The 72,089-nt window shown below is 39.2% G+C and overlaps 1 long non-coding RNA gene across 2 annotated transcripts; it reads right to left on the reverse strand.

Moving 5' to 3' along the window:
- Nucleotides 1–22,310: 22,310 nt before the first annotated feature.
- On the reverse strand, nt 22,311–48,172 carry LOC121665161. 2 transcript variants are annotated; one of them, XR_006016256.1, is made up of 5 exons: nt 47,764–48,172; nt 39,297–39,544; nt 36,418–36,532; nt 25,386–25,535; nt 22,311–24,615 (listed from the first exon to the last, which is right to left on the reverse strand). It is a non-coding gene; the product is annotated as an uncharacterized LOC121665161 (long non-coding RNA). The 2 variants fall into 2 exon arrangements; XR_006016255.1 differs by lacking the exon at nt 39,297–39,544 and having other exon boundaries at nt 47,764–48,157.
- Between the last annotated feature and the right edge of the window lie 23,917 nt (nt 48,173–72,089).

The following is a 72,089-nucleotide window of genomic DNA, read 5'->3' on the forward strand; positions in this document are numbered from 1 at the left end:
AGACTACTGAAATATTCTCTAAAATGAATGTGTTGCTTCAGGGCTTGAGTTCTTTTCTGAGGTTGTATAACTCAAAAGAATAATCTAAAAGATTCTCAGCATTGTAGCCTTAAGCTGTGTCATCATGGCTTTTTCTGTCTCACACCCGTTTAGGGAAAGAGAAGGCATATTTGGTGCCATTCAGCTGTGCACAGTAGGCCACAATGTTCTCAGTCACAGTTGGTGTCTATTTTAAGACAGCCTGTCCAGAGCAGGTTATCAAGAACAGACATGGTGAATGAAAAGAAGAGAGACCCTGTAGAAGGAACTGGGCTTGTCTGATGGAGGCTGGAGATGGTACAAATGGCGATTCACAGTGAGATCTGGCCATGGAGCAGTGGCTGGCAGGTAAAAGGCAGGTGAAGATTTGAGGGTCTCTGAATGATGGAGCAGTGAGATGAGATGATGCAGGGCAAAGCAGCTCCTGGACTCCAGACCAAATGTGTGAGCTCTGATGCTCACCTGCACATCTCTGAGCAGTCTGTGATTCATCAGTCTGAGACCCAGCAAGAGCTGTGGGTGTTAGGGGGAGGAGGGTCCTTGGCAACCTGCATTTGTGGATTTCAAATATAGCAGTGGAGCTTTTCCTTTCTTGGAATTGCAGTAGCAGTGGTTAGCTGGAGACAAGCTCTTGTCTCTCCTGGTGTGTCATGAGAAATTCTAAGTGTGTCTTTGGGAGTTCTAAAAAAACCAAGTTTTACTATATGATTGCTTAGGAGAGGAGCTAGCATGGTGGTAGAGCTAAGCCTGCCTCTTTAGTGGATTCTCACATGGGAAACTGTGTCCACTCTGTGGATTCTCAGTGATGATGGAAAACCTGAGATTAGGTGAATTCTGCCATCTCTTCCATACTTCATGGCATCCTTTGCTAGGGGAATTGAGGTGGTTGTAGGCTGGTTTGCCAAAAATTGCTGAAATGCTGCATTGACAGATTGCTATTTTGTGCAATGCAAATCTGGAGTGATAAAAGGCTTTACAAAGTCAGTCATTGTGAATCCTGTAGGAGATGACTATGATAACATAGCAAGTTCTTGTGCTTTTATTGTCTCAGGCAGCAATCCTCATCTTCTTCCTCAAAAATAGTAGAAATCGTTCTAAATGGAGTATTCCTCTTAGATTTTTAGTATTGTGTACTTGTCCTGGCTGAAACTAAGACAGTACTTTATTCTAAAAATTTTTTGAAGGAATGGTTATGCTGATAAAGCTGTGGAGTTTTCTGAACTTGTTGCCTCATCTTGTAACCTGAACTTTTCTGTACTTCAAAACAGGAAAAACTATCATAACTTTAAATTAATACTTAAATTACTTACGACAGAAACTCACTTTGTCTCTATCTGAAACAACGTTATTAAAATCCTGTCTAAATATTGAGTAATGGAATAATGACTTAACTAGCAATAAATACCTAAAAGTTTGTAGCAAAAAGTGTTAATTGCTTAACTTGTGAACAAAGTGGCCATTTACTTACTCTTGTGGTTGGTGTAATTTTAATTAATTATTGCTGTCTTACTAGAAAAGTGTAAGTTTAAAAGTTCAAATTATATAAGAAATCCATCCATACCATGGTTTAAGACAGGTAATATTCTCCTGATACTCAGCATGCATGAAAACCTCTGCTCTCTGCAGGACCTGGTTACAGCTCCAGGTTTGGAAGTTTGAAGATAACTGGTCTTTGTCACACAGCCTGGCTTGATACCAATTAATACAAAATCCACTGAAGTCCCCTTAACTTAAAAACAGTTTCCTGAAGTTTAAAAGCTGCCAGGTTTCTGAAATCATTCGCTTGTCCTGGAAAGACTGTCTGTACAGTGAAACAAGTAGGACTAGACACACAGGGTCAGTGAAAAATTTAGAATGAAAGATGAGGGGAAAGAAAAATAAAATCTTTTTTATTTCAAAATAATAAAACATTAACTTTCTAAGTAGAAAAAGGACATTGAACCAGTTTCTCCATTGCATTTTAATAACAAGAATTTTTTCCTAAATAAAAGGGAATTTCTCTTATTAGATTTCCCAGAGACTTCCAAAATTTCCACTCAAAATTAATTTTCATCCCATTTTCTTACAGTGATAAATGAGATAAGGGAGTATGTAAAAAATCAAAAGTAAAATCAGAAGCACTGACTGTGATGCCCAAAAATGTTGGTAGTTTTTGGGAAAAGCACCACAGACATGCACTGGGAAGGTTATGGATAAATTGCAGTAACTCTAAAGATGTACCCACTACAATGGCTTTAAAGATAATGGACTATTGTAGAGAGGGAAAATGAACTTATTACTATGTCTAGCAAGAACCTGATACTTGATGGAGGACAGATTCAGCAACTCTTGATATCCTTTTGGTATAATCAAAGATTCAGGTAAAAATAGCAGAGGGGGAAAATAATGTAGGGAGAGGTCAGTTCTGCATTTAGAAACTTACAAATAGAAGGTTTGGAGATCTGTTTCTCCCCCACTGAGTCCTTACATAGCCAAATGGTACTCCTTTTTATCCCTCATGTCAGAGGTCATTGATAATTATTACTGACTCTCAGGATCCAAGACTTGAAGCTAACAAAGGAAATTAGCACCAATCCACTTCCAGTTTTGACTGTAACTAGTTTTTGTTCAGATACAAATGCTCTAGTGACCTGTGCCTTGAAACATCAGCTTTCCCCCCCAAAAACTTTAATCTTAGGTTTTTTTACTAAATAACTTTGGACTCCTGGAGTTACATCTCTTCCCTCTGGACAGGGAAGGTACCTAAGCTATTAAGTACAATTCCATGATTTTTTGGAAAAGTTCTTAGTATTAGGAAATTCTACCATTTCTTGAAGCATAAACTGAGCTACACTTAAATTTCACTTTTGTGACAGGATTTTGCTAAGTCCACCAGCAGAATAGAGAGGTTCAAAGTAACTGTTCTTTGGCAGTCACTCAAATTGTGTGCTGCTCCAAAAGAAATGCATAAGGTTCCAATATAAAAACAGAAGAATTTCATGTTTGGATTCACTGACATAGTTCCTGTTCAGCAGAAATAATACTTGATACCCATGGCCAGTGTGGATCCCACTGCATAGGTTGTATTTTGAGCTGTTACCAAATTTCTTTCCCTGTGTAACACAGAGACATACATGTATAACTTGTTTGTTAAGATAAAAAGATAATATAGTTAAGTTGGGAGAAAAATTCTGTCAAAGTGCTAGATTGACTGGAAAAATGCCTATGCCTTGGGAAGAAGGATAGTGCATAAATAGAATAATGAAAATTTAAAAAAAATAAAGATGTTTTTATTATTTAAACCTGAGGTCACAATAACCACACAATGTAAAGAATCTTGGTAATATACCAAAGCTTTCTTACTGATCTAAAGTTAAACTTTCCCTTCTCTGACTAAACTACAGAATCAACATTTTCGTTATTCTTCTATTGTGAAGTGTAAGTACAGCTGCCTTACAGAAAAGCCATTACCCTGCCAGTGAGAGTGCCTGGAGGAGAATGGAACCGTGTGGTGCAATGACAGCCAAAGTTGGAGTAATGGGGACAGAACTTTTAATTTAAAAGATTGTCTTCTAATTCAGAATCTACTGTGACACAGAGCTGACTATACCAAAAGTGTCACCCAGCCCAGGTGTATCAGAAGTCAGGTCTCTGAATGAATATAGTAAAGACTCCTGGATATTTTTCACTTACTACACTCTTGCTCCAGTGAGATAAGGGATTATTTCTGAGTATACTAAAATATAAAGATGTCTGCAGTAACGGAAATCCACTGAGGGAACTTTGGTCTTTCTTCATATGCACATTGCCTTTTCTTCAGTCCCTTAAAATCTTAATGTTTGCCGTCTTTTCAAAATTACCCTTGAACAATTTCATGGGAAAAATGACTCTTATAGAGTAAAAGCTAGGCTGGAACAGAAGATGATAGTTTTTTCAACACTTCTATTTTTAAAACCGTGAATGCAGATTAAACACTGACTGTTTCCTGATCCTATTTAACTCAAGATTTATTTACTATGCATTTCTAGTTTACAGGAGTAAATTATTAATTTGTAAAATGTCACTCGGTTAATGAGTTCTGCTAATTGCTTGGTGGTAGCTGAAGAAGTGGAAAAATGAATGCAGTTTTAAAACTGTTGCCTTCAGACTATAGCAGTGTATAAATCAATTCAGCTGATGCTTGCAAGTGTTATTCCTCTGGGTTTTCCTCTTTGTAAGTTAGAATAGATGTGGTGTTCTCCTCCTGATTATTGTGGCATAGTTCCTTACCCTGTTTCCTGCAAGATGAAGAAAATTCTGCTTAAGAAAAGAAACAAGTAAACAAGACTGTGACTATAGATTTTTACTTACTGAGGGAAATAACTTAGTGATAATCTTTAAACAGCTGCCCCATGATCCCCAGCTACTCTGAAGCCCTAGGATGAAGGAGGTATTTCTGTATGTTGAGGAGTTTGTAGAGAAAGAACCCCTTCTGAAGAAGAAAAGAAGTATTTCCTGAAATTCACAGGCAAAATATTTCTTCCTATCCTTGTGAAGACAAGATCAGTGATATACCCAGGTTTCCCCACTTCTCAGTGCAGATGCTGTGACTGGGGACATGCCAGAGGGAGGGACAAAAGTGTGCTCAAGACATGGGCTCCACTTCTTACAGTTGCTGACACCAGGGTTGTATTCATTGCATTTAGTTTTAGTGGCAGCTAAATCCTAAGCTCTTGGACCCAGGAGATGCTTTGAAAATATCAGATTTTTGTAGTATGCACTGGCAGCTCTCATGATGTTGGGGAAATACTTGAAAACATGATTCAGTTGTACCAAAAGTTCTGCAGCCACAAGACAAGTTTAAAAAACAAACAAACAAACAAGACTGAAAAAAAAACCCAACCAAAAAAACTTCTATAAAAATCCCTCCTGATTGTAATGCCATGGGCAACTAAGGGAGCTGCTGGAGAGAGGAAAGGGCAGTGGCAGTTCAGAGCACTTGTGGCTCTGCTTGGGAGGAGCAGTGGGAGGCCTATGAGGGAAGACTATCCCAAAAAGTTTTCCTGCTGTGACAGAACTGATTGAACACGTCAGGTTAAGAGGACAAGGCTCAGGAATCACAGCTAATAATGTTTTTCATTTTAACATCTGTCTTCAGGGATCACAGCTTTTATTCTCCAGACCACAGAGGGGACATGTCACTGCCTTAAAGGTTCATGTTGTCTTCCTGGCTGCTTTTCAAATCCACTCTCTTCATCTGTAGGTCAAATGAGTGCTAAACATTCTGGATGAATTGTATCCTCAGATGCACTAAAAACACTACTAAATTTATTTATTCTGCTATAGATGCATATTAGGGTAGAATATTTCATTAACTTACTGAAATGCCACTTCAAAATATATATATATATTTTAGAGTAATATCTAGAAATTTTTCAACAACAGATCAGTATAAGATTGCCAGGAGATAGGGAATAATTTATTGTTGCTTATCACCATATTTTTTCCTACCAGATAAGATTTTTTTCACTTTGCAAGCCAGAGTTCAGCAAATATGAGTGGGTGTTGAACATACTCCTCAGAAAAGTTTTCTTTTGTCCAAAGCAATATTGTTGTTTTGCTCAGTCTTTTATGCAACTGGCTACGGGCTAGAATTTCTCAGAAGGCTTGGTAGATATTTTCAGCATTTTACAATATAATTTCTGAGTGTGTGAAACTTGACATTGATGAAAGTTGACATGAAAATGCATTCATTTCCTTAGCATGGAGAAATTCCAATTACAAGCAAGATGTTTAAATCCCTTTCAGTGGAGGTCTCTGCACAGTGGTATGGCTCTGTTACACAAGACTAACAAGAGTGTGTGCATTGGGATGACAGTGGAAGGGCAGATATGTAGTGGAAACCTTCTTCACTGTGCTACCATCCTCTTCCTCACTTTGGCTGCAGTAAGTATTGGTGGAAATGAGAAGCAGTTGTGAAGGAGCAACTTTGTGGTGTTTTTTTTTTTTTTTTTTTTTTGCCCTGAATGGAATTTTTACAATGAAAACTTGTGCATTTAAGTGTGTTGGTTTGAAACTAACATTCTTCCTCCGTGAGCTGATGCTCTGCCTGAGCTGTCAGTGCTCTGTGTCTCAGTGCAAGTGAGGAGGGCATGACAGGGAGGTTCCAGCCTTGTGGAATCCCTGCAGTGCCAGGCACCTCTGGAAAAAGCATACAAAAACAAGAGCTCAAGCAGCTGCTCTTTAGCTGATCACATGAACAATCCCAGGGTGAGCTGTGAGACCAACACACCTGCATGAGCATCCTCAGGGGCAGATGAGACAGCAGTTCAGAAACTCCTGCTTGCTAAAAGAGTTTAGAAGGAACTTAGCAATTAAAAGCAAGTTGCTAAATTCCACCACTTTCGTGGTAAATGAAATGAGGACTGATTGTTTATTGGGGCAGTTTACCAAATAGAATTGTCTGCTGCAAGTAGAGTTGGTCCTGCACATTATGAATGCCCTGCATCAACTATCTTAGTAAAATCCAGTGTGCTGCTGTAGACAGTCAAGTTTGTTAAACGGGTCATTATTCCTGTCAGGGGTGTTTAGTCATGTGTGGCTGCTTATTGTTGTACAGTCAGGTCTGGTGTTCCTTATACAGCACCTGTATGATGGATGCATTGATCAATGCAGCGTTTCCAAAGACACAGAAATAAGAAATGCCAGCCCTGACAGCACTGGCTCCTGACTGAGGAGAAAAAAGTCAATGTCTTCATTTCAAAATGCTGCTTTTACAAGTTAATAGTACAAAACCAACTGTTTGACAGACTACTGTTGTTTGACATTGGAAACCACTGATTATAATAGAGTGTCTGTGGCTATGAAATGAATTGAAGTTTGCCAAGTTTCTTTAGGAGCAAAGACAAAAATCTCCAAGCCCATATTCTCATTCTAAATCCAAAACACAGCTACTAAAAAAAAAATTAACTCTATCCCAGATGAAAGCACTGAAAGCTGAAAGGACAGTCACTAGGCAACTAAAAAGGGTCAGAGGGGGGAAAAAATCCAAATAAATACTTAATCCAAATTAAATTTATTCTGTCCTGATACTGGAGCTAAGACAAAGTGATAGGGTTAATGAGAACTCTGAGCAGTTGTTGCGCCTGTGGTCAAGAGAAGAGAAGGAAGAGGGTGGAAAATGGCATCTGAAAAGTTATGTAGGTTTGCTGTTTGAAATTGCCTGTTCTCAGTTCATTATGGATGATGGAACGGAAGAAGGAAAGATATAACCATCATTCCTCAGCTCGGGTGGGAAAAGGAGATAAGCATAAAAGCCTAAGCCTCCTTCTCCCTCAGGTTCCTGCAGAAGTTATCAGGAAAGACCAGCAGGGGCAGACATCTGGTGGCTGTTTCGGGCAAACCCAAGGAATATGCTGGTAGAGCTTTTCAGAAGCTAATCCACTTGTATACATCTGACTTGTGTCCTATAATAGAAAGCTTTTCTAAAGGTTTTTTTGTTTTGTTTTGTTTTGTTTTGTTTTGTTTTTTTCTTTTCTGAGATTAAACCTCTATTATCCTTTATGCAGCTTTAAAGAAAATTAGGCTGGAGGTCAGAAGGCTTCGACAAATAATCATAGACCTCTCTGAAATTGCTGCTTATGACAACTGGCTTCTGCAAAAGCAAAATGAAACTGGCAAAACACACCTAAAAATTACAGAAGGACTATCTGTATTGTGTCCCAGACAGAAATCTGAGGCAGGAAGATTTGGGGCAGAACTTCAAAATGGGAAGGGGCAGCTTAAGAACCAGGGGAGGTAGTGACTTTTAGGAATCCTGGTATTCTCTCTTTGCATTCCATCAAAGTATTGCTTCACTTTAATCATCAGTGCAAATCAATCCAAATTCCCTGACTACTAATTTTTCAGGTCAAAAATGACAATAAGGTTATACTGCTTCCTAAGAAACCCAGTTTCTTTTGAAGTGTTGCTTTTTGGGAGGGAGGGAATGTTTCAGTACATATTGTTACTTCACCTCATATTCCATAAATTCAGAGACTGGTGATATCTTGGAGGCTTGTTGTCAAAGTCAGAACAGTTTCCAGATGGGTACTAGCTTTGAAAACAAGATTTAAATTTTCTAGGAGATGTGCTTGTATTGGGAATTGTATAATATGCCATAATTTTGCTTGTAACTTCAACAGTCTATGTGGCTTCTTGCTTTGCTGAACTGGAATAAATCAAAGGCATATCTCAGTGGAGGGAAAATAAAAAATGGCAAGAAGGCTTTGGTTTGTATTCTCCTCTGTTTCGTTTTCATACTTTGATGGGAATAAAATGTGAACTTTAAGGAAAATAATTACTTTTTCTTTGGTTACAAAAATCACTATAAGAATGGTTTTAAGTAGAGGTGCTTTTTTTTTTTATTGGAGTTTTTTCTTTTTAATTTTTTGGAACATGATAAAATATGACTATTTAAAAGCAAGAATTTCAACTCAGTGCTGGTGAGTCATGGTTTAGAGGACACTCAGAAATGATGCTGTGTGGTTGGTAGTGTTGCTGACATGCCACCCTCCACCCTCTGCCTCAGCACCATGTACTGCTCTTTTGGGGCCAGTTTCTATTTTCAGAGACATTTTGGGTTCAGCTTCTGATGAATGTGTGACAAACCCATCTGTGTTTCTTGCCAGATGTTGGTGTCGATGTGTGTGTACTACTCTTATTTCTTTCTTGTATTTGACCCAGTGGCCTCCAATGGCCCCAGGGTAGGATAGAAGAGGTTGGCTCCAGTAGCCCCATGATGCTTGTGGAGTCCTGGGTCCCTGCAGACACCGTGGAGCAGCCCTGGTTCCTCTGCACTGGCCTCGATGTGACATGAGCCCCAGAGCCCAGTGTGGCAACAGGGAGAGCCTAAGTCTGAATCAAGTTTGATTTAGAGCTGCCTTGGTCAAGCAGATAGGGTGCCCCTTCACCACTCTGTATGCAGAAGTAGATTTTGAGGGATGGGCTTTTAACTGGTGAGAACACACCAGATTTTATGGCGGAGATAAAGGGTTTGGGTTTTGGGTTTGGGGTTTTTTAGTCTCGGTGCTGTGGACTTCAGGGTGAAGATTTCTCCCAGCTGACAGGAACAGCTACAGCTCTGTGTGTGTCACATCGTGTGTCACAGCTAGGGGAGCCGGCGGCGGGGTTCGGCGTGCGGGGCGCCGGGATGCTCCGGTGCCGCGCTGGGGCTGCCCGGCTCCCCAGCCCGCAGAGGCGGCCGGGGGGAACCTCGCGTCGGGCGGCGGCGCTCGCAGGGCTCGGGCGCTTGCGAGGAGCTGCAGGGCGCAGGGACCGGCTCCCCGTGAGGCTCCGTCCCTTCCTCATTCCGCCCGTGAACGCCTCGCAAACCTGCACATGGATGACAGCTGCACAGCCCAAGCAGCGCATCCTTTCCCCGGCGCTTTGGAGGGATGGGACGTTCAATACGGACGGCGCCAGAGCCAGAAGGACTCTGGATGTCGGAGCACTCCTTGGGAGTGTACAAGTAAGGGGCGGAAAGGAGAGGAGCCCTGAGCTGGCCTGGAGTGCTCATACTCACTCCTCCTTGTCCTCTGTCACCTGCCTGGGGCAGCTCTGACAGGTGCTCCTGCTGCAGAGGTGTCCTGGGACATTTGCTGATGCGTCATGAGAGGTGTTCTGTCTGTGATGTAGTTATGGAAGTTACGGAGCTTTTGAACAGATGTTCATCTTACTGATCTTCTCCATTCGTGACTTGTTTGTTCCGTGTTGCCTCATTGCCATGGCTGGAATGTCAGTTCTGGGATTCGGGAAATTACAGGAAAACTGTAGATTCACTAGTAGGCTAGTATCCATTGAGCTAAAAGCTTGAATGCTTCCTAAACATTAGGCAAATAATGGAAGTTTGGAATTTACCCTCATAAAAACTCATGATCAAAAAAAAAAATTAAATTATTCTCAGGGTGGCCACACTGCATGAGTTTAGTGCTCCTGAGATTAGTAGAAGGGTCAATATAATTTATTATTCTTAGAGTGGTTTTGCATAGAGGTATTTTTAATGTATCATTGCCTGTGACAGCTCAGAAAATTATTTCTCTGAGTCTTTGAATATTTGTTAGAGAAGATGAGATGTGATTAGTGAAGGTACAGGAGATGGATTTGTTCTTAATTTTTTTAGCACCTCATAAACTGGTTGTACTTTGACCTGAAACAAAAAATAGTTCTTAGCTATTAAACATCTCAGCTGTGAGTTTCCAACTTGCTTTTTGTCAATGGTAAATATAAATTCAATTCAGACAAGTTCATATGAAGAGAAATTTAAACACCAGGAAGTGTGGTTTTATTCCCACGTGATAATAGAAAACTGGATTTGACATTTCTCTGCCTTTCATTTTTTCACTAATAGTCAGTCTTGTGGTGAAAGGGTAACATCACTTTTTAGAGCAATGTGTACTAACCTTTTCCTACACAGGGAGGCAAGATCTGTTGTGTGAGAGCAGGAAATGTCAGCAGTGGTGTCCAACTGCTCACACATTTGGGCAGGTTTTCTCAGAGCTCCAAACCAAGTTATAGACGGGGGTCAACTCAAAATGTCCAACCACCACCAGAGGGTTTCAAAGCCTTTCACTGCCACATGTAGGCTGTTCATGGCCTCAGACAGGTTCAGGATGCTGCAAGGATGTTCTATGAGCAGTATTTTCCCCTTAGGTTAGGGAATTGCAAATTATTAATTATAGGAGAGAAACCAGCCTGCAAGGCAGAGCATGAAAGCAAACCACTATATAAATTTAGCTGAAGTGGTTAAGATGTCTGTTGAGGAGACAAAACTCAAAGTTAAGGTATTCCACTCTTTTCCTCACCATCGTCCTCTTCCCTCAAAGCTGACAAAGTAATTCTTCAGGGAATAGATACCACAGAGAATTTTGAGTTAAAAAGGACCCACAAGGATCATCAAAGTGCAACTCCTGCCCCTGCACAGGACAGCCCCAAGAATCACACCATGTGCCTGAGAGCATCGTGTGGAAATACCTGGGAGGAGATATAATCCAGGTGACATTAATTTTGCTGCAAATGTATTACATGGATTAATGTAGTCTGTGTCAGGTTCCTTTAGTGACCCATAATGTTTCTGCACCTGCATATTTATGGCACCACACCTGGAATCACTGAAGTTTCAAAAGCCTCTCAGAACTCCAAAAACTCTCACTTATGAGAAAAACCTTGAAGCAGCTTCCCAAGCATCCTGCAAGGCCTCAGGGCTTACAGAAATATCATATGAGACATAAGAAATGTTCCTTTGAGTCACAGAGAATTAGACTCCATACAGAAAGAATTCTTCAGGCAGTGAATGACTAAGCCTGATGCCATGAAGATGATCTGGGGGCTCGTTGCAGCCGTCCTGGTGGAAGGTCATGGAAGGAGAGTTCTTTGTAATTTTTTCCTGTGACGTGATGTAAGTTCTATAATGTCAAGACACTACAGCCAATAAAAATGTTTACAAAGGAATATGAGAAAAAAGGCTGAAGAGATGTGTCATCTTCAAATCTGACTTTAAAATACAAAAGGGTGCCAATTGGAAAAAAAATGCAAAATATATTTGGTGGGCAAGAAGATAGAGTAAGGGCCAGCTAAGCGAAACAGTTGAGGACAATGACAAATGCAAAAATGATGCAGTTGGGTGAAAGGATTGTACCTGTCCTTTTAAGAAGTTGGACAAAGTAAATGAGACGAGAGAAATCCCTGAATACTTAAGTAAAGAGCTTGAGGGAGAAAATTGAATGTCTTAAGTATTTGGTGCAGAGCAAAGTCATTTGAAGGGCTGATGGATTTTGTGTGAGAGCAGTTGTTACTCAGCTAGAGGCGGGGAGTTCCACAATATATTGGTATTATCTGTGGCTGTAGTCTCTGTATCCCCTAAACTAAGTAGCAGGATGAGAAAAGGCACAGTGAATATCAAAGGCATATAAAAGAATTTCTACAAGAAGAAGGAATTTGCTGGTAACTGCACTCCACTATTTTATGCCTACCATTACTTTCTGTGGGCAAAATGCCAGCAAAATGAAGCGTCTAGAGAGAACCATAATTTATGATCTGCTGGTTTGAGTTTGTGGACCACTGAGCTGGGCCTGCTTCATAATTAATTTGTTCCTTCTGCAGGTGTTTTCAAGTGATGCCTCTCATGATTGCACAGAGACTGTACCAGATCCCTGGTGAGAGAGGTGGGGTTTTCTTGTGGCGCGTCCCATCTCCAACACTTCAGGAACTTCCCCTGAGGCAGAACAGCAGTGTTCAGAGGTAGCTAGGCTACTACCTCTGTAGTGTGTGCACTGCTAGTAAAAGGGGTAATTTGGATGTTAGCATACCTCCTTTTATTTCCAATTTGTCTAAAGAACAGAAAACTGTGAAGCTGAGTTTTGCCTCACTGGTACTGTTGCCACAGAGTAACTCTTGATGGCTATGGAAGGAAAAACCAGCCCAACACGGCCAGTGAGTTAATTTTCATTTAGACAGGGATTTAAACCAAACCAAACCAAGCCCAAACCCCAAACCCTTGCTGTTCAGAGAAAAAGGACTTGTTTGATGGGACCATAGGCACTTGTTCTGTCTGTTCCCTGAGCTCTCTGGAGTGTTTATCTGTCAGCAGAGTAACTGCTGGGAGGGATGGCAATGGGATCAGGCCATGAGGTACTAACATTTATAACCCATTGTGTTTTTAATGATCTCTGTTAAACACAGGGGAAAAAACTTCTGATGCTAGAGTGGAAAATCTAAAAAACTACCCATTTCCAAAGCCACCAGTGACTGCAGAGGGATTCCAGTTTCTATAAACAGAATAAAAAAGTGAGCAGAACTTCTTCCAAATTTGTGCCTGGTTAAGGAGCCACAGATATCCTGCCTATGGATTGTGGAGGTCATGGTGACAACTGTAGACTGAAGGAAGAAGTCTGGAGTGCAGAAAAGCTATGGGTTGGGAGCCTAAAGAAAATGCTACCTAAAAGGAAAGCATGAAAAATATTGAAAAAGGAGTTTAGCTCAGAGGAGGAAGAAGAGGGATGGGACTATAACAGCATTTTATCTATTATTCAAGGCTGTTGCAAAGAGGAAGGGGATAATTTATTTTGTGTAGCCATCCTGGATAGATCAGGAAGACATTAGGACAAACTTTATAACAGTAACATATTTCTGAGCCTAGTAGAACACCAACACTGCCATAAGGGGACCATACAGGCTCCTTCATGTGACACTCTTAGAAATGCTCCATAAAAGTATCTATCAGGAAGAGCAAACTAGAGCTGGCCATGTTTTGTCACTCTGCAGGTGAGATCCACATTGAACAACCAGAAATTAGGACTGTTTCTACAAAACCAAGCAATGCCAAACCTTAAGGTTTTGTGTGTAATGGAATGGGGCAGGTGGTGACCTTCCAACTAAAAAAAGTGTTCACTGCATTGCCCACATGTTTTAGTTGAGAGTGCAGAAAGATCTTAGTTGCCTGAGCACATGCTGGTCTTTTCTGTTTATCTGTTTTCTGTAAAGTGAAAGCTCTTTACCTTTGTTTCTGATCAGTGCCAACACTTCATGGAGTGCTCTTAGGGCTCAAAGCCCTTCTGGCTCTTTTGAAAAGCTTTCTTACACAGAAGTGAGGGAAGAGCAGAACAGATGCTTAAAAATGGCTGTCAGGTGAAGATATCCTCTTTGGGAGATACAAGCACATGATATTTATATGTGTGTATGTCTATATAAATAGGAACACACGGTAAAGCTGTATTCTCTATTGTGAAAGAGTAGCTTTATTTTAGCTTCACTTTAGAACACCTTAAAAAGAAATGAAGAAGGAAGTGGGAAACCAGTGTGAGTTTCTTCCAGTCCTTGGGAACTGACCCTGATCACCATGACATTTCAAAAATAGAGTGTGACCTGTCTCTAACATCTGCCAGGTCACTTGGCACTCACAGTTGTGTCAGAGCAGAGGCCACAGGCTTGTGTGTGTTCAGTTTGTGTAAATGTTCCTTAACCTGGTCCTCCTCCATGGAGGGCAAGTTTTCCTGTATTCAGACTTTTCCTGCAGGACAGAGCCTCAGAAGAGGAGTCAGTTGCAGGCTGATGATTCGCTGCATGCGAGCTGGAAGCTAATTTGAGTTGATGAGCTTTGGCTCTTTATGTCAGTTCTTTGAAAGAAACATGGGATGTGCTGGATCACCTCTCCTGTGGGATGGTGATAAACAGAGACAGCCCAGCTGCCCTGGCAACTGGGCTGGGGGGCACATGGTCTGCCTCTAATCAGACACAGAAGAACAGCAAGTGAGACCTCAGAATTTGCAACATTCAACATTATCTGAAAGGACTGAGCTGTGGAAAGCAAACTTTGGGTTTTTTCCTCTCTCTTATATCTCAACTGCCAAGTTATTGATCTGGGGATATGTTCAAAGACACAAGGTCTCAGGTGCAGCACAGCACTGGAGCACAGCTTCCCCTGCAGAGAAGCCAAGGGGCTGTGAATGTGTGAGATCCTGAGACGGGGTATAAGAGACTGGGGGAGCAGGCACTGGGCTGAGAGAATTTCATGCCAAGAGCTTTTGTCTTTTTGCTTGAGACGCTTCTTCTCCAGCTGAGAGGTATGTCTGGCTTGCGTAAGAGCTGCTGTCAGAGCTGACCAAAGCTTTTTAACTAAATAAGGAACACTTCTTTTAAACAGATTTTTTTTTCCATTAAAAGATGATGTTCTGGCCAGCTATTATGCAGTTATACTAAGGGTTTCTGTGTCAGAATGAATTGAAGCTTAAAAGAGGGTATTACGTGACTGGACTTGTAAATCTTCTGGGTTACATGCAGGGGCTATTACAACATTGGGAAGCATTTGGTCAGACTTTAATTTCTATCTTCCCAAACCAAAAAGTTTTGCTGTTTACAGAGGAATGTAGGAATGAATGGGGGGGATCATCAACGCAGGTCATGATATTGTAGGTGTGACGTCTCTTGGAAATGGGTAACAACTGAAACAAGTCTGGCAGTATTTGTGTTTCAGAGGATTGCTCATAGCTGAACGATGCTGGCATTTTCTATGTCATGTAATGTTGAAGACTGAGGTTTTTGCCTTTTGCCTATCAGATTTAAATATGGGAATGTTGTAAATAAGTATTAGGGCTGTCAGGAACAGTTGTTGTTGGTAGCGATCAGGATTCATGCATGGCACATATGCTTTCTGGCATCCTTCAAACCCCAATATCAAATTCTCACTGATAGCCAAGATATTTCATGACTGAAATATGCTATTTTTCTTCAAAAATCCAGCCTTCTCTCAGAGATAGAACCTTTATACAACTGGGATTTTCTAAGCAGCTACAGGTTGTGATCCTGACTGTCATAGGAAGAAAAATCATTTTGTGCTGTTTTCCCTTGGCCAAATGGGAGATAGAGGCTCTGAACTTCATGGTGTCAGTGTCCCATGGCAGTGGGACCAAGATTTTTTGCCTACATATTCAGCCTGGAAGATGCTTCTGAGATTTGAAGATTGCTTCTGAGCAAGAGGATTCCCTGGTAAAACAGATGCTTGATGTTGATCCTGTAGGCCTTTTACTTTCTTAATTCTTGGCACAAGGTTCTAGGAAAGAGCAGTGCTGTGGAGGGGAATAGGCATTATGCTGTCCTGTCTCCTGGACCAAGTGGGGGGACTGAAGGGTTTTTCCTTCTCGTTCTCTTCCATTTGAACTGCTCGGGTCTGAAGAAATCTGCTTTTTATCATCTGCCTAGCTGGAGGAAGCCACAGACCAGGCAATTGTAAGTTACAGTGTGTTTTCTCTTGCTTCCAAAGAGGAGCGATACAGCTCCTTGGTTGGCAGTATAGGTGAGCTGGAAGATCATGCCCAGTCCTCCAGGAGAAGGCAATTTTAGCTCTCTTTCAGAGAAACAATTTCAGAGTTATGGTCTCCTATCCTTCAGGAATGAGGACTCCATTTCACTTGAAGACCTCCCTCTGTACATTGCTGGGTATCCTCTTTTCCTGGTTAATGGTTGTTTACTCCCCTTTTCTGTTTGGGCTCTTTCCTCCAAGGAGTTATCCCAAACACTTGCAAGAATTTGGAGCCATAAAAAATTCCTGGAAAACATTTTAGTTTTTTGTCCTTTGTTGTGTGGCAAAACCCAACAACTGTGCAAATTTCTTGAGCAGAACTGTAGTATTAAAATAATTTTAGCATCCCTTTGGCGTGAGTCAAAAAATCATGTCTAGTCTCACCACGTAGCTCTGCAAGTCTTGGTATTTATTTGCTTTCTGTTGATGCGCTGAAGAAATGTATTTTTGATGAGTCATATTCCCAGAAAAACTTTCCCGTTTTCTTCAAGCTTGACCAGTAGGTCAGTTTAGAACAGTAATATTTCCTGAAGGTTGTTCATAAACATTGGCTTTAAACTCTTCCTTTGACCCAGACTCAGGGTCCCAGTCTGAGAAACATGCAGCTTTTTCTAGCTGCTAGAAAAATTCTCTCACAATTTCTAATGTAAGATAATTCAAAGTGTTTTGAGATATGGAAATCTTACCTCTTCCAACTTAGAGAAACAACAGCTACAAGTCTTCCCTGTTCCACTTTAATTTTTCAAGGAAGAAGTTGAAACAATAGTGAGGAGATATCTCCCATTCATTATCCATTGTCAGTTTATCACTGGCAACTGGGATGATTATGGAAATAAGCAACATTTCTGGAGAAATAATTTGGATCTGTTCAGAGCTAATTCTAATCTGAAAGGACTAAAATCCTTCCATATGTCTGTCAAAAGTTCATCTGTATCAGAGAGCGGGGAGCGAGGAACAGTGTCAGTCTGTAAAGCACCAGGCAGCACGAGTGGCTGATCTTTGTGGTGTCAGTGTCAAATCACATGCTTACAGAAAGGGTCTTTTTGGTTCAGAGTTGGCAAACATGGCTTGTTCTGGAGCCCATCATTCCAGTATCACATTTGCTCCTTGTTAGTGTTTTTCCCCTTCAGTCATCACCCCCTCCTTGTTCATTTTCTAGCTGGTCTGGTGTACTTGATCACATCGCTTTGGCAGTCTAGGACGTAAATTTGAAGGGAATTGAATTCTTCCTCACAAGAGAGGGACTGACAGTATGACACCAGAGAAGAGATTCCCTCATCTGTTGCAGACCGTAATTTCTAAGGAGTGCTTTTTCACCTTCTGTGAGGATGTACGTGGTGTGCATATCGCAGTGAGGTGAAGCTGGGCGTTGTAAGCTCTGAAGCACAAGAGATACGACATTTTCATGAGGAAAGCAGCAGTTGTGTTATTAACTGGTGGCTTGAAGGAAATTTTCAGGCCAGGTATATTTTTTCATTTGGCAATTAACATCCAATGCCAGCTGTATTTGTACAGAAATCCTAGTTGAGAGTGTTCCATTAGTAGTAGACTGACAGGTCTCTTAAAGTGCCATCTGTGATTCTTAGAGGGTGCTGTGACAGCACCAAAATAACTTCAGAAGAGCCTGCAGCACAGAGAGAGAATGAGAAATTCCTGGTGTATTTATCCTACTCACAACAAAAAAGGGAATTGAAGCAATAGATTCCTGCAGGGATAACAAGGCATCTTATTTCCACCTCTTTCTTATCCTTACCTCCCTTTTCTCAGAACTAACTTCTTCTCACTGAACTTCCTGGCTTCAAGGAGGTTCCTGTGGCAGCACCTGATCCTGACACTGAACTTTATTGCTAAATTCTTGTTGAGGGGGAAAACTGCCTTCTCTTGGCTTTTCCTACAGGCCACAAACTCTATTCTTACTTTGATGTAGGGTTCCATTAAATCTACAGTGTGAAAGAAAATTGAATTTCGAGTCACTCATTTTCAGGTTTTGTTTTGGCAAGGATTCTCAAAACCAAATAAGGGGTGTTAAATAGGACTTTTTAAAAAAAAGTCAAAATGAGGAAAATAGCTGCTTCCCAAAGGCATTGTAGCAAACAATGGAAAAGTAGAAAGTAGATGGAAAGTAGAAAATCTGTCTGTCCTTTTCCACCTTACAAATGAGATGGAAAATAGAGTACTTGAGAACCTTCAGAGATTTATATAAAATATAGAGTCCCATTACTGTTTCAGTTATTGAAACAAGTAGAACAAAAGTACAAATACTCTGCCAATTACACTGGATAAATTGGAAGCCTTGGTAAGAATATTCAGCTAACTAAAGAAACCAGAACTACATGATGAAAATGTTTTCTCATTTGCTGGAAGTCTACTTTCCCCTCTCCTCCTGGCCAAAACTACAGTATGAATCCAGTGAATAAGACCAGCAGTGATAACCAGCCAAAACAGGGGAATTTTGGCTGTTCTGAGGAGTATCTGCCATGCTCAGCTCTACACCTTTGGGCCCGCCTTAGTCTCTGTTCTTTCATTTTTCTTTTATTTTCAGAATTCCTGAGAGAATTGCTACTGAAAACAAAGTAATGTGACGTGTGATACAGAAATAGGGGAAATAAACCTGAAGAATGCCTTTTTGAGGAGATATTAGAAGTTAAGGGGAGTGCTGTAATGAGGTGTTCTCAAGGTACTCAAATCCCCTTCCAGTCCTTCACTTCCCTTGCTGTCAGCACTGCTGGCAGAGTGAGTGTGGTACTCTCTTGGAATGTCTGAAAGCACCAGCTTGAAATTTAATTCAGCACATTTTTTAGAACCTTTCCACCTTTCATACCTTTTTAAAAGCAGATACAGAATTCTTATGTGACAACAATTTTTACATTAAATTTACTTTGTTTGATTTTAAACCTTTTTTATGTAATCCACTCAGAGATGTTGACTTCTGATGTGCAAAATTAACCACTGTACTCAGCTCTAAAACTATCGCAAATATCTACAAAAGGGGAAGTTCTTGGAAACTGCTTAGGTGGCAGGTTTCTGAAGATTTAGCAGCTTGGGAATTCAAGATTAAAATGGCTTTACTGGTCCTGAGAAAGTGAAATTTTAGATAAAAATTTACTGTAAAAGAATCAGAAGAAATATTTGGAGTGTTCAGAAAAATGAGGATTTCCAAACACTGCAAGTAAGAACAATTGGAAATGACTGCTCATGGGATTCTCAAAATGTTGTTTAATTGAGGTTTTCTGAGTTTGTTTTTATCAACAAGGATGTGGTTTTATTTACTTGATCTTTAAAATTCCTATATCTGGTTTTATTTTCTTATTTTGATATCACACAGAAGGCTGACACTGTAATTCTTACGCTGTTTTTGCACAAGCTCTGGTGCTAGAAATATGACAGAGAGAAGCTGAGTAGAGTAGCCTCCAGGGACTAGAGTTTCCATAACAGAAAGAATTAAATAAGCTACAACAACCTCGAAGTGATTTTCATTTAGAGGGGCAAGTGAAAACTGTGGTACAACACACACACTGTCAGAGGCACAAACACCCATCACCTCAGCATGTCTGGGTGAGAGCTTTTTAGCTATTCAGAAAAGAGAGGGCCACACTTATCACAGACAAATTAAGAATAGGGTTGGATGCTTTTTGGATGTGGGACACTGCATACATGGGGAATACCAGTGCTGTTTTGTCATGTCTGAAGGACTCTTTTAAAGCATGGAATGTGTGGCTTGAGTGCTCCTCTGTGAGTCCATCCAGCACTGGGAAAACTCTTCTTTTCTCAGCATGGGATTTCATTCTCCAAAATTCATTCCAAAGACAACAAGGATAAAACCCAAGAAAGTCTATCTCTGACAAGTGAGCAGACTACTTTGGAAAACCAGGAGCACAAGTGGTTTTCCAGTTACCCATGACGAGCTGAAGAACTGCATATTCTAGGGTAGAATGTCTTTTCTTTAACAAATAGGAAATTTTATTCTGCTAGGAGAGAGAGAACACTGGAAACAGAGTACTAACATCTGAAGTGAGCTCAGCCTTTCCTCATGAATAGCTTAGCTTGCCTTGGGACAGAAGCAGATGAATGTCCTGTCACTGTCTTTGTTACTGTCTCTAGAGGGCAGTCCCATGCCGCAGCACTGGCCACCAGGAAAGCGCTGGAGCTGAGGCTTTTGATGTGAAGCATTGCTGCTGCATTTGCTTCATGAAAGGAGCAAACATTGGTAAAATTAAAATGTAATGAATGTTATTAGTCTTATGCACGAGGCTTAAATTCTCCCTGAGTGAACACCTGGTGAATGAACATGCAGCTTCTTTGGTTTCATTGGAGGTGTCCTGGATTACAGAAGCTGAGGAGAGAAGATTTTGTGTAGAAACAAGTGATGGGCTACAGTGACAATAAGCAGCTTATAGGAACCTGTAGGGAAGATGGCAAGCTGAGTTTAGATACTCTCTCTTATTACACTGAAAGAAAGAAATGCAGCTACAAGGTCACTATTTAATGTTGGTACACAGCAGTGAGTTAAAATGCAGTGGATTTAAGTGCTGTGTGAACTGGGCTGTTTGCTGAGATGACTTAAATTCTCCAGGTGCCTTTTTTTCACATACCCCATGTTTCCCTCAAGTCAAACATGTAAAGCTGTCCTGCCACTTCATTGGGAGCTGCTGTCAGTGGAGCAAGAGCCAGCTGCAGTACACAGTGATCAAGCAGGAAACAAGAGATTCCCCTTTGCAAACAAAAACTCAATGGAAGTAAAGAGAAAGTGAGAAATTATCAACAATGGAAATGTATTATCTCAAACAAGGGCCTGAGAATATATCTGGAGGATTTTGCTGAGCTTTCATCATCATATTTTTGTGGTAATTTCCATTTGCCAAGAACAGCTTCAGATAATCTCTCTAATACTGGTTAAGACAATACATCTGTGAGAGGAGAAAAAAACCAAACAAATAAAAGGATTGGCCTTTTCTAGACTTTTTCCTTTTTTTCTGATTGTGGTAGAAGAAAGTTTCACCTGAGGTCTTTGCCCTTAAATTGTGTGATGTGACAAACCTTGTATGTGGGAGATTTTACTTATCTGGGTATGGCACTAGCAGATATATTGACATTTTTTCACATGTCTGTGTCCTCACTTTGCTCCTGCTCTCACATGCATGGGCAGTGAGGTCTCAGGGGGGTGTTACAGGTCTGGCCCCAGAGCAGGAAAGCAAGTGGTAACACTAGCATTTTTCGGAGTTGTACCATTGTGTATTTCAGACCAACATGAAGACAGCTGACAGAAGCTCTTTCTCATTATTGTAACTCTATTCATAACAGATTTTTCTAGGAAAAGCAGAGCAATATCCCTCTTGTCTTGACTTCATAGTAGCACCTGTATTTATGTTCAAAGCTGACACTCAGGATACCTGAAATACAGACTCTCTTAAATTTAATAATCCCCTTCCTGAAATTTGAGAGAGTTCAATCTGTTGTAGTTTAAGGGGACATTAAGTAATGTCCAAGCTTTATATTCTTAGCTAAAGTCAGAATATTACTTGAGCACTTAAAATGGGACTTAAACTTTTAGAAGTCTGACTAAGCCCAGAAATATGACTATGGAAGCTCTTGCTTGGAGGCTGCCTGTGCTTTGAGGCTCCATGAAAATGCCTCTGGAAGCATAAAGGTTTCCCAAGTTCTTACAGTTTTCTTTAATCTGTCTTGCCCTGCACATTAAGTGGCTGTCACTTTCCTAAAACTTATTAACATAACTACACCGTAGCTCAATTTAAGCCCACTTTAATCTGTTTATTAGCAATTTAATATTTCTACTAAAAATTAACAATGAAACACAGTTAACATTATGATTAATCTACTTCCCATGTTAAAAGGTCTGTCTGCAGTGGTTTTTTCTGTGCTGTTTTAGAATGACAATTGCAAGACCTTTAAAAAAATGTAATGGGAGCTGTGTAGTGCTATTGGTGCTTGTGAATTTGCAAGGTTGGATAACTGATATTGCTTTTATTATTATATAGTTCCATAAAAATCAATTAAAATACATACAGAGGGCATGATTGTTCTCATGTGACCTCTTCACTGATGCATGGGTTTGACAGCTTCTGGAGAAAACATGCTCTGAGCATAATAGATAAGACAGATAAATATTATGAATGTGAGCAGACATGTAGAAAATTGCCTCTTTTCCAGGAGTTCCTTGGGATTAAGCTGTTTCAAAAACAGAGCTTAGTTCTCCCTAGACATTTCAAGATATCTCATCAAGTATTTGTCCAAGTACCATCTCTGAATTGTCTGCAGTACATTCAATACAAATCATGAGGGCTTTGGTCTGGGGGATTGTGTTCAGTTTTTGTTCTGATTCAGACTTTGAGTATGACCTTGGACAAAACTTCTGGTATTCAACTTGTATTTCTTTGTGCCTGTAATCTGAGATACCTCAGAAGTACATGACTTAAAACACCGAAGAATCATTTGGCTGAAAAGGAAAAGAATAATTCACATCTCTCTTCTAATATTGTTTATTGGACAAACTGATTTTGTTAATTTTTGGAATGCAATGATTTCCAGAGAAAAAATGCTGACCTGCACCATGGAGGTTAACTGGTCTTAAATTGTTTTTTTACAATGCATGGACATAGTGATTGTAACTTTTTAATCCTCATTACATATTTTTCTTAAACTACTAGAAATTTTACCACAAACATTAATTGAGGGTGTCACACTGCTCTGAAACTGAAAGCATTATATATGTCCTGGTACAGGCAGTCTTGAAAGCTGTGGCTAATTACAGGTGGGAAGATCTATGAGCATAAAAGGAAATATAATGTAAATCAAATTGGATAAAGGTTCCTCTTCACAGAAGACCCTCAACTTAGGATACAAGACGCTAAATCACAGTAATTCATTACAATGTGTAAATCTACCCTTGATGTAAAAGAAGAATTACACCTGTTTAATGCCTTTTAAAAATGCTGTCCCCTTTAAACAGATGCTTTATTTGTAAAGCAAAGCAGTGCTGTGATTTGCTGCAGGTATTTCAAAGCCGTTTCGGGATTAGTGGTCAGTGTGCTGTTTCTAAGGGCATGTGAAGGGCAAGAATCTGCATGAAGACACAAATAGTCTTAATGCCAAACTTGCACTATTGACTTTATAATATTTATTGGTTCAGGGTGGAGTCAATAAGGTTTTTGGCATGGGTACGAGAGGACTGATAAAGAACATGTTGAATGTGTGTTACAGTCAAGGCTTGCTAGGGAAGAACACATTTCATCTGGGCAGAATATGAAATTGAGATTCCCTTATTTTAACACAGATGATCACACTTATGATTGACTTTTATTTTTGAGTAGCAGAAACATTTATAACAGAGAATCTTGAAAGAAGTGCTTCCAGATCCCTATTTCAGCATAGTTTAGATGAAAAAAACCTCTTCCATTATGCTTCAGACCTTTCAGGAAGGCTGCCTTCATTTTTATGTGTTCTCATTTGACTTGTTCATTTATAATGATCACTGCTGCATATATAAAACCCTAGGCTTTCCAGGTGTGCAGGTCCTACAAAGTTGCCAGGCATCTTGGGCAGAAGTACACTTTCATATTTTTTAAATCTGGAAAAGGTTTACAGAGGTAAAGGAGGACAGATCAAGAGTGTGAGACAGCGTCTAGTCATCCCAAGTTCATCAGACTTCTGTTACAGCCTGCTGGATACCATTTTAATCCCTTTCATCCTAGTGCAGGAATAATAGTATCAGTTTTTCTCATCTGTTGCTTTTCAGACTTTTCCATAATTGAATATTATGCAAGACACAATTGCAATATGACTTAGCTTTACAGGCCAGCAAACTACCAGTCTGTGGAATGTTTAGCTGGCTAGTTTCATGATTTCTCTGCACAGTGAAACTCTTCAAGATGGGAAATTATGGCAAATATTTCCCTTACTGATGAGAACTTGAGCAATGTTGAACTACCAAACCCAGACTACCAGTTGTAGTCACAATCAAATTTGGGAACCATTCTTGCTTTGCCTGGTGCTTAGCCTGTTGGCTTCTCCCTCTTGCATATTTCTGTCCCCAGGCCTTGGTATGGTGCTTATGGTGAGGTTATTCTCAGCAAACTTTGCACAGAGTTTCTGGCAGAGCCTGCAGTTTTCTGGTAGAGGCTTCTTGCCGGGTTTTGAAGAAAGAGCTAGATGAGCTTGCCGGAGATTGGTCCATTGGATTTGTGAGCCTTGCAGACTTCAAGGACACAGAGCTTGAGTTTGGGGTCCATTCTACCCAATTCCAAGAGAAATTCAGTAAGCAGAAGGAACAGATGACTTATATGAGCCGGTCTACAAGTTGTGAGCCACTGTAGGGGACAGGCATTGTTTTGGTAGGAGGGTGGTGGATGAGCTGAATGATTTGAGATGATACAGAGCTGGATCAGGGGACAAGAGCCTCCATCATGCCCCATGCCAGCTGAAATAGTTGGCAGAGAGGAGGAGAATCCTCTGCCTGGCACAGACTTTACTGACGTGATTGCACTTCTCAGGAACTCTGGAGAAGTAGTGTTTCTCTAGAGCACTCTGTTTATTAGACCTTGCTCTGGGGTCTAGAAGGACACCAAATAAAAGAAATGGTGGCCTATTAGCATTGCTTTCTATGTTTTGATGAAAAAGGGGCTTCAAAAAGGAAACTGAAACCCCCAGTATTAAAGTATCAAGCTATGGAATAGTGCTATGTTTATGCTCTCCTGCTGTCATCGGTGATCTGTATCAGTGAGAAGGCTTCGTTCCTGGCTTTCATAATTGCACTGGGTGCTCCTTGATTTCTGAAAGTACAAAGACCAGAAAAAACAGCTTCAGACACACTCCATAGGTGCAGACCCCCATGAGGAAATTTGGCCCTAAAACTACCACTAGAATTCCTCTCCTGAGGGAACTTAGATCTTCCTCACTCATGCACTTTAGGTGGCCCTAGGGAAGGACAAGTGGAGTTGAAGTATTTAATCCCCTGGGATGCATATAATGATCCCATCCACATGACAACCAAGGCAGTCAGTGATGCAGGGCGGGTGGATTACACTGAAGATACGTAGTTGATACAAACATTTTCAATGAAAGGCTTATGCTGCACTAGGGCATTGTTTCTGCGTAGATCTACAGGCAGTCTTTTTGGGTTCCTGACCACATGAGAAGGAACACGCCCATTTATGTGCACTTTTTGTAAGATATGCATTATCATACATATATCACTGCAAAAACAATAGGCAGCTACCAAAATATTTGGGGCAGTAGCAATTAGATAGCATTAAAAATATTTTGCCATATTTTAGCAAGACAGTTCAAGAGGAATTGTCTTCACTTTGTACAAATCAGCACCACTAAACTGAGCAGATACAGTGAGCTCTAAATATGTACACAAGAATATATGAACAAAATAATGCCACATTGTTTAAAAAAAATGCTGCCAAAGGTCTGTTCCAAGGTTTTAAGGGAAGAGAAATGACTGGAAAGTGGCTCATTGAATTGCTTTGGAGTAGACACCAATATGATTCAAGGAGGTTTTTTTCTGAACCATAGCATTGTGATGGTATTTTACTGTTTTCACTCTTCTCACTATATTGTGCTTTCTTGAACGAAGGGAGGAGTAAAATCCATGACATGAACTCTCAAAGCTTAGCCTGTGATTTTCTAATTTATTTTACTTCTTCCTCTATTTTTCAGAGCATTGATTCACTGGCTTGTTGTTCTGCAGAAGAAAACAAAGTAGAGTTTGTAATAGTCCCTTGAGGCATAAAAAATCAGTGGAATTAATTTGCTGCTTATAAACATTCATTTGGACTAAGTCTTTACAGAATTTGAAAATAGATGCACTTAGCCTGTCAGAAACAATTTGTAGGCAAAACTTTCTATTCTCAGCAGAAAAGTCTCACCCTTAGCAATTCCTTTAGAAATGGAAGGAAAGACAAAAATATAGTTTTATTGGCTTTGTCATACCCTTATCTAATTACTTTTTGAGAGCATATTTCTTCCTTGTAGCCTCCAGGAACTCGGAATCCTTTAAGGCTCTGCTGCAATAAGCATATCACATGAATAAATTGAGACTAGTTAAGCATCCCCTGCAAATATCCTTTCTGTTTTACAGACAAGAATTAATTTGGCTGCTGAGATAAGCAAAAGGTTCTACAGAAGAGACAATATATGATTTACAGGAAGGACAGCATGCAGTCCTCTTGATTTAGATTAAACAATTGCAGGAAGGCATGATTCTTATAACTCATTTATGCTCCAGGCTTCTTATTCAACAACTCCTAGCAATATATTTCTTAAGAAGCAGAAAATTTACTTATAACTTTCTATTGCAAACTTTCTTTATTACTATAGTGAATTACCCCTTATTGATTTTTTTTTTTTAGCAAACACCTCTGTGTGCTGACAAGGGTCTCTGTTGTATGTAGGGATACTCTGAGCCAAGACATGAAAGATGCTGAATACATCTAAGTTCTACTTCCCTGCCTGTTCCTGGTGTTGGCCTTAGGTGTGTGGGATGGACTGTCTCTGATAGCATGCAGTTTTACCTCATCTGTGCCCACAGCCTACAATCATTCTGCACTTCCCCAAAAAGCCATAGGAGCACAGGGTTTTACAAGTCCATGACCTAATTTAAAAGTATCTTTCTTGATACTTGATATCTTTCTTGAACTTGACCAAAACCTCTCCTTTCTTTGTCTTCTGTACATTGCCCATTCTTCTGATATTCCTGATAATCCTGCCAATCTTAAGCAATAATGTTAGAGTCTCCATAAAGGTATTTAACAATCAGTTGAAAGTGAAGGTTTTTAAAAGGGTCCATGATTTAGATGATTCACGTATCTTCTCTAATATACTGAATACACTGATACACCAAACAGTTATCCAAGTCCTAAGAGAGTTCATTATTTTAAGGGCGGAAAGTAGTGAAAATATGTTACACAGCCCTCACAATATAGTCTCAAAATTTTTGCTTATTTCTGGACAACATAACTCTTCTGCAGATGAAATTTTTGAACACAGAAGTCGGCTGTTACATTGAAGCTGCTGCATTTGCAGACCTAATGTTCTTCAGGCTGACTGACGATCTGCAGCTTGTACTAATTTAGTGGAATTTGCAGCTAATTGACATACTTGTAGCTGTCAAGACTGAAATGGTAAGCAGGTGCTAAAACAGTGACATATGTGCTGAGATGTAGGTACCAAGGACAGAGTGATCTCAAGCATGGTTTCCATTAAGACTTCCAGAAATTAAATGCTACATGACAGATAACATAGATAATTCAGTATTTATAGATTTTATAATTAAAAAGCAAGTCTGCTATGTACTTATTGTACTTATAGCTAAACACGACATCTAATAGAAGCTTGCAGTTATAGCACCATGCTGGGCTGTGACAAGGTAAGAAAGTGATGTCTAGTATTTCAACATTCATAACTGAATCTCCATTTGCTATTTGAAATGCTGGCGATATAAACCAGTCTTGAATCCTTGGGGCAGCCTAGCATCACAGGTATAAGCTACATATCTGTTGCCTTGCATTTTAAAGTAAATGAAATGTATTTTGTTGAGGAAATAAATGTCACTGGAATGCAAAGAAGCTTGTATTCTTAGTTGCTTTAGGGGTACAGACACAGAAAACTGGGAAGGCAAATATCTAGGAAACTAATGGCAGCAGATAAAAGACTACAAATCTGAGGACCTGTAGCTGGAAATGCTGCTAATTTCTGCTCCAGCCCCTTTTCTAATATGGCTGGAGTGCTGGGAGTGTTCTGGGGGATAATTTTTATTTGTCAACTGCAGCACATTCAGGAGAAAGATTTATGTCTGCGTAATTTAAGCAGGAAAATGAGTGGTAACGCCACAGTTTTTCTAGCAAGAGAACTGCTGGTGCCAGGCAGCCTATTTATCTGTTGCCCCCTCTATCATGACAGTGCCCTGTCCTGTCTTCAGGCCTGCAGTGCTCTTCTGGTGTGGGCTGGTACTAAAAGAATGGTGATGAAAGATTAATTGACTTTTCACATGCTGATGCTTTTATACTACACTTAACAGAATCTTAGTGTGCTCTCGTGATCATCCGCCTTAATTCCTCTGCTCAGTCTCTGAGATGCCAAATCTGTTTGCTTTACTTGGACAATAAAAAGAAAAAATATTGCACAATATTTTGCCCAATCAGACTTCTGGCTTCTGATTAAATCTGGAGTGGTGAGCTGCAATTACTGTTTTGAAAGCTCCTATGATTTGCTTGTGGTGCAGAAGGCCAACCACATCCAGGGCTGCATCAGAAGCAGTGTGGCCAACAGGTCAAGGGAGGTAATTCTCCCCCTTTACTCCACTCTCATGAGGCCATACCTTGAGTACTGCATCCAACAGTTCTGGATTTCATGTTTTCCAATGCAAACAGTCCATCCTGCCAAGATAATTCCTTAGGACACCAAAATGCATGAGGCTAGGGGTGACACTCACTGATGTCACTTCTGCAGTAAGCATGCTTTGCAGGTGTTCATAATGGCCAGAACAAACTGGACCCAATCTGTGGGGTCTGTTCTGAGAAAAAAGAGGACATGGATGACCAGTTCATAGGAGGACTACCTAGAAGGCTTTAAAAATCCTTTCAGCCAAAATGAGTGGCTAAAACCTGCCTGCAACATAACTTTGAAATAATGTTTTGCACCAGTTATTAAATATATAGACAAATAGATTTTTTGTAATGCATGTGCTTTCTTTCTTCATGTAATTTCTCTTAATTATAGTGCGTAATGCTTTACAATGGGTAGTTTAATGCAAATTACTTTGTTGAATGTATTAAGGGAGAGATGAGAGCTGAAAATGAGGAGAATGGCTGGTGCATCTTGTGCTAATTCCTGTATAGCAGAAGTGAGAATCTGGAAATATGTTTGTAGGTGCTGGTAGTTCTCCTTAGGACAGGAGATTTTACTTGGAAACAGATTGGAAGTGAAGAATACTTTACCTGGTGGGTCATGGAAAAACATGGGTAGTTTCAGAATTAGAATTGTTGAATGCATCAAGCATGGTTGATGTGATGTGCTTCTAGTTCTAATTTTTATAAGCTTGATGGACAGATTGAAAAATCTGGACTGGACAAGCAAAAATAAACATATGCATGATGAGAGATGTGTGAGAAAAAGGCATTTTTTTCATTTTTTTTTAACATGTTGAAAGAGAAGCCCAGAAGATAAGGAGCTACTGTGTATGTCACAAATATCTATAGGTCGATAATCATGGAGCCAACTAAAGTTTGTTGGTAAGAGCACACTGTGAAAAAAACAGGATGTGGCTGGAGAAGAGGGCCACATGGAGGTCAGGCAGCACTTTTCTGGGATGAATGGCCTTGTTCTGTCTCCTGGAGATAAGCACAACACAGTACAGCACAAGTGCAGGAATGAGGTTGAGAAGTGGGCATGGGATGTCAATCAAAGGCCAATCCAGTAGGAGAGGTTCAAGACTGCCAAAAATCCCCCAAAGCCCTCTGAGCCATTTCCAGAAAGGTCTACAAGAATGGATTGTGCATGACACCTAAGTGGCATAAGAAAGTAAGAAACCTAGCTCCAGGGTGGGAGAAACCTGTCTATAAAAAAGTAACCCCACAATGTCTGGGCATGCATGCACCCCTGGACACCCCATCAGCTGGATCGGTGCTGGAGCCAGGACTGGTCATGCATTCATTCATTCATTCTCTCTCAAATAAAATTTGTCAGTTTTTGCAGACCCTCTGACTTCTGCTGTTCCTTTTCAATGACGGGCATCTATGAATCTTGGGTGTTCTTTGCTCTTAAGGATGGGATGACACAATACTCCAGAGGATGTTGAATGTAAAATTACAGGATATATATGGATAATTTGAGAATACATGTACACAATGGCATATATGCTTTTGTGTGGGGAAACGAGTCATCTTCTGCTGAAAACATGTGAAGTTCCACAAATGAGACATTTAAAAGTTAGAAATAGAAGTAATATAACGATATTCCTGTTATAATATTTTCTTTAGTAAACAATGTAATAATCGTTCCATGATTTTCAATTAGTTTTCAAAATGTATAATTTGATAAAATCTGTCTTTCACTATCAGTCAGTATCTTTTCCAAGCATTGTGTGTTCTTACTCAAGAAACTTACTGTAATCCTAAGAGGGAAGCTGTGAAAGATTTTAACATGCACATAGTTTCCACTTCTTTCATGGAAACAGGTAACATGACTTTGTTTCTGGTAGGCTTGACAGCAGGGTACTGCTGCCTCTTTGTGCCTGGGTGACTGGCTGAGTGCCACTGCATCAGGATGTTCTTACCGGTAGTTCAGTCCTGTAAAGCATCATTTACTTATATGTGACAACAAGTTGAATTCACCCTATCTTACTCAATACACACACCAATAAATGTCTGTTTTGAAGCAGCTGAGTCAGCTTGTGCCCAACAGCCAGGGTTTGTTCCAGTCTGCATGAGAGAACTGACATAAACCAGCTGATGATCCAACTATAAAGATGACTTAATGCTGCAAGTGTAGAACATGTATTTTCTTTTTCTATTTACCTGTAATGTAAAAATATCCTCTGTAGCGTGTGTTTTTTGTTGTGAAGTTTTCTTATAAACCACAAGGTTTTCCCCAAATTCCAGCTCAATCATAATTCCCCAAGAGAGATTTTCGCCTGTAAATTTCTGAGCAGGGTCATCTACCATTATATTTGGTATGTGAACTGTATCCTGATCTTGGTTTACAAACACAAAGAATTTTTTTTCACTTGTAATTGTGTTTGCTTCTCCATGAGATATTTTTAATAAGGTTTTTGTATAGCAGATTTGCCTATATGCAAAGGAAAAGTTTAAAAGTTTTTTGAAAACTCCTCTCAGCCAAATAATATTGTTCACAAGCTATGATAGAGTCCTGCCTAGGCTAAGAGGCAAGGCAAGGGTGACTCACTTCTTGCCTCACCTTGAGAAATTGTTATATGGCTATATGCCTACATTTATATGACTTTCTAGATTTTATGCCATGATTTTTTCTTGGAAAACTCTGTAAGTCATGTCAAACTTCCCAGACCAAACAGGTACGGGGTGCATAGGGTCTGCCATGCGTACTGCGATAGAATTTCTTATATCCCTGTATGACAAACAGCATAGCAGGGATTCTTCTGATCAGTGAGATCTATGAGTGGAAATACAAATCATTAAAATAAAAACCTGGCTGGCTTACAAGATACGGGAAGAAGGTATTGCTTTTTATTCATACTGCAGAACCACAGCAGGATGCTGGATGGCCCCTTTGTTAAGAAATGATGTTAGAAATTTCCACATTTATGTCTAATTATGAAAAGATAACTCACAGATCTGAAGATGTTTTTCTCTCTATGATAAAGGCATTACAGAGAGTCCAGTACAGTTCACCTAAAACATCTTATTACTAACACTAAGGGATTTTGGGTTCTAAACTGTTGTAGTGCTAGGTTTAGCTTAGCAAGCTGCAGCTTTCCCTGAGAGCTCAGCGGGGCTGCTTAGGGCAGTGTGATCATTGTCGCCCTCCCGTAGTCCTTTTTGGATGGCTCCGTGGTTTTGCTCTGGTGGCTGTCAGCTTTACAACACAGTGATGGTGAAGGAGGTGAGAAGGGTCTCTCCATAATGGCTTCAGAGGGCCTTTAATGGTTACATCCCGTCCCGGCGATCCCCAGAGGCAGAGAGACCTCATCATCCGGGCGCAGGGGGGTTTTGTCAGGGGCTCAGGGGCAGTACATGGGTGGAGTTGGGGTACAGGAACCAATAGGGAGAGCCTGAAGGAGTGGCCAGGACTAAGGGGAATGTGGGGGAGGAGCAGATGGGATCAGAAAAGCAGTGGGTAAACAGATTGCCACACTAAACCTTTGTTTGTACCTGCTACAAACTGTACTGTGTTAGTGTCTTTTCTAATAGTTGCCATAAAAACTAAATTCTTTAATGCCTTTATGTGAGTCCTACACATATTTTTCTGTCAGATCCTCACTTTGTCCCTTTACCAGCCACCCAATCTTACGCCAGATTTTCTTGTGTTCTGTAAAGTCTCAGTTTACTGTTTCTGAAGTCGTAGCACCTGTGTATTATAGGTTGAGCCTAAAATTAGGCAATATGTCTCTTCTTTGCTGCAATGAGAGGCTAAGCCTAGGGCAAAATTATGAGAAGACTTGCGTGTAGTCCAGCATGCCTGTTGTCCTCCCCATGTCTCATTGTGTAGTGATGCGCAGGGAAGTGCTGCCTCAGGTGGTATCACCTCCACAGAAGAAAATCAAAGACTAGAACTGGCACCTGTCCATCAGGTGTAGCATAAATTTTGCACCACTTTTTTAAGTGGACAGATAGTGATAGGACAATGCTTATAAACAGAAAGGGGAGAGATTTAGATTAGGTGTTAGGAAGAAACTATTTACTCAGAATGTAGTAAGACACTACAAGTGTGGAAGTGGTGGATGTCCTGTCCCTGGAAGAACTCAAGACCAGGTTGGATGGGGATCTAGGTAATCTGACCTAGTGGATGCCATGGTGGGAAGTTGAAACTAGATGATCTTTTGGGTCCATTCCACCCCCAGCCATTCTCTGATTCAATGGTTCTCTGATAATTGAACCAATCACACGCTGATGATGCAATGAAATGGGGTAGTTGACCTATCTCACAGTGATAGGTCACATTCACTCACTCATAAGTCACATTCACTTATGAACAGTTCTCCTTGTTGTACATAGTTGATATGTGACTTTCGTGAGTTGAAATGAAATAAAAAGACAAATGTACAAAAGACAAAAAGACAAAAGATCAGCTGTTCTCAACAATGGCTTCTGGGGTAAAATGAACTCAGCATTGGAAACAACCTACCTGAGACAGAAGTAGTTTTTTTCCTGATATATTCACAGAATTCTAGTTGGTTATTGGGGCTCAAATTACAGAATTTTTGAATAGTTCAAATTATGCAAGATTAATCCCCTCCTTGCTCTAGAAACTGCATTGATGCCGTTCAAGAAGTTGACTGACAGCTCCTTGAAAATATGTGGGCCAAGTGTCTTTTCATGGGAAGAATATAAAGGCTGTGTCAATCCCAAGGACTAATTGCAAACATAAATAAGCCATCTGCGAAATGCAACAATTTATTCCAATGTCCATTTCTTCTTAATGTGCTTCTAAAGGGCCACAGTCTGGTTTAAATTTCACTCTTGAACACTGGCCACAGACACTGGAGGATTACAAAAGCCATGCATATGCATATCCAGAGATGGAGCCAGATCTTTGGCTGACACAAAGAAATTGAACACTGTGTAAATGAAGACAAATATTAAGTTCACTCCATCTTTTGGATTTGCCTCTTCATAATTTCTTAACTAGTCTCATTCTGTAAAAATCCCCCATTTCTCAATTCCACGTCAAATGAGTTTAACTTTGGATTTCATGTGAGATCTAACAAGTTAGAGCTCTAAATTGTTATCACCCGTAAGTAGGAAATTTCTCCTCTGACACTATTATTATAGTGGATGGTTTCCTAGACACATCCACAAATTCATAAACAGATTCTAGCCTCATAAAAAATCAGTTAAAAGCCACAAACAATTCTCTTAGAACTTGCGGCATATATTACTTGGCAATCAACATACATTTCTTCTTGCAAAATAAAATTTGTGAGACTATTAAACTAAGGGAGAAAATAATATCATTTGGAGGAGCTCTCTATGCCTTACAAGAGTGCAATGCAAGTTTCTCTGTTGCTAGTGCCCAGGGCCTCTTTCATCTCACTGAACACAGCAATGTCATCTCCCTTAATTAAAAGCCCACGATTTTTGCAACTTTGAATCTATAGCCAGAGCCTCACTAAGAAAAGTGGTGGATTTGCGGTTACCTGAGATAGTACCTCAGCTCAGGCAGGTGGCACAATAAGCAACCGAAAAGTTCCTTCCTTAGGTTTTTTCTCCTGGCCTGGAACTGAATACTACTCTAAATGGAATGGATTCTCTACTGTCTCCCTTAGTTGAATATCATGCTTCTGTCAAGAATAAACTTGTGAAGCTTCTTCAAGAGCATGACTATTCTTGCTTCTCTCTTTAAAATATAGGTGCACTTCATAAACAGTGTTTAAAATTGTGTTTTAATGTTTGTTTAATAACTGTGTTTAAAAACACTTATAAACAATGCTTGAAATTATGCCCAGCAGGTTAGTCTTCCTAAACATACTGATTCTTGCAATTTACTTTAGATTTTGCAAGGTTTATGCTTATTGCATATCTGATATTTATTCTTGCATTTTACATATCTCAGTGATAATTTATAACAAAAAAAAGAAGGGTTGTTTGTTTGGATTGGGTTTTTTTTTCTTCTTTTTATAAAGGCCTATTGAAACTTTCTTCATAGAGTTTATTAGGACAAAAATTTGTGCATTATGAATGTGCTTAAATTAATTAATTTGATTCCTCCTCAGAACTAATCCAATTTGCAGCTGTCTGATGAATGTGTGTGGCTACATTCGATCACCAACAGGAAAATTATGGAAGACAGTCTGTACCCAGGAAAAGCAGTATTAGTCACAAATAACCCTTTGTCCGTGGTGATGTTTGGTAGCTGAGAGTGCCTGGGAGGGTGGCAGGGGGTGCCATGTGGCTGCCCCACCATCCAGAGGCCAACAGCATGTACCACATCTGGGGCCAGGGTGTGGGGTGAGGCTGGAAGGCTTAAAACTGCACCATCTGCTGCACAACTCCTCCTCCACAGGGCACCTCAGAGACCCTGAGAGCAGAGTTAGCCATAACCCTCACCAGTGAGCTGAGGAACACCCCGGTAAAGTCCTTTGGTAAGACCCATGGAGATCACTGGACCTCTGGAGATGTAGAGGAGATGCCTCTCTGCTGAGGAACTGCCCACATGGCAGCCTTGAGGAGAAGCAGGCAGCTGCCCAAGCCAGCAAAGCCGAAGAGCTAGCTGGTGATCTGGACTTCTCCCTGTCCATGGTCTCAGTGCAAGCGATGTATTTTGTTACAGGTGTAAAATATCTGGGCCCGATCCCATCCTTCTTGCTCTGTGGTGATTGCATCATTATTGCCAATTACACTTTGCAGTTACTCATGGATTTTCATCTTATTGTTTTATGAACTGCAACTAATTAATCCTCTCATTCCTCTCAGCTTAACAGACACTATTGAGAATCATCTGCATTTTTGTTTCAGTTGAAGAACCACAGCAGAGTTTTCAGGAGGCTTGTCAGTGTAATTAGAGGAGTCAAGGTGGTGGAAATTGGTCTCCCATCACTTGGAATCTGAGCACAGCTCTGGCTATGCATCTGTTATTTGGAGGAGTCACACCGTAAAATTAATAGCTGTGAGATGAAATGAGGATGAGTCTTGTTGTCTTTTGTTTGATGTGTCTCAGTTTCTGAAGACGGTCAGGGCCAACCTATTCCATTGACAGAGAGACGCTGGCAGATACTGTCTGGCAGTCAGTTGTTGAGATTTAGTTCAGAGAGACTGGCAGAAGTCGTCCTGAGTGCTGAAACATTTTCCTTTTCAATTATCTTATTTCTCTGCTTCCTATCAGGCTTCATGCTGAGACAAAGCTGTTGCTGAATGCTAAATACCTGCTGCTAGAGGAAAACGGTATTTTTTTCTGCAAGTAATTTTTCCAGTTCTACATGCATGAACACAGACAGGTATGGACTGTGGTCACAGTCAGTGTACTCTCTGATGTACAGAGGTGTACAACAGAAATGACGATGCTATTTAAAAATACTGCATAAATCCACAGCTTTTTAAAAATACTTTGCTTTACATTCACTGTCCAATACACGGTTCCCCCGTTGCAAATAACCACATTTGTCTTCAAAACATCTTTCTGTGTCAGGCCAACCCTAAACAGTCTCAATACCTGGGGACAAGGTTCCTGAAGTGTGTCCTGGCTGCACCTCCAAAGAGAGGCAGGGGCAAAGAGCTGAAGGAGCAGAGTGCTGCCTGCTCAGCAGATCAAATAAATGGCACTCCCAAATTTGACCAGGCCAAGGAAACCAACCTGTTAAACAAACCTTAAGGCAGAGTGATTTCCCAGAAGGTACACTTTTAGGGCCTTCTTATTTTTCACTCTGGTCCCTGCCCAGTTGAGCTGAAAGGGAGCTGATTTTGTTTTGCTTCTCTTAACTGTCAGCTTCTTACTTAGACCATGTCTAGAGAAGGCCAGCAAAGCTGATGAAGGGTCTGGAGCAGAAGTCTTATGAGGATAAGCTGAGGGAGCTGGGGTTGTTTAGCCTGGGAAAAAGAAAGCTTAGGGGAGACCTTATCACTCTCTCTATAATTACCTGAAAGGAGGCTGTAGTGAGGTGGGGGTCGATCTATTCGCTCAGATGACAAGTTACAGGATGAGAGAAAATGGCCTCAAGTTGCACAGGAGAGGTTTAGATTGGGTATTAGGAAAAATTTCTTCTCTGAAAGGGTGATCAAGCACTGGAACAGGCTGCCCGAAGGAGTGGTGGAGTCACCATCCCTGGAGGCATTGAAAAGACGTGCAGATGTAGCACTTGGGGACATGGTTCAGTGGTGGACGTGGCAGTGCTGAGTTAACAGTTGGACTCAGTGATCTCAAAGCTCTTTTCTAACCTGATTCCATGATTGTCTCCACGGTCTTGCTTTTGCAACACATGTTGCGCTGGCGGATTGGTCCAAATGCATTCACTGGTGCCAGCTTTCTGCTGTCAGTATTCATTGGATTCAGCTGAAAAAGTTAAAACCAGAACTGAAATAAAGGAAAGATGTTCTTACTGTACAGACTGTACTGTCTGACACAGGATAGACTCATTATGGCGTATGTTATGAAACTGCTGTTTCCTTTTGTTGTAACATTGTGTATCTTTTAAATGTTTCCATAGTGAACAAAATTACCACCTCATTTTAAAAAGATGTGTAGGCTACGACCTATGAGTATGACAGCTGTCTGGAAAGGTGATGCAAAATGCAGACCTGCTGAGTGATCTAAACTGCACCGACCCAAAAAACTTCAAGACTAAAAAAAAGAAAACCATTTTCGTTGTGGACTCACAATTTACCTAGGTATCCTTTTGGAAATACAACTCACTTTTCAGGGTTAGATATGTGAAGACAATGTCTTTTTTTCAGCATGGATAGAGGATTTAAAACCTCCATTCTGTTAGGTGGGCTGTCGTGTAAAAAGAAGGAATACATGACAGCTGCAAGGAGATCCACGGGAATTCTGTCTTGGCAAGGACAGCAGACTCTGCCCTAGCTGAGAGCAAAACCCCTCTGCCCTCATGATCTGCTGCAAAAGCTAGATTCAACCCTTCTGTTTGTTACATGACCATTGTAAGAAGAAATACTAACAGTGTGGAAAAGGAAAAAGAAATCAGTAATCAAATCCTTAAGTATTTTCTTAAAATAAAATTTCATAAAAAGCTGTGTATATATCGTTGTCAAAAGAAGAAAACTTAATTTTTAAAATTTTAAGGTTTTTCAGAAGTCAGAAAATTTTTCCTGTGATGTTTTTTGCAGTTTTACAAAGGAATGTTGCATAAATAAACTCTGGAGATGTTTTCTTCTGTGTTCAGTGAGCACAACCCATGAGCCTGATGCCAGAGAGGAACTACGATAATTCTGTACACAGCATGGCTTGACCGATGCAGGGATGAAAACTCTCCAGTTATTTCTGCAGCATGGGAGTGTATTTACACAAGGTGGGCTCTTATTCTAAGTGGGGCAGCTGAAACCCAGCTGCTCTGAAAAGCCATTTTTTGCATACATCATTCTTGGGGAAACCTGGCAGGCTCCCTCTGCTGCAGTGTGCCCTGGGCCTTATTAAAAAGAAAAGAACAGGTAAGAGGGGAAGCAAAGATTGTTAAAGGATTCAATTTTTTTTCTTTGCTTCAATCTTCACAAAAATTTAAGACAATAGGATAATTTAAATTAAGTAGTTACAGAAGGGAGAGAAGTTCACAAGAGGCTAAAGAGCAGACTCAAGTATATTTAGCTAATGGAGGTGTGCTACAATTCCTTGGCAAAGCAATATTAAAAAACACTTTATAAGGGAATTTAAAGAAGCAGCCAAGGTAGTTTGTGAAACACTAGCTCTTACCTGGAGACTTAATGAAGGACAGGGAAGGTCTTAGAAGACTGGAAAAGAATCAACGTTATGCATTTTTAAAAGGCAGAAGGTCCATAACTTTTTGTTTTCTTTTTTTCCCTGAACTTTGATAACTGCAAAGGTGCTGCTCAAGTTACTAATTTTGATTTGCAAGATGATAAAATGGGTTTGTTAAGAACAGAGCATAATAAAATAGTCTAATTTCCTGACAAGTTGTCTGGCCTGGTGAATTAGGAAAATGTGAACCATGACCTAAGTAGAGTTTTTGGCAGTGTCTCCCAGGATATTCTCAAAAGAGGCATTCTTAAAAGCAGGCAACACATATAAAAAGATGGCCACCAAAACTTACCATCCCTGTATGAAAGAATACAGCTTTCAGAGAGAAATGGTGAATTTTTAGTCAGTCTGGAAAAGTATTTCAGATGTGGAAAGACCTGTCAGAATATTTTGACCTTTTGAGTATATTGAGGTTGTATAAGCATTACAGGTGTCAGGGTGTTGGGAAAGCTATTGGCCCTGCACTGAGTTTGTGATTACACTGAACAAAAAGTAAATTGGTATCATGCCATCTGCAGAAGATGTTCTTCCCCAGTCAAATTGCCTCAATATCTTTATAAAATATGTGCATTACAGTTTTAAAATATCACAGTTGAATCTAGAGGCCACTGATGAGTTTCTGTGGTAAAACTTGTACTTCCCCCCCATCCTGCCCATGAAAGAAACACAAATTCTTTCATATCCTCTAAAACTTAATGTACCAAAGGGCCAGTGGCCATGAATATAATCTCCAGTCCAGAACATTTGCATAACAATCAGTCCGAACGGAGTTTTGACCTAATTGCTTTTGGCTAATTATGCTTTTTCTTTATGGTCAATGACCCCTTATAGCATGGTTTTAATGTAGTGCTCTTCAAATGAAGAGCTATTTTCTTATGGGTTTTCTGGTGTTTTTTTTTTTTAAATCCAATCACTTTACTTTTAAATATATTTTTGACTTCATTGAAACAAGTCTTTCTACCTCTTGAGCTTTCTGTTGGGTAGTTTGAAACAGCTCATAGCTTGATACTTAGCACTAAAATGTAAGAGGATGTGGCAAGTTAGCCCTGGTTGGATGCCAGGTGCCCACCAAAGCCATTCTATCACTCGCCTCCTCAGCTGGATAGGGGAGAGAAAACATAATGAAAGGCTCATGGGTGGAGATAAGGACAGGGAGAGATAACGCAGCAGTTACTGCCACAGGACATGGGCTCATCTTGGGAAAACTGACTGAATTTATTATCAATCAAATCAGACTACAATAATGAGAAATAAAACCAAATCTTAAAACACCTTCCCACCATCCCTCCCTCCTTCCCAGGCTTAACTTTACTCTTGATTTTTCTACCTCTCCTCCAATGGCACAGAGGGACATGGAACAGGGGCTGCAGTCAGTTCATCACATGTCTCTGCCACTCCTTCCTCCTCAGGGGGAGGACTCCTCACACTCTTCTGCTACAGCTTCTTGTCAGTTTTCCAGAATGCATTCCCAAAAACTGTAATTCTCAGTGAAATAAAATTGCTCATTTTTCCTGGAGTTGGGGACTAGAAAATTATGATGGCTTCACCTCCAAGGCAGTTCACTGGTTGGTTTACCTGGAAATAAAAGATCAGAAAGCTTCCAGCCTCAGCAGTTCATTACCCTGCCAAGTACATTGGCAGCAAAGAAGGTGAAGTATGAAAGGTGTCTGGAAAGCACTTTTTTGCTGGTAACCTGCCTGACTTTTAACCTTGAAGTTAATCAAAGTTGACAGTATTCCATAAGGTACTTTGACTTAAGAAATATACAGCTGTAGAATATCTAATTGGAATTTTTCATAACAGTGGTAACTGCCAAGAAACATAGAAAATCTTCGCCATTTGGTTTGTTGCACGATGCCTTTATCTGAGACTTCTGATGTACAAGCTGAAGTGAATAACCAGTTCATCTTAAAGCCCCACTGCATTTTTCCAGGAGTGAGAAACTGTAGGAGTCAGACTCTACTGGAAGCATAGTAAGCAGACGCAGTACACAGATGCTTCTCGAAGTACCAAAAATGAGGTGTAAAAGTGAGACTTTCATGGGCAAGAGAGTTATCAAACTAAATATAGGTGCATTTTTTTTCCTTTTGCATGTCCCATGTGAATTTTAGAGAATTTGTAAAAGATGGGTGGCTAGGTGCTGCTTCTATACCAGAATTTTTAATGTGAGAAGAGCAGCATGACCTACCGTAGTACCACAGTGCCTGGTGTAAGGAAATAGGAGAGAATAAATTTTGTGGGGCAAGGCAGACTTTCTTTTATAAGTACTGACCACAGATTAACAAAGTCAAAACATCTGAGTGCTGAAGAGAAAAGGTGTTGTCCAGGTTAAATTAAGGCTGTTTATTTTATGAGAAAAGAAATTGTACTAAACTGTCCTGAAACTCTCCTACAGTGAGGTCGAGTGACTTAGCAGAAACACATTTGAGGAGAAAAGGCAGCTCTTTTCCTGAATCTTTCCTAACTAATCAGAGTGCTTGCAAGTGAGCGGGAAGATTCCAGCAAGAGCTGGAAGCTTGCCTATAAAGCATTTTATTCAACTGTGGAATGCTGAAAAAGACAAGAAAAGTGCAACAGACTCTCTTTCCCCTCCCTTTAACCTCACAATTTTTATGAGGCTGAGGGGTCAGAGCAAGGCCAGTTTGGCACAGTAAAATTTTCCAGACTCCATTTTTTCTGGTTTAGATAATAGATTAAAAAGGATGGCGGTGTTTTGTGTGAGAGCTTATTTTTCTCCCGTTTTTTCTTTTGTCTTTTTTTTTTTCATCAGATTCCCCTAAGAGATTAAAAAAACCCCATTAAACCACTCCTCAAGATCTATTCTGCATAACAGACTCTGCATGTTAGCTCAGGTATAAAATAAAACCTTGAGAATACATGTGGAGTATTTGTCAAGCTTGCACAAACTCACTTTTGCTTTAATGAATGGCACTTTCCAGTTTTGACACGTGGTTATTCCGTAATGTGACTAAACTGTGCATGACCAGAGGCACACAGTGATTTCAGTCTTTACCATTTCCTCACAAACTTTCTTCCCTTTTTAAATTAGATTTAAGGTAGCAACTTCCCAGACTGTCTTTCCCATGATTCTTTGATGACTGGGCTGCTAGTTTTTGCCCCAGAATAAATATATTCCCGATTTGAAATAACAGACCCCTTTCCTTAATATCAGCATGTGCCTGGGAGTAAGGGACATACTCTGATTTTACTGCTGTAGCATTTATCATGCTGTGTATCATATAGAGGGGCACTGAGTTCTCAGAGTTAGACCAAAACACTGCTGTCCCTTCACTACTTGTCAGTGTTGTCTGTCATTTACACCAAAGACAAACAAGGTCTTTTTTTAATTCTCTTTAAAACTTGAAATTACTCAAAAATATGCAAAATAATTTTTAGGACAGAGCCCGCTGGGGAATTGCCTGGGAGACATCAGCCTCTAATCACATACAAGGCCTCACAGAGGCTCTGGAATATGATTCTGTAGTAATATAAAAGAAGCTATTCATAGTTGCAAAATGAAGCAATTACGACTGATTTCCCCAGTGTCTTGTAGCCTGTAAACACAGTAACACATTTTGAGCTGATGAACAAATTCATAAAGATTTAAGTCTGAGAGTTGCTTCTGGAGGCAGGGACATCAACTATTATAACACCAGTCTCTCTGAGGGTCTTGGAGGCTTCTCTAGGCTGCAGGAAATGAGCAGGGAGAGGAAGGGTTGCTGCCATGTGAGGTGTTGGTGTCTGAAACAGGGTAGGGGTGTCCTTTCACAAAACAGGAATCCAACATCCCAGTTTCTGGATATTCAATGCATCACAAAGAGTGGGGCAATAAGGTATTTTCCTTGTAGTACTAGTAGCAGAACCTGTAGTACACGTTCTGATGCAATGAATGCTGAGGTTTCACTGAGATGTTACTGCTCCTACCTGGAGGAAATTCTGGTAAAGGTGTGGAGAAGGTGCACTGAAATCTGTTCCAGGAGGAAAGAGGTCAGTGATTATGGTGGATACTCTTTCTGTCTCAGCAGAAGAAATACATAATGTCCTTCTGTCTTAAATGTCTGTCTGCATTTCTTAGTAATTACTAAAAATTTGGCCCCATCTGCGTACTTTGCCTGAGGAATATTTAGTCAACTATAGTTGTTTAATCTCCCAAGTGTTTCTTTCCTTCTAGTTTTACATTCAAATGATGCTACTCTTGCAGACAACATTGTCAGGAAGAGAGGAGCACCATTTAAGAGTGGCACTCCTGACTGCTATTTTGGGGCAGTGAACATGAGAAAATTGCATCTCTGCAGGCCTGGTTCATCTGCCTGAAGCTTGAGGTGTGAGCAGTCAGCAGTGAACTCCAGCTGACTACTGCATGCACTGTTCTGCTGAGGATGGAAGGAGGATGGAAACCTGCATGCCGACTTTACAAAGTGATGTTTTGTCAAAGAAATCTGAGCATTGGAACCCTGAGCCCAGCCCAGGTGCAATACTGTAGTACTAATACAATAAATAGGAAAATAATATAGAAACCCTAGGGCTGGGAAAGATAAGATTTTTTGCCTGTGTACAAAGATATATTTCTGAGAAAGAAAATGCATATGGGTGTTCAGATACCTGAAAGCACAGTGGAAATGCTTTTCTGTCCCTTGGATTTGTGTTCACTCTTGCCTCAAAGCATTTCCACTTGAAATATCAAGTCAGAAGATTTTAATTTCAGCATTTTTAACGGGAAATTAATTTACTGATTCAGAACACCAGGGAGGAGAAGGGAAAAGATGAGTGAGAGAAGGTACACAGGATGGAGGTGTTGTTTGGTCCAGACCATCGTGTGAAGTACCTTTCATGTGATGCTGATTTTGGTGCTGTGTGGTTGAAGAGCGGATGAAGTGTTTTAGATCTGTGTGCAACCATTTTTGTGTGACACAGCTGCTTCATGGTTTTGTCACTGTATTATACTAGGAAGCCAATTCTTATGATGTGTTGGTGTTAATAATTATGCCTGCCAGAATTAACACACTGTGACTAAGCCTCCCACCAAACTCCTAGAGCAAGCACCCATGCATGTAATGACTTCCTACGCTGTCACTCATCCTGAAATACAGTCTATCCCACCATCAATCAAGTGGAAGCTGGCAGAGATGATAGGCTGAGATGCTCTCTTTAAACTTGCAGAGACAAAACTGCAGTCTTTGTTTCAGATAAAGGTGACCCAATAGCGCTTTGCTGCCAACCAAAAGTATTAATCTGTGCAAAAGCACCCTTCAGGCAAGTCAAGTTAATCCTGTCAGAATGCCTCAGTGTTGCTATGGTCGTTACACAGAGCTCCTCATGGCCTATACTTGACCAGTGGAAAATCTTGTAAGATTTTCCTTTGAGAGATGCTGTGCTATCTTAGGCAGAGAACTTCCTGGCACATTCATCAAATATATACATAGTGTCTGATTCAGAAAGAGGGCAGGTGAAGAAAATGTGCTGCCTTACTTCATTTTACTACATGAAATTCAGATCAGAAAAAATCAGAAAAAAAATTTTTCCACACCAGTGCATGCTCTCTTCCACAGTTTCATGGAAAATGTTAGCTACAAAAGGCAACAGTCTAGTATTCCACCTTGAATACTACAAAAGTTTTAGAAAACTAGCAAGTCTCAAGTGCCAGAAACTCTATCAAGAATACCAGAGCACAGTAGGGGAGTATTTCCACTGAGTTAAGTAATTGGAAATAAAATGTGTGTTTAGAATCATACCTAACACCTCTGATAATACCAAGAAAATTGTCCACTAGAGATATGATTAGAGACATGAGAGAAAAATCAAGAGCCACAATTTTTTGCTACCAAAGTTTTAAAATTAGATGGAATTTAATTACTCTGTCATGAAATAAAAGGTGATGAATTACGTATTCTGCTAAATCGTTGTGTTAAAACCAATTACAAGTCAGGAGAGATGCTTTCAGCTTTGTCCTGCAGCAGTGATAACCTTTCTCATAAGCAATAACAAAACCTAGCTAGTCTCCTTGGTAATCATAACCTGTTTAGCAATGTTGTCAAGGTACTCTTGGCACACCTGTTTCAATATTTTATAATGTGTTGGCCTTTTTCTTCAAGGAATTTGAAATCTTATTTTTTGTTCTCAGTTACAGCAATGTCTTTTAGAATATACAGTACTCACAAGGTGTTTGACAGGGGATGAACCTTTTGTTCTGTACTTGCTTGGTCTTCACCTAAGATGTGGGAGATCCAACTGCTACAAGAATAGAGATCTGTAATAATAATGGATTCTTTGTTCTCTCTGGCATTATGAAGATTCATGGTAGATCCTTTTAAACTGAAGCTGTGTTACTGGAGTTGAGTGTCTGGGCTCAGTTCCAGCAGCTTAGACTCTAACTCTCCGCTAATGCTGCTCAGCAGATAAAGCTGGTTATTACTGTGCTCTGTTCTAGTGAGTGCCACCAGATTAAACACTCGGGAGAAACTCAGCAGCATCCTTGCAGCTTTGCCGACCTGAGAGGCTGCAGGCTGGTGTAAACCTGCTCTGCCTGCAGACTGCACCACGAGGGTGTCAGCCAGCTCTAAGCTGTAATGCCAGTTCTTGTGACACCCTGGTGTTGAGCCTAAGATGCCAACTCCCAGGCAAGGTCTATAATCTCAAGATGTGCTGTGTTATCACCATGGGGTTTTTCATCCTAGAAAAAAGAAGGTTAAGGAGGGCAACCACCACTGATCTAAGGAGGGATTATAGTGAAGACAGGCTCTTCTTAGAGTATACAATGAAAGGACAAGGATCAATGAGCACACATTGCAGCAAGGAACAAGGGTAACTCCTAGTGGATGTAAGGAAGAAAATTACTCACTGTGAAAGAGGCTCAGCACTGCAAGAGGTTGAGCAGAAGGTCCCTGGAATCTCTGCCCTTGGAAACATTCAAAGCTGGACTGGATGAGGTGTGAGCAACCTGATATAACTTAGAAACTGGTCCTTTTTGAAAGAGGAGGTTGAGCTCTAGGACCTCAGATGTCCCTTCCAATCTCAAGCGTTCAGTGGGAAGGGGGCACATCCTACACATCTCTTCCTCTGTCTCCCTCTGACACACTGATTCTTATGTAAAAATACATTTTCCATCATAGCAGGATTTAATTTAGAGGTTATTTTGTAATGGTAACTTCTTGTGGGTTGTTACAGTATGAATGCAAAACACCACCCTAATCCTCAGGAAAACAAATGTGTGAGGAAAAATGTTCTTGACCCTCCTGTCATGCCACAGAATATTCAATGAACCACAAAATAGTCTGTCTTTGGTTGCCACCTGTAACCTGAGCTGACAGAAGCATGTCCAGTGCTCTGGTTCCTCAACCTCAAACTAATGTTGTAGCACAGACAGTTTACTGCAGAGCTCAGCCCACTCTTCCAGTGTCCCAATGTACACATCCTTGCCTCCTGCTCTGGCTTGGGAGCAGAGGGAGTATCCACACACAGGAAGAAGACTGTCATTCCTGCATTTATATTATGGACTTCTCAATTCCCTCTTCACACTCAAGATGCACATTGACACCAAGTTGGAGCAGGAAGACACTTCTAACTTCACTTCAGCCATCACCCCAACTCTTGTCTGCTGGTGCATCCCCACTCCCTGCCTCCCCTTTTCAGTCTGCACTGTAAACTGAGAATAAGCTAGAGAAAAACTAGAGAAATTAATTGAAGCAAAAAGCACTGGGACTGCAGGGAGACACTCTACTCCCTTGCCTAAGGATAAGTTCTTTAATGTAACTCAGATGCAACTCCTGACCCAAGCACCGTGTTCAGGAGAAGACACTTTGGAAAAAAACATGGCAAGGCATATCTACATCTATATCTATATCATCTATATCTATATCTACATCTATATCTACATACACATGTATAAATATATATATACACAGTTATTTCTGCTTTTCCAGTCTGTTTCTGTTTCTCCATCTCTAAGGCACTTCCTAAGACAGAGGATTAGAACATAGATTTATATCAGACTTTCACAGCTCTTAATGGACTCTTCTTCCATGCATTTGTCCAGTCCCTCTGGGACACTGCATCAGCAGAAGCAACATGTTGTAGTAGGGAATCCTATAGGAAAAAATAATTTCCTTTGGTTTGTTTTAAACCCATTACCCAATAAAATGAGCTTCTGTGATGAACTCATATTTCAAAGAATTAACTTGGTTGCAAAAACAGGTTCTGTGTCTCCTGTGCAGGGAGAGGTTTTGGTTTTCCTAAATGAGTTGCTGGACTTATTTAAGAAGGACAACCCTAAGTTTCTTATAAAAATGACAAAACCACTAAACATTTTCAGGACTCTTTCATATTAGCAATTCCATGGCAGAGTTTTATGCAATGCATTTTCTTAACCTGCTGAGATTTTCACTGTTTCTTGTTACTCCCAGTGGTTTCTGGGATGAATAGAACAATTATGCCAGTCTCAAAACACTTAGACAAATGAAAAATATTTGAATTCAGCAGTACTTGACTGAATAACTGATAGTCTTAACTGAATTTCCATTGACAGAAGGTGGTATGAACTCTTTACTCTTTCCATTCTTTCAACAAATGAGGCACTAAAATGGAGATTATTTTTGTTCTTTTCATTTTGACCCTGTGTAGCTCAAGAATGACCACCTTCTAGGAAAAGTGCCAAAGAAATAGTTTCTTTTTTTTTTTTTCCACTTTCATGTCACAGTAGGAAAAAATGAATGGGGAAAAGATCCTTGTACATATCCTCTTACCCATGAAGTGCAGTTCTTGGTTCTCCAGAGCTGAATGCCTACTCTAACAGACTGAAATTACTACCATAACTCTTTAAAAATTCCACGGAGCTTTTCAGGACATGGGATCATGAAACAAATACTCATTTTCTTGTCTCTGTCTCCTTGTGGGACTGCAATTCCTTCATGAATGAAGAACCAATGTGGGGACAGCTTATGGCTGGCTATTAGGAGAACAATGCTTGTACCCACTGTTTTCCTCCTGACTTTCAAGCTTAATAAGAATGCTCATGTTATAACTCATCTCAGTGAAGTAATTATGTGTAATTGCATAATTACCCATTACAGCTTTTTGACTTACTGCGACTTAAGTTAATTAAACTAATGTGATGCACAACCACAAGGTAATTTAAAGCAAGGAAACCCTAGAAGGATCCCCCTTGAGGGTGTCTACACAAGCAGTAATACTGTGGCTGAACAAAAAGGGAAACATGGATCCTGTATCTTTTCTTGTACCTAGAGCTTCTACACAGTTTACTTTTAACTGATGATGAGACACAGAATTAAATAATAAACTCTGTCATAATCCTAAACAAAACAAAATACAAGGCTCGGAAATGAAAATAATCTCTTGCTCAAGAACACCTGCCACACTCTACGTAGTAGGAAATAAAATTTCTTGCAGGCAAATAATCATACATTTGTTTATTATAAATATTTCTCAGTGGTGGCCAAAACTAAACTTGGATTTAGGTCAGTGCCTGCTGGTATATTTTATTTTCCCCTAGTTTAAAATTCAGTATTTGAGTCTTGTGCTCAGTCAACTATTCTGATATGCAAATGACTTTAATGGATTGACTTTTTCCTCCTACAGTGAACTCCCAAATAATATGAAAAGGAATAAGATTCAGAATATGAACATCAATAAAGAAAACTGAAGGATTAACATAATGAATAACAAACAGATTTCTGTCTTTAAATCTATAGTTTTGGAGACATTCATAATCCTACAATTATTTTACTGAAAAGAATATGTTACGTAGTTTTGACTCAGAAAAGCACTATTTATGTACTTACCATCTTCATTTGAAATTGGGTCTATGGATTTCTTCAAAGAAAAATATCAAAATCCACTCTTGCTGCAACAGATGAACAAAGCCTTCATTCTGTTTCCCTCCCCCAGCCTTCTGTTGTTAAACTTTATTGCTATAAATAGAGGGTCTGGTTACTGTGATGCATTTTACTTGTAATGGGGATAAGCAGAGAAGTTCATGTCTGCTCTGTGCTCTGAAAATCTGAAAGAATTTCCTGTAATAAATAGTGTTGGAAGCCTAAATACTTCTCTATGAAGGAGAAAGTTTTCTAAGTTCCTGCAGACTTCTGCCCTCTGGAGCTGAGTCTGGTGTAGATTGTCAGTTCATACATTGAGGAAACAGCCTGCCTGGGTAGAGGATTCTCCTTCTGAGAAAACTGTGCAAGGAAACAGAAGCATTTGACTTCCTCAGGGGAGAAACTCCATGACCTCTAGCAATGTCTCCCACTCTTTACAAGCAGCAGCTCAAACAGTTCACTGAGAAAGTAAGAAAAGACAGAGATGTCCTTGAGACTGAAGTTGCTTATGCAAACTGAGGGTTGCTTGGAGAAGATGCCAGCCACAAGATGGAGGAGTCATCTACTCTTTTATGATTATTATGTATTATTTCATATTAATTTATGCTTTTTAATATCTTAAGACATCATTTTTTGGCATTAACTAATAACCACAGGAGGGTCTATTAATCTAATAAAGTATTACAGTGTGTAATACTGCATGCAGTGCTTTTCTCCCAAGGTTTTACCCATTCTCCAAATTTTCTTTCACTCTCCTGAGGGCTAATTTGAGGCATTCTGCTACACTTGTGTGCCTCAGATGATATGGGGGTTTTAATGCTTCTTTTGGTGACACAAACCAACTGTTTTAATAGACTGCTTCAATCTGCTGTTTGACACTGAGAAGTTGTAAGGTGCATGTCAATGTCTTTTGTCAGTTCCCTGGCTAATGCTCTATAAATGAGATTTTTTATTAGCTAGGTGCTGATAGTGAAACTTGTGGGTTTTTTCAGCGTGTTTGAAAAATTAAGAAATAGTTCTGAAAGCATCACAATTTAAGGCTGCTAAGATAGCAAAAAGAGGCAGCACTCCTGACCTCTGAAAAAGACACCATCAGCAAATGAGAATAGCAAAATCATTCCACTTTGTGCAGCAAAAGAAACTGGTGGAACGAGAATCAAAGTGTTTCAATGAATTTGGATGAGGCAAATTTTTTTTATGATGAAGCATTTAGATATTACGTGTTCTCTGTAAGAGTTGTCCTTTGTAGATTATGAACAGAGAGATGATAATTAATATATATATTTGTTACTTTGAGTTTCCACCAATGTCACGCTTTGATAAGTTAACCAGAAATTTAATTTTTACTTGCCAGTAAAAATAGAGGCTCCTGTTGCACTGAGCAGAGAAGGTTGTTCTAGTTTAGTGCGCGAGAATACAAAAAAATCATCTAGAGATCAGTATTTTTCGTCTCAGATCTAGGCTTTCCATTGTCAAAACAACTGAATTGTGTAGATGTCTCAGTAAAATTCTAAAATTTATAAAATGCTATTTTATAAACTGCTATACATGCCTGGATTCAAATATCTTGAAGTGGATTTCAGACAACATCATAAAGGTTTTTTTAAAAAAAAAATTATAGCTGGGGCTCAGTGAGATGTTTATCAATGGCACCTTGTACTTGAAAAGCAGTATTTCTGCAGAAATAAAAAAAAAATCTAAACCAAAACTGCAGGTATGATGCATCAAATACTGCAATTTATCTTTTCTCTTTTTTTTTTTTAACAACAGTGCTGACTTTTTCAACTCAGGAAAGCTAGGTGTGAGGCCTTTAAATAGAAGGCTAGTTAAGTGATACACTGAGAAAATGTGATTATCAGCTTTAAAGAAATGGACACAATTTTGACTATGTTACAATTTTTTGGTTTTTAATTTGGTCTTTATAAATTAGCCAGTTTTTGTTAGACCCCTCATATTGAACAGATAGCTGGGATACTGTTAATATGCTTTAAAAATCAAATATATGAGTCTCCAGATACAGATCCTAAACTGTTTTTTGGCTTCTTTGCACTGAATGATTGCTGCCATACAAACTGAGTTCACAGTTTATGGTATGTGTGGGCCACTAGAGATATTTGAATGCCTTCTATCCTAGCTTTTAAAATGAAGAATTCATATTAATCCTTCATGGTCTGCTGGGGCAGGGCTCAGGGACTAGTTATGTGACTGCTGGAAGGTCTAACCACAGCCAAAGTACCTTGCAGTTACTGACTGCAGAGATCCACTCTGGTCTGCACTGCACTGTGTTTTCTCACAGCTGAAGGCTGGATCTGTGAATCAACTGACAAAGACTATCTTAAAAAGCTCCCCAAGAGCAAGATTTTGGCTGCTTCCATGCTGGGAACTTGTCTCTAACTAGAGGTTGAAAAGCTTGCTTCTATTGTGCAGATGAGCTCTTCATCGTGATACTGAGCAGACAGCTCAGAGAGTGCACAAAGGGAATCATGGTCTTTTTCTTCTCATCTGTGATAGAACAGAGGAAAGAAGTACTTTAAACCCAGAAACTGCTTGAGGATAAAAAGAAGAGCTGCACACAAAGGATGAGAGGGTTTCTCTGGTCAAAGCATTTCTTTTTCTGCGAAGCTTCTCACAGTTTGGAAGTAAAACACCATACAGGGTGCCAACCTGCTTTGGTACTGGTGTACAGTCATGCACATTATTGTTTGAATAGGTGACCATCATAAGTGTGGAATAAAAGTTTCCATCAACTTTGAGAAATTAGCTCTTCTGAAACAGCCCAGTGCTTCACACCATGTTACCATCACGGATTCACCTCAGCTTGGCCACACAGAACGCAATTGCTGCTCCCTTTGCCAGCCTTCAGTCCAACCACTAATTCAGGGCATTTTACCTGTGTACACTTCCTGTGTTAGGAAAAGACAAGCAAATGTCAAAAGATAGAACACATTGAAGAGCTGTCCCAATGGCATATGTCCCAATTATCACCCTCTTGCTGAGTGGTTGTTGTAAGCAAATTAATGCAGCCCAGAGAACAATTAATGTTCTCCTGAGAAAATACTGACACCCTAAACCACTGTATCACACCCAAACCTGAAATCAGAGCAACAAAATATGAGATTTTTTTGCAAAGCTCTCCCACTAGGTTTTGCATCAGGGAGTTCCAGAGCTGGCACACCTACTTTTTATAGCTCCTCTTTTAACATTTTCTTGATAAAGCAGCCCTTTTCTTGGAGACGTGAGAGACTTAGCTGGCTGTTACAGTACTCCAGTGCTGCTCAAGAACATAAATAGAAGCTGGATCACCTATTTGAAACCCATAAAGGTAACAAACAGTCAAATATGTTGAAATTGAACTTGCCAACATCTTAAGCCAAGACCAAATGTGTTAACATCATTAGCAATATTTTCTTGCATAAATGCTATTGGCAGAGCATCTGCAAATCTAATGCAAACTTCTCCATAAAGTATTCAGGGCTGGATTTTTAAAACTTGAGCTTGCTAGAAATTTTTGTGGGTTGTAAGGATAGCAATGGCAAAGCACTACAAAAATGATATCAAGCCCTGCCACTAACACTGGTTTTAATAGCAATCATGCAGTTCAACCCTTGATATGATAACAAAATATTTTGCACAGTTGTCTCATGATTTTGATTATGCAGTGCATTTTCCAGACCGCTGGGCAAAGGCCAGTATATTTTAAGTTATAGTTGCTCCTTTACATGCAGTTAAGTTTTAGCAATGCACACTGAAATTAATTACCATTAAAGCATCAATTTATTCACATTAAAGCCCTTATTAGCAATGCATTCCCATATAAACAAGGAATCTCCTTCTTGTCATTAAATTTCACGTTACTGGTATCCTTTGACATTTTTTCTCAAACGATGTGGAACACATAGTCTTAATGGGACTATAATTAGCCATTGAATTTAGTTGTACATACTGAGAATGAATATTTTCTACCAGTCTGGAACCCTCTATAGTTTGACCAACACAGAAATCTTTTTTGCTTGAGAAAACACAAACTACCAGCTTTTTAAAGGCACCTTATATATCTTTCTGTAAGGGACAGATTTACATCTCAAAGCACTTCATTATTCATGTGATGTTTAAGCATGAGAATCGTTCTATTAAAGTCATTACCTAAATTAGCACTTGCTCAAGTGTTTGCCTGAATGTCATTTTAATTAGGAGAACATTACACGCAGGAGATAGGTGACAGACGTGGTTTGCCTTCCCACTGGCCTCTCATTTCTTCCTCATCTCTGCACTTAAGGACAGGGCTTTGAGTTGGCCCACGGATTTTTAAAAAATCTGGCATTGCCTGTGTGTACAAAGTGCCAACACGTATGAAATGACGTTACTCTCCTGGCTGGCATCAGCTCTATTAGATAGGGAAATGATGTGAATGAACCTACTTTTTCACATGTGGAACTCCTGAAATTTACAAATTTCTTGAAAACTAAATATTGGTAGGGGTTCCAGAGTAAATTCCTTTTAGAATTATCAGCTTTAAGTTTTACATGTACCTGAATATTCAGAATAATATTCTGGTCTCCTTAGAAATCGTAGGAGACAGGCTACTGGCTTCAAAAGGGCTGTACTACTCACAATCCTGCTCAAATAGAACTACTTCTGTGCTTCAATATTTAATATATTGAAAACAGGTTTCAGTAATAGCATATTAAAATAAAAATTAGTCTTAGTCCTCTCTGTATAAGAAATTAATTTAAAGAATAAGAAAAGTGTGAGTTCCCACTTTTTTATACATAATTTTATATCAGTGGGAATATTAAAAAGAGCTTTTCTCATATTTGCAGATGCTCTGTGAGCGCATGCTCCTTGTGAGAATCTATAGCAGGTATGGATATTTGTGGATACATTTTTCTCTGAGGTCCTACTCAAGTTTTAATGTATTACCAAAAATACTTTTCCCCTTAAATTTGCCTTCAAGCTCCAGATGTCATGTGTGCCTATTGGCAAGCATTTCTTTTGTTATGCCCACCAACTGTAACAGGCTTATTTGTGGATTAGCTGTGTCTCAGCTGTAAAATTAATTCAGGAGCACAGCCTGCTGTTCCAAACGAAACTGTAACAGAAGGAAATGTTGTTTCCATGAGTTTATCTTTTAAAGATTTGTATAATTGGTTAATGCTGTTTTGTCTTTTTGTTTTTTGGAGACAATTAATCAATAATTTATCATGTGTAACTTTTATTTTCTATTTTCAGTACATTGCAATATACAAACAGCAAAGTCAGATGATCTTGTCCTCTAGTATGCAAGGAACCAGAGAGCCCTAATTAACTGATCTTATTGTATAGCAGATTTAGCAATTAATTTTGAGTCACAGACCCATGAACCAAAGACTTCAGTTTTCAGCTTTCTGGATTTTTAAAAATTTAAATCAGTTTTTGCAGAATAAATGTATATTTTCACTTTTTTGCCACTCCCAGTAAAACAGAAGGCAGATGGCTCAGTGCCTAAAGCCCTGCTTTTGCACTCGGGTGCTGTGGGCTCGGTTCTTTGGCCAGTCTTTCTGCCTGGATGTGTGAAGACCCCACAAGATGTGGGGAGACAATTGAGACTTCCTTTAGGGGCGTTTTCTTAATGCACCAGATATAATTTTTTGGACACACCGAGCCTGTCCTCAGTTTTGTCAGGTATTGCTCTTAGCCGTGAGGAGCCTTTTGGCTGTAACTGGCTGTGTAGGCACCCAGAGCCAATTTTAGTGCAAAACCCAAGAGATGTGCTTAAAGCACTTTGGGCTTATGTAGTTGAACAATTTGGTGCTCTGTGGACACCACCAAGCTGAGGCAATGTGCTCCAGCTGCAGTGTTGGTGGCCTGACCTGTCTGGAAGGAGATGCTGGAAGTCAGCCTGTGTGCATGCAGGGCTTTGCCTTCAGTCTGCTCAGCTGCACAACACTACCTGGTGACAGAGAGCAAATGCTTTCCGCCAGCTGGAGCAGTGGAAAGCTAAGCTTTAAATGCAAACAGGACTGACTGTTGCCTGAGCCAATTTAGTGCTGAATTGTAGCAGCTCGAGGCTTTAAATGGCTAAAGATTTCCACTGGGTAAATTACTTCCCACCTTTTCCTTCTGCCAGTGCTCAAGCCAGTTTCTTATGCACGTTTCTAGGTCAGTAGAAGACAAGTGCTTTGCAAAGGAAAGTAGGTGCACTGTGAAGGTTCTTGCTATCTCTTTGTTATGACAGAGATCATTTTTACATACACAAAAAGCAAAATGTATGATACTTGCCTTTAGAGGCTGTCCAGGTGATAATTTAGTGGAAGTTAGCAACTTCATGGTAAAGCCAAAGCATGAGTTAAACTTCCTCCCTGTCCATCTTGCAACTTCCTCTTAGATGGCATTTTTTTCAATATCCTCGTGTTCAACCAGGGTATATTTAACACTGTGAGTTAATAAAATGAAGACATACTCTTATTCTAGTTCAGATTCCTGATACTCAAGTGAACCCCAGTCCCCTGGGCTGCAACAATTGTATAATAATCATTGACAACAGGGCTCAAGGTGATTTAACAACAGCACAGGGTACTCCAAAGTGGATTATTAGAACCAGACATCTTTTCAGGTGCTCATTAAGTATAAGTAACAATAATTTTGGCAATTATACATGTAGCTCAAGAGAACTGGGTCCAACTTGTACAGGAGGAAGATGAAAAGTCCTAAAGCTTTCACACAAATGCATTCACATAAAATTTACGTAAAATAAACCAGTGAAAACTGATTTATACTCTACAGTCTCCCTCAAGCCCTGACCCAAGTCTTTAAACCACCTTTCACAAAAACAAAAGCTTCCCTTTATCTGACTGGCATTAACAAAATGGGAAGTTCTTGCCTACAATAAAGGCCAATTTCTGTTCTCAATATGAGGACTCTGGTGACACAGCTGTGTCTGCCAGGAGTAGAGAGAAATGCTACTTCTGTCTACAGCCCAGAATGGGTGGTGTTGGACTAAACCCCAGACTTCAGTCAGCTGGCCAGTAAAATAATGCCTTTGCACATTGCACAGTGCAAGGTGTAGCTGCTTGTAGATCTTCAAGAGGTAGAAGAGCTAAATGGGTGAAAAATCTTCATTTTTCAGTAAATATTGCATCGTCCCAACACAACTGTGAGGGTACAGCTAAACCACAGGCATCTCTGTAACAGGGGTGTAAAACAGCTCTAACCAGAGAAATCTGAACATGTTGAAGGATCTCATGTGTATGTCAGAATTTCATTTATGGCCTTAGTTTTGACTATATGTAGGTGGAAAGAAAAATACATTATGTAGGCTTCTACAGTTATTAAATCAAGCCCTGAATTACACTAACAGAGTTCCTCTTCCACAAAAGGATGAAGATTTTTTTCCAACAATCTCTCATGTTTTTTTCTTGAAATAATTATAGTCTCCATAGTGATGAGTTTTGTAAGTTCAGCATGCAATATTTCTGACATACATTCTATAAATTGCTGAGATTGAAGTGTCCAGAACCTAATGATTTTGCTGCCAACATTAAATTGACAAAGGGAGACAAATAAAAATGTAAAACTATGCAACTATTCTGCAATCTTTCATTGTAAAAATATGCAATCCATCTCTTTTATTCCTGTTTAGCTTCTGATAACTGCTGCTAGGAGGATAATTTAACCCCAGGATTTTTTTCAGTAGGATTATGAAAGGTATGTAGAAGAGAAGCTATGACTTTAAAAAGTGATTTAAGACAGGTTGGATGACTTCAAACTGCATTAGGAAGAGCCATTTGGGTTAGGACAAAAGCTGTGTGTTTCCTTACTGAAAGGCTGGGAGACAAAAGCATTTCACTGTATCTGAAGGACTCATTTTACTTCTTTGCAGTTCTTGCATTCAGACTTTCCGTTCTGCCCTCTTTGCAAACAGCACAAGAAATACTTCTATGTAATGGAACCTCACTTGTGTAACACTTCCACTTACAACCCTTAAATATTTCAGTGGATCAACTGCAACAATTTCATGCAGAACTGGGCATGGGCTATTCCTGGCCAGTCTGTTTTCTAGCATATGCAACAAAAATTGTAATGTGGCTTTTAAGATCAACCCCAGCTCCCCGTTTGACCTGCTCAAAGAACTCTTCCAGAAGGTATGGAGGCACCTCCTTCCAGAAGGGCTGAGTCCCACACCAAGAAGGAAAAGTTAAGAATGAATCTTCCAGAGGTGAAGCAGGATTATTATACATTACTGTCATGCTGTTTTAGAAACTACAGCACTTACCCCACATCTGCCAGAGGAAATCCACAGAAGAGGAGATAAAAGGAAACATCATACTCCATTTTTCAATCACTAGAATCAACTTCTAACACTGTGCAGGTAGTCTGGGAGAACTCTGTGTCCAACAACACCTTAAATAGAAATTATTGAAATTAAGGATTAGGTGCATGCATGAATTGCATTGCACCTCTCTGGTTTGAGACAAATCTACCAGTGATATCTACTAGTTAGGTGCTCTCAAAGGTATATTTGTACTAATTTCTGTTATAAGTATAATGATTAAACTGCAGGTTTTTAGTTTCCACATAAAGTATGATTAGACTAGGAGTTTGCCTTTCTTTACTGCAAAAGTATTTGCCCCTTCCCTCTCCTTTATCTTGTATCAACAATACCCTGTCCACAATATAATTCTCAAGGGAAAGGATTGGTTGCACAAATTGGGAACTGGATAGAAATGCAAAGCTTTTAGTTTGCTGACAGGTCTTCCACTAAAGAAAATGGTAAGTAACTTTCAGTGTAAACATTGTTCTGCAGCAAACTAATTTAATGGACCTTCTAGGTAGCTGTAAATCATCAGATGTCACACTGTAGGTGTGATATAAAACATGTCTGCATATATATACGATCTACCTAAATTGTCAATTAAAAAATTGCACTGATTCAAAGGTTCCATATAAACTAAATAAAACTTAATAATAAACTAAATAAAACTTAATGAAGCAGAAGCTTCTTTACCTTTATTATATATTATTTATTATATATATTAAAAATTAATTGCTTTGGTCTTCAATAGGCAAAAAATTATGTTCACTTGCGGCTCAATATGCAATATAATAACTTACAAATTAGTTGTATAGGCACAATTTTTCATGAGACTCTACCCATATCTTAACATTTTTGACACTCTTTTTTGCCACAGTAGTCCATGAATTATCAGAAGGAAGATTTAATCTGTCATAAGATTGACCAGGAACAAAATATGAAGAGAGAAACAAGCTCTCAATGTGTGACTTTCTCACTGTGTTTAGTTCAGTTCACCTTTGGTGCATGTAGCAAGCTGGATTTTTCTAAATTAAATTGAATTCTACAAATATTTTTTTATATTAAAGTTTTCTCTAAAAGTATTTTCTTTTTAACTCCACGTTTTCTGGGGTGGATGTTCTCTTCTTTATCCATATCAGATGGAGCCTTTACTACCCTCAGCTGTTCTTTGCTTTCCTGTGCAACTCCCTACCTCTTTACTGAAAGGCTTCTAAGAGCCCAGCCTAGCTTACCTCAATCAAAACCAGCTGGGTTTATAGACACTTCTTTCATTGATTAGTTGATTTAAAGTAACTGACTTTGGTCATCATGAGTTGAGAATTCACACACTTTCTTTTACTGGATGGGGGAGTAAGGGGTAATCTCCAGTAAAGGGCACTGAACAACCAAAGGCGGAAATTTCTTTAGCAAAAACATCAGCTCCTGATCTGTAAATCAGAGTATCCAGACACATGCAGGATCTTACAGTAATGTTTCAACATTGAATCAACATTCAGAATTCATCTAGCTGGAAAATAGCCATCTTATACCAATGGGACTTCAAAGGGAAGTGAAGGAGGATTGATAGGAAGAGAAAGAACATAAGAAAATAAAGGCAAAAGATTAGAACAACAGTCTGACCTTGTCCCTGTCTTCATTCTCTTCAGTCTTGGATCTGGGTACACACTGAGCTCCTTCAGTAAGGTTCATGTTTTAGCCATCACACCCACATGAAAATACCAACCATCAGAGGGGTCGAAAGACGAAAGGAAGCAGTGGAGGACAGTGAGTTAAAACTCCGGAATGCCTTGCTATTATCCCCCTGGCAGTGGCCAGTCTTCCTCTACTGCAGAATGGTGGCACAAAGGATCTTTAAGTCCTCAGACAGGCATATTTTGAAAAGAGATTGATTATAGCTTTCACCAAAAAATATTGTGTAAGAACATTGTTTCCTTGACTACTCATTCAAGCAGCAAAGTGGTCACCAAAGCTGCATAATATTGCTCTTACCTGGGTCAGCTGATATAATGAAATGAAAATGAATAATACATTTTCAGTATGAATTTTAGACAACATTCAAACATACTAGAATTAATGAAATCTTTGACATTTTTTGAACTCAGCAGTGGCTGATTATTTAATGAGTCTCAGATGACAAATTCAGTGTAATGCAAGAATAGCTGATAATATTAATCATTTAGCTTCAACAATTTCTTAAATTTTTTTTGTGGTCAGAACATTGAAACAATTAATTAGTTGCAGCTGCAATGAGTAGGAATTGCAATAAAGTGAGCATTCACCTTTAAATGGAAATTCAAGACACAGGTAGCATTTGTGGTAGAACACTGCCTAATTGCAAAGAAATTATTTGGTGTGTTAGAATGACATCTAGTGACTAGTTCAGGTCCTAATGCTGAGTTATAAAAATAGAAACAAAAAATTAATTTAATCTTCTGATTCTTTCTTTACTGCCCCCTAATGAAAGACATAAATATAATGAACAGTAAATCTATCCAGAGACAGTAAAACTTGAAAGAAAATCAAGTTAAATTAGGGTTAAAGGCAAACAGTGCATTAGTGTAAGGGGGAAAAGCAATAAAAAGACTTCATGCTTCTTGGATTCTGGGAATTCAAAATTATGATTTCATCCCACTCTTCAATATGAATTTATTCTTCAGGAAATAATAATTTCCTTTTTGTATGGAGCAAACCCAGTGAAAAATCAGTTAAAAGCCCTTTAAAATAGGTTCCTGATCAGAAATGTAAATTCACCTGCATTGTAAAAACAGTTGGACAGAAGCCCAAAATATCCCTTTGGAATGGATAATCAGCAGCCCTCTTCCATTGAACATAGTCCAGCTACTGACTCACAGAGCATGGCGCAACAGGGAAAGAGTTCAAAAGGTATCTTATGCTCATTTAATATTCACATATTTGATCAATCCTAACAAGATGCAAACATCTTTTTTTCCATGTCTAGTGCTACAACTACAACCTCTTCAGAATGGAAATTTGAGAGATGAATGAAATGGTAGTGAGATAAAAAGTAATTTCTACTTTTTTTTTTTCTTCAAGTGGAGACTAAAAGTAATTTTTAACCTTATTGTTGGTTTATATTATTTTCATTAAGTATATGATTTCATATATACCTGAAAAAGATTGAACCGTGCTTTTCTCCCTGAAACCTGTGAGTATGTTCATTGGATTAAGATTGTTTTCTAATCGCTTTTCTTCCTCTGAATACACATCAGACCAGTGTTCCTAAATAAGGAGAATGCTTCCTTTATAGGATAGGACAGCTGTCAGAGTTTTCCTCTGACAGTAAACTTCATTTTGAAAGGAAAGTTGACTCTCTAATTGCAGTGCTCAAAATAAACCGTGAGAATACAATGGACAACCCAACCACTACACATGTATCTGTCTCAGTCTGAAACAATAGTGGTGAGGTACAAATATCAGTCACACTATTCTAAAGGTTACTGTTAAATATTTTAGTGCTCATGACACTAGAAAGGAAAGAATATGCGAGAGAGGTGGTGTTTTCTGATTCATAGAGTACTTGTACTCTGATTCATAGTGAAAATGTCTCGGGGATAAGTTTATAACGCATAGGAAAATATTCTGAAGTTATAGAACACATTGAGGACTGGTTTTGTGTTCCCCAGATAGTTTATCATAATTTCAGCTAATGTTATACTAACTTTCCAGCTTGGAAGCATTCAACCATACCGCTTCACCTGACGTTGCTGAATCAACTAAACTAAGGTTTAGTACTTTGCCCTGAAATTGGTAAACTCTACAGCATCTAGATTTTACCTGGGATCTTTCTTAGTGGGTGAAATCTGTGTTCTGCTCTGGATCTCCCCAGCCTTTTGATAATGCATCATTGGTCTTGTCCTGTGATAAATTTCAACCTCTGTTTATTTGTTTAACATGTGGAGATATTAGCAGTTGCTGCAGTGGCTTTGGTACTGGCATTCCTGCAGCTTTGCCTCTGATGTGGGTCAGTGATCAAGACTCCTTACTGTTCCCAGCACTTTCTAGTTAGGTTTACCTGGGAACACCTTGAGGAACCCAACCATATAAAAACCTCGGGGAAACATTCAGTTTTTGAACCCCATTTTGTGTCAAGATCCTACCTACTTGGCACTGGAAAGGTTTGGATTATTTAGGGCAGTCTCAGGAAAACTTGGCTGGACATCTAGTGACCTTCATAGTGCAAAATTAGTTACTTAGGGACTTTACATATTCGAGGGGTAGGCAGTGGGTAAATTGAGATTCTAAATTCTTATCATGTTTACATGCTGCTAGGGCTGCTGAAGCAATATAATATTAAGTTCATTTGGCAGATCCAACCTCTATTATTTCTATACCTCAAATTCCCATCTATAGAGGAGAGAGAGTTGTAAAATGTAGGGCTACCAAGGATAAATATATTGAATAACAGGATACAGTTATATACAGAAAGGCTGGAGAGCCAATATATGCTTCAGAGAGAGGGCATTCTGCACAGTCAGTGCACACAAAACTTTTCTTCACCCTTATTAATTTCCTAATTGACAGCATTGAACACTGCAGTATATGAGAGACAAAGAATTTACAAATGAATAGGCAGGAACAGAGAAAATGAGATGTGAACTGGAAGCCTGAAAAGAATATACTGTTATTGTCTGTATTTTAATGTTTGTTTTTATGCACTTTATGTGAGCATTTCTTACAAGGGAACCAGTCAGAGAAAAGGTCAGAAAATGTCAGTGTCAGATAGTAAGGGTCTGATCTGACAGGCTTTCAGAGGAAAAATAGTGTTCTGTGTTAAAAGCGTGGGCAGAAAACCCCTTAAAATTTCAGTGAAAACATCCTGGGTAAGTTTCTGTTCTGCAAACCTAAAGCTGAACTTAATGCAAAATGCTTCCCATGGGATATTAAAACCTGGTGATAAGAACACTGACAAAATCAAGAGTTTTTGTAAAGCTTTTTAAAATACTTACTACACACTGCTTACCAAACATTTTGTTCTACAAAAGCCCAACATGTCTACACAAATTCTAAAATGCATTTTCAGCTGGGTATTTGCATGCACTGGTTGGCTTCTGCAGGGGTTTTATTTGGATAATAAACACGAAGAAATTACTAGAGTAAGGTTATGAAAACACAGAGGCAAAAGAACACCACAACATTTTGCTCATTTACCCACCTAATTGCATGACAGGCTGGTCCTTCAGCTCACTGCAGTGCCCAGCATTGTGCTGATAACCAACCCAACAATATATCACACTCCATTTTGCAGTAAGAAATGTTTTAAATAAAAATTGCACTTAGATATATGTGCAATTGGTATAATGTCTTTTGAGGAATTAATCTCTGGCTAGTCACCATGTATGGAAACTGCACTGGCAAAAAGTGGCCTGTGTTGTTACTGTGTCTGGAAGAATTCCATGAAGTTTTCTGGTTCCTCAGCTAATCCTTTTCTGCAGTGTAAGCAGGAGCATAGGAAGAAGCCCGACTTTTACCCAATTTCAATCACATGAGAATGGCATCAAAATGAGATGAGGAAACACCTGTGACACAGAACACACGTGGGAATGAGCCAAGGCCCCTTCGAGTGCAAACCTTTCCTACAATACATCGGCTGCGTGTACTCCCGCCCTGAACCTGTCTCTCCCGAGAGGCAGGATTGCTCAGGGAGATCACCCATCTGCTGCACCCTGCGAGGTGAGAGCAGCAGGAGAGCTGCAGCCCTGTGCAGTGTTGCAGCAACACGGGATGAGGTGCAGGCGTGGGCAGGGCAGAATCTAGGAATACAGACAGCACCAAAGCTTTCTTTAATCTTGTGAAGCCTGACAAGACTTCAGCAGCCAGAGAGAACTGATTCTTTATTTCAGCCATGATCCCTTCTTTAGAAAGAATGCTGAAGTTAATCACAGAATTATAGGATTATTTAGGTTGGAAAAGACCTCTAGGATGATTGAGTCCAACCATTAATCCAGCACTGCCAAGTGCACCACTAAACCATGTCTCCAAGTGCCACGTCCACATGTCTTCTAAATACCTACTCCAACACTTCCCTGGGCAGCCTGTTCCAATGCTTGACCACACTTTCAGTGAAGAAATACCTAGTTCTAAACCTTCCTTGGTGCAACTTGAGGCCATTCCCTCTCACTCTATTGCTTGCTGCTTGGGACAAGAGGCTGAGCCCCTCTCACTACAGACTCCTTTCAGGTACTTACAGAGAGTGATAATACACGTTATAAAAAAGGATTCTGACAGTAGTTACTAGAAAACATGCAAATGGGACTTATAATAGAAGATAATCTGTTTTTATCTGTTTTGATTTTATGTTTGTTTGTTTTCCTCAGACAGATACAAATTACTGAGTTACTGAGATCTGAAGAGAGTAGAATATATCCAGAAAGTTCATGTTAATAAATCCTGAGTTGACAGTCTAGTGCTGGCATACTGTGTGGGTCTCTGCTCTCTGCAGTGCCTTGCTGAAATCAGCTAGACTGTGTGTGGGTGTATAAAGCTAAAATTAGGGGGTTTTGACTGCCGCAAAAAGCAAAGTGAGTGAGTGGGTTTGTCCAAATTGCCTGCAGATAATTCATTCTGAGAATTTACTTCCTTTAACCAAAGTCACCTACAAAAGGGGTAAGTGTAATATTTTACTGGAAATTTTTCTTACAGTTCATGTAAAGCACTGTTTCATTGTATATTTTGGTCTTCTTACATTGCTAGCTTTTTTAAATAAGCTGAAAGGAAATTAATGACCTGAACCATTTTTATTCTCTGACCATAGAAAACATTTATTGCAAGAATATTGCAGTAAAGTAAAATATTGCTAATATCCTGGACTTATATCTATTAAAAAGATTTTCATATTGTTCATATTTTATAGGAGAACAAGATCAGTTCCATACCACCACAGCACTGCAAAGCTATTCTGCTTTACAGGCAGGCAAGCTACCTAACTGCAGCTGTCTTAAATCATGACGTTACATTTTCTTAACTCAGGTGGGAGCTGTTTGAAAACTTTCACAAAAAGTGAAATAATGTAATAAGCATCACAGGCTAGGCTGTACTTCATGTTCAGCATCTCAAAGAGTTGGAGGCAAGAAATATGTGACTTTTTAGTTCCCATGTCAAGTAAAAATACTGTAATTGAATCTTCTTAGAAAACATCTGTCTTCATTAATTTCAGCCAGGAGACACAGGTTTGTCAATTACCTACAGGTATACTCTAATCAGAACCACACTGAGTTGCTTCCTGAGATTCTCCTTGTTTTCAGTTCTTGATCCATGCCCAAAAGTGGTTTTAGACAGATTTTCTGTGACTGTAATTTAGGGTTTCTCAGTGTGTTTATAACTGTAGGTACAACAAATACATTAGAAGAAGTATAATTTCTGTCCTCTTTTTTTCTCCTTTAATTTGTCTAGGTATGTTGTGGCATTTCTTAACTGATATACAGATGTAGTAGAACCTGTCACTCTCCATGAAGTGTGTTCATCCCCTCATATCTGATTTTTAAGTCAGATTGGTTTTATTGAAAAATAGTGGAGTCCAAAGTGACAGGGAACTGAATGTGTTTTATTTCCGTACACTGACTAGGAGCAATCCTTGTGCAAGGCTGCATCATTTAGATATAATCAAGATCTGTAAGCCAGCTACTTAAAGAGAATCACTGGAGCCGGCAGCTTTCCTTAAATCTGATAATGGAATTAGCTCTTGTACTGCCTTTGACGGGTGATGGATACTAAACGAGCAAACTTCAGCTGGGAAATACTGATTCTCTTGTGGACTATGGATGTAAGGGAGGTAAGGCTAGATTCCATTGCTTTGGTAAGTGGAGTGAACTGTTCTAAGTGTCATATTCCCACTTCCCATGGCAAAGAGAAATGTACTTTTAGTAAAGCAAGCAACACCTTGCACTACTGCTGGTATCTCATATCTACCCTGCTATGTCAGATGAAATTGGAAGATGTTTCCCTGCAGACCGTGAGCAGGAGCACATCTCAGCTCACTCTCTGCTCTAATGGAGAGGGAATGAAGGGAGGATGTATTCTTCTTTCCTTTGGAATTGGAGATAATTCCATAGAAATTAATGGAGCCTCCCAGCACAAGATGAATGTGAAAGAACCTGGCTTAGATGTTATAGATTAAGCATAAGTGAAATTCAGAGAGAGAGGTTTGTGCCATAAGAAGTCATATAAAAATAAAATGTATTCTACTTGACTGGCTGAGAACAAAAGTGAATCAAAGTATTAATGAATACTGCAGACCAAGAAATAACTTCTGCTTCAGTGCCTCTTTCTTTCCTCTTCTTCTGCTATTTTCACACTGGTTGAGGTTATTGAGAAAGCTAACTCATGATATGCAAGTGATTAGGAGAGTCCTTTCAGACACAAATTATAATATCTGTAACCTGGAAGGAAAGAACGTACTAAACACTTATTTAAAATAAGCTCCAAATTATGAGTCTAATTTGTTAAAAAGAAACCACAACATTCTAATTAAAAACGGAGGTCCTTTTGCTTTGGAAAATTTCATGGGTAATTTCAGGTGATGCTGAAAGTCTGAACGTTGTTGTGGTGTTTGCCAGACATTGTACTCCACTAATAACCAGCACTCAGCCTGATGGGAATAGGAAAACATAAAAGACTGTGAATCGGTGCTTCTAAAAATAGCCCTGGCTACCCCTTTCCTCCTCAAAAGAAATATAAAACCTTGAAAAAGATGAGGCTGAGAAAAAGGTGAAGTAGCTGAGTGGAGAAAAGCAGCTTTTGCAAAAACGCCCCACTTTTCTAGAAAGTGGTCTTTTCTGCCTGCCTCACTTGCATGCAGTAAAATAAGTGTTCTGTGCTGATTTAATTGCTGGAGTAGTGTTGAGATGGTAAGAGAAGTCATATAAACCTAGAAAGATGCAGAAAAACACAGAAAATCAGATATCTTGTTTAGCTGGAATTGATTTTTATAGAATTTTTTTTCTGAAGTGAACTGCTGCTAAGAGAAAACACTGAGGAACAGCTCATGTTCCAGTTGGGTATCTGTAGTTGAAGTTCATTTTTTGTCTCATACACTAATATTGAGGGTTGATTACTATGGGATATACTGCTCCTGAGTGAATGTTCAAGCTCAGGAGACACTGAAGTTTTAAGTCCCCTAAAACCAGATGGGCATATATAATTATGCCTAAGAGTTTGCAATGTGTGACTGTTGTAAAACACATCTTATAAAATTTGTCGGTTAAAAAACTTTATTTTCTGTTTTATTTCAAGGCTACAGTTGATTAGTCTTTGATGTGAATTAATTTTCTTCTTTCTAATATGTGAGGGTGTGCTTGTCCATGTACCAATCAACTTGTGCAATAATTCCACCTCATTCCATGTGTGGCCTAATTGCTCACTGGCTGCTGACTGAAGAGAGGAGGAAGCTTGTGCAAGCAGGGTGACAGAACCTGGTTCCCTTCCCAAAGTCAGCTGAAATGGACCTTGCTTCAGAGGTTAAATATATCCACTTCACTTGGAGGGAATTATTATTACTTCTCCACAGCTCTTCTGGCTGATTTGCACTTGGAAAATACAAAAGAGTAGGAATATATCTTTTTATGGAACCTAATTTTGTATCTGTTTCAGTAATTTGAAAATACCCTCAAGCAAGCATGTTAAAAAACCCTAATTTTCCTAATGCCCCAGCTGTGTAACCAGTGCGTCGTTTTTGCTATGTGCAATACCTTTGCAAAAGTGTTTTGAATTAGTGGCTGACAAGTTCCTTTATAAGTAATGTTCAATCTTCTAAGCAGGCAGACTAATTTTTTTGTTCTGCCTGAATTTGCAGAAAGGGTAACCAAATTAAGTACACATGACTGGGAAATGATATTGCTGGTCTTCTCAGGGTTTCCATGGATGATTAGAGAAGAGTTATCTGATCCCTTTCATAGCTGGAAAATGCTAGAAATGCTAGTGTTATATTTTCATTGCAGGGTTAATCTGAATAACTGGTTAAACTGAGTGAAAAAGAGGTTTATTACTTCAGTGATCTTCTGAACTATTCACAGATTCACCCTCCCCTTTGCCTGGGGCGATACTGGGGACCCTGAACCTGAAGGAGTTTATGGATATTTGGAGGACTGTTGGCTCTGCACAAGTTCTACACCTTCAAAACAAGCAACACTCTAAACTTTGAACCTGGGAAACCCAGGGAGTCTAAACCAGAAGCCTTTCAGTGCCCAGTAGCCAAGTTTTGGACAACATGCAAGCAACATGCCAGATTAACTTCCTAGACAAGAAAGGTATTAGTACATTTGGCACCATGCCTTAAAATCACAGAGGGATTTTCTCAATTACTAGAATTGTTCTATGCCACTGGAACATTAATTGCACATTCCACTCTCATATAATAACCAGTGTTTTTGCTGTTCATTACCTTGGCCATCAAAGTTTCTGTGCCATTTTGAAATCTCCTCTATTATACCTGTTGTGTTACACATTTCAGGAGTGCTGGGGCTCAGGTTAAGCACTGCACCCTCACTACCTTTCAACGGCTTCATCTAACAACAGAAATCTGAAAAAAAATGTTGCACCTAATGGAACCAGTGCTTTTCTCCATGTCTAGTCCCAATGCCACAGGTGAATTTTTTTCACAGGAAATCACCTGCTAATGAACAAGTTCAGAGCTTTTTGTCACACTTTCCACATTTGGCCATACACCTTACATACTTTTAAATTAAAAGTTTACCTGTGTCCTCTTTGAAGCTGAGATAAACTCATCCTTGCCAAACTCAAGCACACAGCAACTTTTCCAGAAATAAATGGTCTCACCTGTCAGAAAAATGTAACAATTACCTGAAAAGTAGGGAATTCATTTGTAGTACTACTGATTTTACATTTAAAGAGTTCACACACAACATGGAACATGTTTGTTTTGGAACAATCAAATCCAGAAACCAAATTATTTGTATTTTGGGAATTTCCTCCAGTCTGTTGTTTTGGGAAAAAAGGAGCAAACCCCATTTATTTATAAATGGGATTGTACAAAAGCATTGGGAACAATATACTTTGTCAGTAGATAGAAGTTTTTTAAGGCATCAAAAGGAAGAATAAACTTATATGTGAGCTATTTTTTGAATATTTCATATACTTCTGATCTGCTCTGCCTTTTCTCTTTGTAAAACAGAAATAACATTGCTTTGGTTTTCAGCTGTTTATGGAGGTGTTTTCTTCATGAAATGATTTTGCTGAACAATTTTTGGGAGATTTTCCTCCCTCTGAATGGTGCAGAAAAGGGTTTTTTTTGAAAATATCAAAAGATAGACAAGAGAAAGTACAGTACGGTATTTTATCATTCTTTTCTGAAGGGAAAAGAGAAGACTGGGATATTTGGGACTTAATTAACTTCCTTTTGACACTGGAGGGCATCAATAAGGTCCTTCATATTACACAAAAAATTCTTCAAGGCAAATTCTCTTTTCTGCATTGCATATGAAAATGACTATTGCAATGAGAATTCAATTTCCTTTTGATAATAACACAATAAATAGGATAACCCTGAGAAATTGGTCTTTTACTTCCTTAACACTATGAAGTACAAAAAACCAGACTTGTAGATTTGGGGCTAGCTTAGGGAATTTAATCACTTGCTTACTTCTCAGAGTATGCATTATCTTCTGTTACTTACTTGATTTTTGCTAAAAACAAATATACATGTCAGTGGATGTATAAGCACATTTTAATGCAATGACAGCCAAGTGCCAAATAAGGTAAGAGTTCTAAAAGTTGCATAAGGATCCATGGAGTCAAAATTAGCAACATGATTCTAATAAATACTTATAAGGTATAATTTTTCAGTCAGCCTACAAGGAAACCTGCATTATTCTTTTGCAATTAAATTCAAATGACATCCTTTCCTACCATTTAATAATTTACAATATTTCAAAGGACTCGAACCTTCCAAACCATGTATTTGAGATTTTAAAAGAAAAAATCTGGCCTATATCTTATTAAATAAAATAAGAAAAAATACGATCCTACAATTTTAAGTGATGATGTATCCATTATCTCTTAATAATTTTGCTTGGGGGTATTTTTTTTTTTATGGATTATAATAAGGACAGACTACAAAAGGATATTTAACATACAGTTAAAGTAGATGGCCCAAACTTTCAGGTCAGTTTTCTGTTATTGGAATTAATAGTCAATTTTTAGGTTGGTTTATTACTAAGAATGCCACCTTTCTAGTTAATTTTAAAGACTGGGATTTCTGTTCTAGCAAGTGTAATTAAAATGAGTTACCTAGGTTACAATGGGTCATTGATACGTGGAATCAAAATGACATTTTGTGTTGAGTCTTTAACAACTGGGGCTCGCTGCAAGAGCCATAGAGTGCTTTAAGTGTGTCTTTTATGCTTTAGTCCTTAAAATATGAGTTTGTGCTTAAACCATGTAGTTTGTTAAAGAGTGTGTTGAAGTTGTGAATAGAGACCTGTGACAATGAACTCAATGTTCTTTCACAGGATCTCTGTGACATGAAATTGAAATGCAACAAAATACATATGGCAAATAAAACACCCTTTTAGAAATGGTTCTGCAGTATGGGAATAGGTGGGAAATGCCATCTGAAAGCAAACAATGGAGATGTTAGGATCAGAAGAATATGCTGTGAAAGAAAATCCTCATTCTGTTGATAGGACTGACTCTACAATGAACTTCAGTCAATGTGCAGCCATTGCCAACTATTACACACAAAATTTATTTTGACCTATTTTAGTCTCCTTTCATCCTTACCTTGCTCTTTCAGAAGGGTCTGATGTTCTCCGGCCATTTATTAGGAAAGTAAAAATTTCAGATGTAAAAATCCTAAACTCTGAAGATATTGTTAAATTCCTAATGTTTTAATAAGCTGTCTGGCTTTGCAGTGTGTAGAAAGATGGAGAGAGAAAAAAACCTCAAAACATTTCTTGAAGACTACTTACTCATTCTAAATTAGATATTTAAAATATTTAAAGATTCTAAAGGGAGAAATATGAAACTTCATTTCCCTGTTCATGGAAGAGGCAAATAACATAGGTATGATTTGCATTTGTGCAAGCTGAATGAAAATAATCTTTCATTTCAATACTTCTCTCTCTCTGTCTGTCTTTCCTGTTGACCTACATGGCATAAGGTAATGGAGACACACTGCTGGTTTCACATTGATTATTCACTACTAAATAATTTCTAGCTTTTATCATCCTGGAGAAATGAGGTACTTCTCTCTCCTTCTACTCTATTTTCAGCTCTCCAGTAAAAAAAAGGGATTTATATGCTATACTTTTGCTGGTTGTGTACTATTTACACAATATTTCAATTTAAGAACACAGTCTCTTTCCATAGATTGAAAGCTGGATATCATATTTGTCTTGATACTTTGCAGAAAAATGCTCTTTTTATCTCTGCTGGAAAATATAGCAGTATATTAACAAGGTGCTATTTTAGAATCCACCCTCCTTTTGCTGCACAATACCTTTTTTTTTCTTCTTTCTTCCTAATATGTGTAGTCTCTATCTCAGGTTTTGTTCTTTCTCACTGGGAAGCATTCTGTAATAAAGATTATTAATTTTGTTCCTTCCCTCTTTTTATTTTTAAAGGTCATTCCCTTCTATTCAGACTTTATGACATTTTATCATTTTACAAGCAGAGGCAACAGCAAATATTGACCCTTGCTAAAGAGTGAATTTCTGTTTGTCTTCTATAATCTGCTAAATAGGCTGATTGATCTTTGTGTTACTGGAACTCTGACACTGCACAGCAGCCAAGACATTCTCGACAGTGGTTTCTGGTTTCCTGTCAGCAAAGCTAATGCCATATGTCTAGGAAACGTCCCAAAAAGCAATGTTTGCAGAATATAATTCAACACTTATCATATAATTTAGGTAATGACAGCTAAACAGCATCTAATAAAACATTTATAAATATAAGGTAATGCCATGCCCACCTCCACGTGTGTTATAGCAATGCCATGATATCCATTTTGCAGGCCAGAATCTGGTGGCCTGCAAAAGGACCCAGTGAAGGCTAAATTACCCATTCAAGGATTAACTAATTTCCCTGTAATTAGTGTCTGAGGAACAGATTTAAAGCTTTGTTGAATCATGAAGATGTGACAGTTGTAATTCAAACTTTGATGTGCAGTTTCGCAGCACTTCAAGTTTGCTTGTTGGGAACAAAATTCCAGATTTCATTGTTTTTTAACAGAAAAAAAATCACAGTTGAATTCTGGCTGGGATCTATTGTAATAAAATAAAAAGGAAAATCTTGGTTTATTTTTTACTTTTTGGTGGGATGGTGGTGAAATCATTAAAGAGAAGCCCTTAAGCCCTTCTTAGTTCTGCAAATTTTTATGAATATGAATTGAAGAATAACTTTTAGAAGTGGTAGGCTCTCGGAGTTCACTGCCACAGATAAGATTGCATTTCTGGCAGGAAAAGTTGATTGGGTAGTAGGATTTAAAAAGAAAAACATAATAATCTGAGATCAATATGTTTGTTTCTTCTGCTCTCATGTGTGCCTTTTTAATGACTGGAATATAATTTTGTCAGAGAATAAAAAACTGAATCTGAGAGACTGAGATGGTTGTAGACATTTCAACCATTATCTGAGACCTCAAGTCTGTCCACTATAAGGGAAATGGACTAAATGAACACTCACTATCACCTAACTGCTCTTGCAGCAACAAAAATTGTTTCCAGGAAAAAGAAAATTCAGAAAGGAAAAACACATGCAGGAAAAAATCTGCTCTCTTTCTACTTCCCACCACTGAAATGTTGGAAGCCATCTGTCCTTTCCTTGCCTGGACAGGCCATCTGGAGCAGAATAGATGAGACTTAAATCACCAGCCAGGCCAACATACTCACTTTGTACCTGTGTAAGGAAATCTGAATGCATTACAAGTGAAACTTGAGAGCTGATAACTCCAAAAATGATTAAAAACCCCTCCCTTATCATCACTTTATTTCAGTGACAAACTTTTCATTTCCCCATTAGTGTAACACAAGCCTGTTTTTAAAGAGGGAGAGATAGCAGTATACAGAAGTATTTATAGCAATAGATATCTGAATAAAGGTTTGGAAGCATGGTCATGACTAATGAACAAGCAGGATAGGGAGAGCAAGGGTAAAGGTGAGGAAGGTCTTTTCTTGTCTGTGGTTGTGATGCTGGTAGAGCAACCACCTTACAGCGTACTACTCTAACCAGAGATCCTAAGCACAAACAAAAACACACGATCAAAAGAGTCAGAAGATCCTCCTGAATCAAAAAGCAGGCATTGAAAACTATTTTTTTTTAAATTTAATTTTTAATTTTAATAATTTAACTATTTAATGCCACTGTATCACTGGCATTTCTGTATCAGTATGGGAAGTTTCTCTGTTATTTTAAGGAGGTTTGGAAAACTAACCACAGTTTTGTCTGAAAAGTCGTTGTACTTGTTCAGGCTCAGGCAAAAGGTGATTGCATCTGCAGCAGCTTAGCAGAACAGATACCTATATGCTGTAGATACCTGCATCCTATTGCTGTGTGTGGCCTTTACAAAGGTGATTTAGGAGACCTGCAAATCTATAGGAAAGAAGAGACAGAGTGTCCAGAAACTGTGTTAACAGGAGAGGCAGGTCAAAACATCTTTTTTTTTCATAAGAGACAAAAGAAGAGAATTGGAAGTGGAGAGGGACAAAGTCTTTTGTGACAGGGTTTTGGAGGTTTTTTACTGCTGCTCCCCATTCCTTAGAAAAAACAGATGCCACTTTTCTTTCTCTGCATCACTCTGACATGCAGACTGGGGTATACCAATAGACTTGAAAGAAAGAGCAGACTTTCAACACAGAGGTGACCCAAGAGTAAGAGGGAAACCACGAATTTGAGCTCTGGCACCCCAAATGATTTCTGAACAATAAAATGCACTGACATTGCTGGGATTTTTTTTTCAGCTGCACAGAACATTGAGCAAGAGCAGGCAGTGACAATCCTATGCCTTGATTTAGACTTCTTATGCAACCATACT

The sequence above is a fragment of the Corvus kubaryi genome, unplaced genomic scaffold (genome assembly GCF_017639235.1).
Source record: "Corvus kubaryi isolate FWS band 111438036 unplaced genomic scaffold, C.kubaryi_AGA036_p1.0 37312, whole genome shotgun sequence".
Classification (NCBI taxonomy): domain Eukaryota; kingdom Metazoa; phylum Chordata; class Aves; order Passeriformes; family Corvidae; genus Corvus; species Corvus kubaryi.